Genomic DNA, 72,089 nt, shown 5'->3' on the forward strand with positions numbered 1-72,089 from the left:
TTGTAACAAAGGGCATAATTCAAGTCACTGCAGAAGTCTGCATTTGTTTTTATCAAAGAAGAAAAATATGACAAGCTTTATTTAAAGTTGCTTCTGAAAGTTGTAGTGTTGAGGGGTTTGGTTGGATTTTTTTCTTTGTTTGGTGTTTTTTGTTGGTTTTGGTTTTGTTTTCTTTTTCCCCTGATGTTTCCTAGTTGTTTGAAGGCATTTTTTTCAGGTCATTGGAATTGGAGGCCTCAATTCAGTGATGTATATTGGGACATTATCAGATTTCTTTAGGGCTATGAATATCTCTATTAAATGCATGAAGGACACTATGAAACACCAATTTTAAAAATAGACCTGGGTTTTAAACATAAACGAATCTTCATTATACCTTACATTAAAATCTGCTCAAACTGCAGTTGGTTTTGAATACGATAATACATATTAGGAATACATAGAATATCTAAACATGAGGCTAAAGTACACCCTTTAAATTTTCTGAATCTGTCAGATACTACTTATACAGTTGTTACATAACTTAATTAAAAAATATTGTGAACAGATATAAATTCTTTTTTAAGATTCATCAGAATTAGAGATATGAGACATAAGATGAAATTTAAACTTCCAGAAAATGTTGCTAATGTGTTTTGGTGTTTGTTTTTTCTTTTTTCTGTGAGCCTTTGTTCTCCTTCAGAATGCCATTGGTCCTCTCTGGACCACAAGATTCAATGGAAAACCTTTATTATTACATCCATTTTGTTCACAAATGTACTCTACTATTTCATTTTGTGCTCTCTTTTCAGAACAACTATCCTCTTCTGCAAAAGGAAAACCTTAATAGCACTTTCCTCCAGTGAATTCCAGTAAAAGGGGGCAAGCAATAATAGAAGTATGAATTCACAGGCATTAAAATGAAACCATATGGAAACATGAGCAGAGGATTTGAGCAGGAAAAGTACTGTTTAAAAATTAATTTTTATGCCTTAATGTTGACTGTTAGGAATACTGCAAAAGTTCCAAAAACTCTTAATTCAATGCTGCTACAAAGACAATGCTCTGAAAAAGCTAAACCAACATTTCTGTTGTCAGATGGACTCCTCTTAGAATGACAGCCTGGGAAATACACTTTGTGACCTAAATCTAAACTAACAAAAGACCCTCAAGAAGACTTATTGTATCTGTCATTTTAGTCACAATTTCTGTGATCACTGACATGTACATGTGTAGAGGAAATTTATTACCCACTTCTAATATTAGTACCCTTCACTTCTTAAAAGGAAAATAGAAAATGAGAAAGAGGAAGGGTCTCCACTGTCTCACATGGCAAACAAAGTAAAAGGAAAGAAAGATGAGAGCTATAGTAGCATTTAGTCTGTTGTCTATGAGATGGGGTGGAAATAGATTACAATATTAGTTTTCTGTTTGCTTTTCCACTGCACTTCAATGCTGTCAAATGGAAAATACATGAAAAAAATAATCTGAAAGAAGGGTTTGTTTAATTATACTTTCCAAACTGACATGAAAAACACACAGACACAACAGCAATTACAAGTCTTTTTGATTAAGTCTTTCTCATTTAAACTTGTTTCTGCTTTCTTCATGAAATGAGATCATCTCTCCAAAATGAATTTAAACAAAAACAAACAAACAAACATTAACTCAAAAAAAGGTAATTGCTAATGTAAGGCTTAGAGGCCAGAAAAAAATGCAGGAAGAAAGGCAAGGAAAGGAATAATAAATAAAGAGAGAAAATTAGAAAAGCACCAAAATGAGGTAATAATGCTTAACTGGCTCACTGAGGATTAGGAAGAGAAAAAGTAATGACCATACAGCCATTTGTATGAAAAAGCCTTGCTATCACAACACATGGATGAGCTAGATCCTCTTCGATTTACTCTTGACATACTAATGTCAAAAGGCACAAGTATGAATGACTTAGCTAATTTTATTAGTTAGAATTAAACTCACCAGTATAACTGACTTGAGTGAAAAAGACGTATTTGTGTCTAACTTTTTCTATTTCAGATGAAATACAAATTTATTTCTCTGGTTTGTTCTTGTGTTGCAATACAACTGTTTTTGGTGAAAACCAAATCTGATATAAAACCACAACAATTTAGTCAAGAAAACGTCATAGAGAATGGAAGAAAAGTGACCCCAAATTAAAAGAGGACTACATGAACTATTTTGTATTATAATGATATGCTTAGGGAATTGTTATAATTTAAATTATTTATTGCAAAATAATAGTTCATTTTCATTAGACGGGGAACTAATTCCACTTTTGCTTTGTCACTTTCCTGTTGGATGTAAGTCATCTGTTCCTCAGTATGACAGTGTCCCACAGTTGAGTGGCTGATAGTGGCAAGCCTACTAATATGCCAAGCCACTCAGTGGCAAAATCCCAATCTCCCCAGATGTTTAAACAGGGCGACAATTTATAATTTCACTTTAAGACCCTGGTGTTTGACTTGGTAACACATCAAGTTATACTCTTCAAAATCAAGAACATAACTATTTCTTATAAGTAGAAGTTTTGTGGCATTTGTAGTCTTAATCTTATTTAATTAGGTGGTGCAAATTAGTGAAATTAATCATTTACAGCGTGGTTTAGAATTGCCAAGACAAAATGTGGTATGCAATAGAAATTGCATGACTACCAGGATGATAATCTTGTAATTCGCTATGTACACAACTAGTGACAAAACAGAGCTCAGGTATTTAGAATAAAACTATGCAAACAGACAGACAATCTTTTTCAGAACTTCATTTTTTGTGATTAGCTTTACACAGGCTATAGTATCATAGCTAGAAGAAAAATAATATGCATCGTTGGTGTCACTGTGATTTAACCAGTAAAAAAAGGATTTATACAAAGCCACATAGGAAGAGAAAAGAGGGAAATATTGTGAATAAACAATCAGTTGCCTTAATTCATAAAAATAAAAGCACATTTTGGTCAAGCTGTGGTGGGCAAGGTAAAGCTGTCATTGCCAAGCATCTGTATCAAAGAATATTCCTGTAGCACATAACCTGCCTGGGGGATATTTTAAGGAGGGTATATTATTCCTTCACCAGTGTATTGAGTAGAATCAGCACAGTCTTTAGCAGATTGTCTTATAAATAACTCAGATTTTTATTTTTGGACATTTTCTAGATATTCTATTTAGAAAATATTCTGACAATATATATTTTGGTAACTTACTTCCATGGAAACAGAATCATTAATCCTTAAAAATTCCAACAGCTGCTTTATAGAAATCATATTATTTTCCTGACATCACAATCCTTTTTGCAGAAATGAATCATGTCACCAAAGCCAACATTACTGGTACAGTTGACACCATGGTGGTCACAATCAAAATTTAAAGCAGTACATAGCATGCTGCATTACAGTAGAAGATTTTCATGTCTTTTATCCAAATACAGAAGGTGCAGAAATATATACATGGTCTCTTCCAGATCCAGCATGCCAGTACATAAGGCAGACAGATACAAAACTTGTATTTCCTTATCCAAAGTACTCAGAGCCAAAGCAAGTATAACCCAACTGGGTTGTTGCCTTCCTTTCTTTTAGCAATCTCTTGATTTCAGATTCCAGTTGCTATAGGGACATCCATCTTTCATTTCTATCTGGGCAGTTACAGATACTGCAGACTTTTTGGCAGGTCTTGTGAATCTTAGACACTCAAGCTGTGCACTTAAGAGAAAACTTAATTTTCATTTTACCACAAAGATCAAAATAAAGCACATGGTTCTATAGGATAATTTGAATATGAAAAGTGAGTAAACAAAAGAGGCCCAAGTGTCTGGAGGCAACCTGTATTTCTATTTTTATTTTTATTTAACAAACTTATTACATTTGAGGCCCACTTCTCATTTCTGAACAGACTGATTTTCACTGTTTAGGTATGTGTCAAATCCTCACACAAGGTATAGCATGATCAGTCTTTTCACTTGGGATTTCCATGGCAGGGGAATCCCAAAACTGCACAGTGCTGAAAATGCACTGCTCTTTTGCAGACGATGTTAGACAGGGGAGCTGGCTAGGCTATGGTGGTAGCATGAAAGCCTTTACACCAGCATGGTCAGAGCAACATGTGGACTCCTGAGAATACCACAAAGTGAGCTAGAAGTAGTGCTTTCTTTAGTCTGGTCAAAAAAACAGGCAAGTAAGGGCAAATCACTTACAAACTGCTGCAGCTAGGAGAAAGAGCAAAAGCACTCCTTAAAATGTCTTGAGAATTTTATAGCACAGCAGTTTGAGTCCCAGTCTTGTCTGTGGTTCTGAACTGCAGAAGCCTGGGGTCCAATCCTTGCTTCAATTTCTATGGTGTGGAAATATGCAGTTCATCTTGAAAGTCTTGTTTATAGAAAAGTGAGATAGAGCTTATTCAAGGCTTAGGACAATAGTTTAAAAAACCCCTCAAAATACCTACCTGGCTTATGGCTACTACCACAGAATATTATTATGCTTATTCAAACTGTATCTTTAAAAGTACTTTTATGAGTAGCCAAAACTTTAATGTTCAAGAATATTATTTAAAATGAGAACTTCACTGTGGAAGATTGAAAGTTGTCCGTGTTTCCAGTGTTCTCAAGAAGCATTTTGTAGTGGTAACTACAAGGGTTTACTTTCATGCTAACATGAAAGAACTTCAGTCAGATCTAGCATTGCACTGTTAATGTATTTCTGGTCTATATTTCAGTTTTCATAAGGCTATGGCAAATTCTTTTCAAATGCATTTTATTAGACAGCACCATTGCTTAATTAAAATGACTTTTTATTACATATTTTCAATAAGTTCCTGCTAATCTCTCAAAAACGTTAAGAAGCCTCTTTCTTCGATGAAACTGGAGTCATTCAGTATCCATCTACAGTTGATACCATTCACAAAATAGGCAAGCTGAAGATGAAGAGACTATTTGAAGTGATAAAATTTCTTGTAAAGAGCAGTGGTACTCTGCACACTACCTCTTATGAAAACTGACTACTGAATGAGTTTATGCATCCAAATGAAATTCAGATCACTGAAAAAAGAGCTTCAAATGGCACAGTGCAAAGAAAAGAAAATAAAGTTACATATCAGACAAAATATGTTAATTTCAATCCAATTCTATACCTTTACATAAATAATTAACCAAGCAATCTTTCTCAGAATCTACTTTTCTAAATTCTCTAATTCATAATTTATTTTAGCTTACTGATGATTCCTGTTTTATAAGGAATTATAATCCTTTACATATAAATGTAAATCTTACATATATATGAGATATATAGGATACATATAAACAGATATAAAACTAGATAGAATACTGATCTATAGTATAGATATATAGAATACACATCCCATAGGTACAAATAAATCACTACCTTTCAGTGATATATCAAGAAACATTTCCTAATTTTGAATGAAAGGGAAACAGAACTCGGAAAAATGATACTTCTACTGCACTACGTATTATTATAGACTATAGTGTTTCCAACAATATGATAGAATGATGATTTCAAATTCTTTTATTCCATATTCACAAGTTTGGGTAGTTTTATTATCTTAAATACCATGTATTATTTCACAAAGCTCCTAAAATCTCATCATCCGAATTTAGGGTTCAAAAGCTATGCAAAATGTCAGGTATAGACTTCTATAATGGTTGTGACAGAGAAACCTTTTATTTTTTGCAGTACAACTTGCAAGGCCAAGGACCAGCTGAAGTCTTGCTCTGTCAAGACTGGAGGAAACATTTCCTGAAATCTCAAATCTACAGGAACGTCAGGAATAGCTAAGAAAGAATGAATATCATTATCAATCAAGGAACTAAAAGGACTAGACTCTCTACGAATTGCTCTCCTTTTATTATTTTAAGACTCTTCCACTAACAACAACCTAAAATCTTTCAAAAATCTTATGAAAAAGCAGATGGCTATAAAAATTCAAAGACTAAAATCTGCTTTACCTCCAGTTGAAAAAAAAAAAAAAAAAGGAAAGAAGACATAGAAGTTACCCTACAGATGTTAATAATTGTCTGGGGTGGGAGTCGGGGAACAAGGAGGCTGGCTTCTAAGTAAACAATGCAAAAAAAGACAAAGAAGTCCCTGCTGATGTACAACAATAAAAGCAGTTTTCTCAGCAGTGTCAGCTTAGCAAGCCTGAGGGTCTGTATTTTAAACCCCAGTGGCCTGACGTCACTCATCCTGATGGTGTGTGTGAAGGAAGCTATCTCTCTGCAATGACCGACCTGAAAAGTGTTTTCAAAGCCCAGTGGGCTAATGTCACTCACACCGACGGTGGATGGTGGGATCTCTCAGGGTGGCAGCCTGGGGGAAGTGAGCTGCAACACCAGCAGCCGACCATCACTCACTCTGATGGCAGGGGGTCAGCTGGGATTCTTTGGTGGCCTCCCGGGCAATAGTTAAAAAGAAGATTTTGGTTCACATGTCAATGTCTAACTTGAAAGCAGTGAGTATCAAAAGTGATTTTTTTTTAAACTGTGTTTCACCAGTGGCAGCAGTGCAGGCAGGAAGGGGAGTTTCCCTGCGAGGGAGTTTGATTGCATGTGAAGCTTACAATGGGGCTGGCTCTGCCTGGTTTTAATTTTTTTCTCCTGTATGAGCTGAGATATTTTATTCCCCCATACCAAAGGGGGGGGGGGGGAACATGGAAATTAAATCCAGACAGCTCCAACTGCACTTTACATTTCATATGCAATTGAACAGACTTTGAGAATACCCTCAGCTTCCTTACCAACCTGCCTGCCATATAGATAATCTAAATAAATACTAAAATCCCAAAACATCACCTTCTTATTCTAACTCATCTTGTAATGCAGAAACTTATATTTGTGACAAATTCTGTCATTAAATTTACCCTGACACCTAAAGCATGGTAAGGTTTGCAAAAGACTACACAAGAATATTCTCTCTCCCACCACAAATTCTAAGAAAACACCCTTGCAAGCATAAGTGCAGCTGATACTACATCAGCAAAATAAATTATTTTGCATAGAATGAAGCCAAAAGTCACTACTTACAGAAGAAACTCTTTACAAAGATAAAATTTTCAAAATAAAATTTTCAAGCTAAAAGTTAGTATTTTAAAAACTGTATTTCAGTCCTATGAAAGTTAATTAATGTGAATTACTTAGTGTATGTTAAGCTGTCATGCTTAGATGTCTGAAGGGTCAGAATCTGAGAGGTCACTGAAATCATAGTTCCTGTATGTAAAATCAATGCAATCAACAAACAAACTGAAAGTGGGAATACATGCAGCTATATCCAGTATAACCAGCTTTCTTGTATGTTGTATCCCTTTTCTCGCAGTTCTTTGGCGCATTAGACTGTTGAGATCACTGAGACTGATGCTATTGTTTCCTACCTACTTCCTGTATACCACCTAGAAGAAAACAAACTAATTCAAAGCAACAATACATTAAGGAATAGCTCAAGAGTTCTGCCTGTAACTACTAACAGTAGTTTATTTGAGGCTATGAAATTATTTGTACCAGAGTTGATTTGCTTGGGCATGAAGTAAAGCTGTGCAACTTCAGCCTTGCAGAAAAAAAAAAGTTAAATTTTCCTCTCCCATTCTCACCATGCATGCAGTTCACATATGTGAAGAGAAAATACGACTCTAACTCTGCATAGTTAAGCTAATAAACTTTCTCATAGACTGAGACAATAGGAACTGTGAGCATACTGTACAGCACAATAAGTGCTGGCACATGAACTATTTCAGTCTTGAGGGACAGTATTTCACAGTATATCAGTGACAGAAGATCAGCTTGCAGCCAGAACTATGAATGAAAAGTTTGAGCCTTAATGAAAGTATTGACTTACAAATGATACTTCTGCAGTCACCTCAAAAATTGATATCGAATTATTTCGGGGAATGTGGCACTTAAACCCTCATTTTCTACAACTGCTGTGCCCAAAAATTCATTAGTTTAACCTAAGACATGATGATTAAAAAAGGTGTTCTATTATATGTGTGAAGTACATTTAAACAAATTTAAGCCGATCAGATAAAACAGAATATATTCAGCCTATGTAGGAGTATCTTACAGGTCTGCTTATAAACTTGGGGAAGTAGTGGGAGACAGAAAAATTCATGTCTCTCCCTTTCTCAAGGACCAGGACTGCAAGGGACTGTTGGTGCATATTAATTTCACGGTAAACCGTATGCTTCGAATTGACACAAATGCCGTCTCTGGAGAGCTATGGTTATTTGTCTTGTCTTATAAGTCTCCCATGATTTTGTGACTACGATACAATAATACTTCATCAACAAATGCTATGGTTACTTTTAAATTAGTAAACAAACAGTCTAAGGATCCTTTTGTACCCTTGATGCATCTCAGCTTACTTGGCACAGCTGACATACATGGAGCTAAACTCTTTCTCCTCTTCTCCCCTACTTCAAAACAACAACCTAAAACCCAGAATGGCCTCATCCACACGGCTTATTAGGAACAGTCCCAGGCCCACGCTTGTTCCCAGACTGTGCTCAGACATTGTTTGGGATGGTGCTAATTGGTCAGGGTCAAAACGGTTCCAGGGACTGTGCTAGCAATTAGCAGCACATTCACTAACTCACATGCTTGAGCCCATCAGTGGTGATCTAGCACAGGACCATCCTGCCTCTGCAGCTGCCAAAGGCAGCTCCTGAATTTGGCACCCTCCTGCGACAGATTCAGTTAATAAGGTGGCATCTTCAAATTCCAGCTGCCCTGCGCTACCTCTGTCCTTCCCCTAAAGCTGAGGCAGCAGAGAAAGCAGTTCAAAGAACTGGGTCATGTGAAGCACAGGAGCCTTCACGTGCTGCCCAAACCACCAAGACACTGTCTCTGACAGTAGAAGACACAGATACAGAGCTGGATCTACCCAAAAGATCTTCAGCAGGGTTATGATAATCTGCCAGCTGACACAAAGTAGAGAGACTCAAATTTACCTCTGTTTGCACTGGAGCACTTAAGGGCAACTGGCTTCACCAAACCACTGGTGCCTTTCAACAGCTATAAAATGTTCCTTTGATTCAGGAATGATAGAACATTTCCCCTAGTTACAGCACCACAAAAGAGAAAAGTTTGGATTAGATGAAGTAAATATGACTTGGTGTGAATACTGTCATCACTCACGCACTAGAGGAAGATTTTAGAAGAGGAAGAGAAAAATTAATGAATTTTGTGAGATGCAGATATTCTCACTGTGTTGTATCTGCATGTGACTGAAGTTTTGATGTCAGATAATATGCATCTAATAACTGATACAGTTGGGGAAAAAAAAAAGAACAAAACAACTTTGGGGAACAGTTTTCAAGTCGTTCTCTCAAACTCCCTAAGAAAAGCTTCTGAGTTCAAAAGTCTGGGGTATTTTCCCAACTGCATTTAACAAGAGACATCCCCTTCCATATAAGTCACTTCAATTCATCGTTGCTATAAGATTGCTCCTGTTGTCTGTCTTAGGATATCTGATTTGAACATATTCAGTAATGACTGAAAATTTAATTTTAAATGGTCCTGTATGTAAAACCACCAAATTCTGAAATCACTGTAATTCCTTTGTCTCTGTACTATGCTGCCCAGACAATTTCTCACTTTTCTTCTTTTTCTGCAGTACTGTGGCTGTTTTGAAAGGGAAAACCAGTATATACTTTCATTTTCCCACAATTCAGAAATATTCAATGGGGGAAAAGCGTAGAAACTTACATAGAGTGGAAGGTTCAAATAGGATGACTTGCAGTTGCCTAATACAAAGGCTATGAAATGGCTATACGACTGGCATTTCACTAGGATTATATAATACAAGGCTGCTGCTTGTTTGTTCTCACTGGAAATTAATGCTCTGCTGATTAGACACTGCAGAAGACATTTGCTGAAAGTTTGTTTAGCTTTTCATTAGAACTTTTTTTCCATTTTCCTTTATTTAAGGCATGAAAAGGCTGAACTTACTTGCTTGTGCAGAACTTTTGTATCTACTCCTGTCAAACAGTGCTGTTAAAATTGTGCATAAGACTGGTTTCTCCTGGAGCAATGCATAAACAGTTAGTTAAACCCAACATCTCCTACTGTATGAATTTCATCACTTTTTTTTTTTAACAAACTTCTAAATTTTTTTTTGTTTTTCAGTAAAATTGAAGCTGAAACTTTATGTGAGCTGTTTTCAAAATGTCACCAGATTTTTAATATAAAAATAATTAGAATAGTATTAGGGATACTATCATTTTGTTGTAGATCCTACTGTGTATTTGGAAACTTCATTTGAGCTTTTCACACTGAACATAGTCATATTTGATTTTTGATTTATAGCAATCTTTCTTTAACCATGTAGACAGCACCATAATTCTTCCAGGGCATAACTACTTATTTGCTTACTGTTTATAATTAATGCATTAAAATATATTAATGTATAATAATATAAAATATATTGAAATATAACGAATTAAAAATATGACTCTAAGAGACTCAGGGTCTAGCCAGTCTTCCTTGCTTAAATATAAGATATAAAGCTGGAATTTGTTTAAATACAGAAGAGAGTTCCTACAAGTACCACAGTATCTCAGACTTGCTTATCTGAGCAAACTAGAAATGTGAACCCATTTCATGTAGTGGAACTAAATAGTATGTTAAAAAACAGGTGCAAGAACATGTACCAGCGCTCACATGTTTTGTAGGGAAGGCACCGTTCTGTCTGTGAAACACAGTGGGAAGGAATGGGGCCCAGAATACCGGCCCGCACAGCTTCGCACAGGCAGAGGGTCTGCAGGCGCTGGGGACACCCGTGCCCAGGGGACACCCGTGCCCAGGGGTCACTCGTGCCCAGAGGTCACCTACCCAGGGGACACCCGTGCCCAGGGGACACCCGTGCATATACCTGCCCTGGCTGCGGCTCGTCCCCTACATCGAGGTCACGGAATCCTAGAACGCCAAGGGGCTGGAATGGACCCTGAATTCTCAATCCCCCTGCCCTGTACAGGGACCCCTCCCCAGCCCAGGCTGCTCACGGCGTATCCCGCCTGGCTCTGAGCACTGCCAGGGCCGCGGCACCCACAGCCTCCCCAGGCAACCTGTCCCAGTGCCTCACCACCCTCGTAATTAACAATTTCTTCATAACAGCTAAGCTAAATTTCTCCTCTTTCAATTTGTACCCACAAAGATGGGTGTCACAATCAAAGCTGCCAGAAAACGTTTCAGGCCCCAAACGCGTCACTGGGGAAAAGGGGCGCCTGTGCCCCAAACAAGGGACTGGCTCCTCCCCGGGGCCCTGGGGGTCAGGCCTGCCTTCCCTCGTGCCAACCGCCCCTGTCTCTGCCCAGCCCTCCCTCTGTCACTCTCTGTCGCTGTCCCTGTCCCTCCCCTTCCCACCACCTCTTTCCACCCTCGCCTTCGCGTTTCCTGCCGGGGCGGAGGAAGTTTGGCTCTGCGGCGCCGCCGTCCTGCAGCGGCTGCCGAGCGTCATGGCGGTGTCCCTCTCAATGTCAGCGGCGCTGAGGCGCCTCGTCACCGGGAGCGGGGCGGCCGCGGCTTCCCTGCCGCCGCCCAGGTAACGGCACCGCGGGCGCACCGCCGGCCGTGCGGGGGGCACCGCCGCGCCCCGGGGCCCGCCGGGGCCAGGGAAGGCCGTCCCGGGCCTGGAGCTCCGCCGCGGACGCGCCGGGCAGGGGACGCTGCGCAGGGCCGGGCCGCGGGCGGGAGGCAGCTGGGCGGGCGGCGGGCCGAGCCTTCCTCCGTATGTGTCCCTGTCTGTCCATGGCCGTCCCTGCGTGTCCTTGCCTGTCCTTGCCGCCTGCCTCGCCGTGGCTGCCCGCCCAGTGTCCTTGCGGCGCCCGGAGGTCGAGGGCGGGTCGGCACGGCCTGGCTGCCCGAGGGCCCCCCCTCGCCCGCAGCCTTCCCAGAGCTTTGCACCCCACTGCTCTGTTCTGTGCCCTGTAGCCTTTTCTCTCATCCCCTCCCCGAAGTACATTACGTTTTCCTGAGAATCCCAAGCTGCTTTTTCACTGCTTTAAAAAAAGTGCTGGAAATAGCTTTATAGTTTTTGGTGGCACTTTGCTGTTTGCTTCTTTGATTCAGAGGTGTGTATTAAAAGCTCAGTACAAGAACCAACCTCGAGCAAAAGATGCGCCCATATGTTACTGCTGTCTCACATGCATTTGTAAAACTGCTCTCTAATACGGAGAAATTACATAGTTTGATGCCATTAATTGTGATTTGGAGGCTTTGGTTTTCTATGCTACTCAAGTGTTTACATATAAACACATTCAGATTAGTTTTGGTAATTTTTTTTGAATCTGTGGGGGTCTTTATATGTACCTGTATGAGTACATATGTGTAAACACAGAGTAAGCTGTGTATACACATACAGAGAAAGAAGAATTTGGCTGTACTATTGTTTCGCAATTTTACGTTCTCATTGTCCCATTGTTTATTTCTGCCTTCTCCCTCTTAAAATGGCACCTGTGTTGAAGGTTAATTTTCAGTCTCCTAAGAATGCTTTGGAAACTGTGAGTATGAATTTAGGAATTCCTCTGTGCTGATGCAGAAACTTACTGTTCGTGTTTGACTGCTTGTTTCTGTTTTTCTTTTACTCCTCTGTGGAACTGACAAAACCGTTGCCTTTGCCATGTGGTAAATTGGGTCAGTCAAGTGATTCAGGTTAAAAATAGTTTTGTTTGTTTGTTTTAAAATTTTACCACTCTACATTTGAAGTAGTTATTTCAGAAAAAAAAATAGGGTGTAGCAGGGATGGGTATGAACAGCAGGCAAATGTGAGGTAGGAACTCTTTAAGTTGGTATTTCTTCTTTGAAACAGTGCCTTAGGTTCCTTCCCTGCCACAAAGGAAGTGGAAGAATTAGTGTTGCTTAGTGTTTCCAGTAGGAGGGATGTTGAAGTTACCTGCCTGAGGGGAACTGGAACTTAGGCTTCACATTCCATAGGAGAGTGACCTGATCATAAATCATCAGGTTTCTTGGAGAAGCAGGAGAGAAGAACATTCTGAGTTTCTCTTACTTAAAGTTTTACACAGCTGGCAATTCTAAACTGGTTACTGTTAACACAACATGAGTGTTTGGGGCAAAGTCAAGACAACGTGCAGCAACATCCCTTGTATCTTCCTGAAATTCTCAGTGCCTGTTTTAAATTGCTTGTGCCGCGATTACTGAGTCAGTCATTTTATCGGGTGGTGAGCCTAGTAGACATCAGCAGATGGCTGGAGCTGATTCAAAAGTAGAAGTGCATCCTTTGCTGAAATCACAGTTTGAAGCTTTCATGCTTTAAAATCTGTCAAGGTTTCAGGAGCATGAAATTATGTGGAACATTCTCTCTGGAGTTGGACCTAAAAGACTGCAGTTTTCCTTGCATTAGAAAATATGGACAGGTGAAGGTGGGAAAAGAAAACTTCAAATTTCTGGTGAACAGGGTGTCAGATACTTGTTTCAAAACCACTTTCAGAGTATTTCGGAAAAGCTCTTTATATCACAATATAAAGCCCTTTATATCTGCTGTCAGAATATGGAGATATTAATTTCTGTTACAGAAGCATAGCGGTTTTGAGTGCAAGTGTAGTGCCTGGCCACGCGCTCTCTACATTTCATGATTATGGATTTTTCATGTCATTTTTCAGTAGTAGATGATGGTTCTTTAAAATGTGTTACCTTCCCCTTGTTATTCTGTTGTAAAGACTCTGAATACAATAACAAATGTTTTGGTAGCTCATCATAAATGGATACGTGAAGTTATGAAAGCAAAGAATTGTGGACACTTGTGTAGTGCAAAGCCTGCTCTTCAACCCATACTCAAGAAACTGAGCTCAAAAAGCTTAGGAAACCTGGGATGCCACAGTAGTCTCGTTTTAAAGTTCCTGTCTGTTTAAGCAAGCTCCACCCTCGGCAAAAAGCAGTGAGGCCATTTTTGTGGCAAAATAAAGGACTTACAAAACATAGAAAAAAAACTGTGTATTTTTTTTATCTTGTCCTTTCCTGAAAAATAGAGACAGTGTTTATCAACTTTCTAAAAAAAAATAACTTCAAGATAACTATCTTATTCTTTCGTGTAATTGTTTGGTTTGGTTTTTTCTTTCTTGAAATAGTGTTAATTTTTTTCTTGGCATGCCCATACCAAGGCATATGTTGAAACAGGGCTTAGTAGACTTCTCAAAGCTAGATCTGGGTAGAACAGAAATCTGTATGAACGTGAACAAACCCCTGACTGAATTTGGGTAATAGAATCACAATTTGGCCAGCATTAGTGGTAGAGAGTTTGGGGTCTTTGTCAAGTTTGGAATAAGTAGCACATTGCAGCAGTTGTATTACTTGCCATTTCATCCACCTGTATTGCATGTCTGCATTATATTACCCCACACAATACATGAGAGTATCAGTGGTGTTGTCAAGTTCAGACATATCAGAAGGAGAAGCTTCAGTTTTCATGAATAAAAAACAGTTCTGTAGCATTTAACTTTGTTAAAATTATTTCTGGTGACAAATACCACCTGCATAAAGTGCCTGGAATGACATGTGATGGTAAGAGCAGGTGAAAAAGTTTTTTGCAGTCTTGCTTTTGCTGTATAAGTGATGCTTATAGACAGTTTCATTTTGGTTATTCACAGAAGAAGACCTCCTTATAAAATACAGAAATACACTTTTATCTTGAATATCTGTTCTGTTTTTAATACATATCAGAGAAGGTACAGTGAATCACTGTGTCTTAAAATAACACAACTGTAAATTGAAAGATGGAAAAAAATTCCCTGTGTTTTTAGTCATCAGGTTGTGGTGATATGGAGCATTGGAGCAGGCACAAGGTGAAAGATGAGGGATAAATGAGCATAGGTGTAGTTTGTACACTTAATGAGCAACAGTTCAAAAACAGGGCTCCAGGCAGCAAACGCCCTCCAGCAGTTTGAGACCAGGTGTTTCATTTGTCTAAGTGTCTAATTCATTTAAAACCCGTTCCCTTTGACTCTGTGCACACTTCAAATTGTTACTGCGTGGTTAAGAGAGGGTCTAGAAGCCAAATCTTGCATGTTCACGGTGACAGAAAGCACTGTCAAGTGGTTACTTGTTACAGTGAGGTCCTTTGATGATGACCTGGTGTCTAGCTCTTGTGAAGGAAAGCCCTCTCTTTCCCCATCAAGTTCGCATGCTCTGAGGGAGAGAAGAGTACACTGCAGTCATGTGGGATGACTTGAACCCTCTTGGAAGTATTTTATGGAGGATCTCAAAATTGCTAATTCATCATGACTTGAATAGTTGCAACAGGACAACATAGGCTTATTGTGGACTGTTGGGTTGTTCATGGATGTAGAGTGACTCTGGTGAACCAGAACAGTGTCTTGATTTCCTGCTTTTGCCCTCTCTGTTTGGCATTAGAGGAACTAAGCTGTAGGAGTGCTCCTTGTTTGCTTTGAAATGGAAAGAGCAAGCCTTGGAAGGCCCCCATGGAATAACAAAAAACGTTGGATATAATGAAACATAGGAGCAGTAGGATATTGCTGTCCATGTGAATTCTGTCACAATGAAAAAGTGAAATACCACGTATCATGTAGTTTAGTAATGAGCTTACATCAAGATCATTCTAGTTCTTAAAGTTGTGTGGGATTCCTGTAATGTTTGTGAAAGTTAAAGTACTTTGTTGGTCTGTATAACAAAGAGGAAAGGTAGAAAGTTCTGCAGTTAAGAGAAGCAGAAAGGGAAAAGAGCGGGTGAGTCAAAGTTTGAGAATGGGGACAAGGAAAAGAGAGCTATTTTTCTAATATGGAGAAGTGGAGCAGATGTCATGATGGCAAAACGTTCCTGATAAGGCTTCTTAAATTGCTGTTATTATTGGGCACATAACTTGGAGTGACTTATTTTAATTACTTTCAAGTCCTTCACTTTTGGAATTAGAAACCCATAGAGAGAGGAATGACAGTTTTCAGCAAGTGAAGGTTCAACACAGACAAGCAGACAGATGTTTAAGGTGTACTGGTGTTGAAAGATAACTAGTAAATAAGCAATGTGCTTGCTTCTCCGCTGAAACAGCTGTAAGCTCTTGTAACCAGCTCTGTGGTCATTGTGGGCTCAGAACTGTCGACTGCTTACCTAAAGTTTGGCATACCTTTAAAAAAGCATTTTTACATGTGATAATAATTTTATTCCAAAATATACTGATTTGAGAACCTAATTATCTTCTCTCTGCTTTGAAGATTTGAAGAGGAGTGGAACCCCAAAACTGCACCAAAACAAAAGCCAAACAGAACCCCAGAAAAGCTTTAGAGCGTAGAGGTGAAGTTTGCTGCCAGTGGCATGCTAAAACAGAACATGATACTTTCCTTCAGGGAATAAACAATTTAAAATTCTGACGCTGCGTTTGAAAATGACACTGTGTTTTCAAGACAACACACCTTTTCTTTGTGGAAAAGGCTTTCATGTTGGTATTTCCTAATATCAAATATTTGATATCTCAAAGTTTGAGAAATACACTTGTAGGAATTGTTGCAGTGAGTTGAAGCACATTTTTTTGTCTAATTAATTAATTAATAGCAAGGTTATGAAATGCCACGTGGATCCATGGGGAACAGAATTCGAATGTGAGCTGTCAACAGTTAGAATTTCAAATCAGTGTTGGCAAAATAATAAAATTTGCTTTAGTGATGGAGGTTTAATATATACTGTTCAACAGGTTTAACTCATACTGGAAAAATGAGGATTTTTAAAATATGATTTTAAAAATTACCTTGATTTTGCATTAATGTAGGTTTGAACATTATGGCTCAATTAACCTTGTTGTTGTCTGTCTTAGATAAAATTGACTGTTTTAAGAGACTGAAATGCTGAGAGGCTTATATAGTTAGCAATGTAGTTAGAACCTGCTCACACATAGTTTTCAAAAAACCCAAAGTTTTTTTAAAAAAATCTCTAGTACTAAGAGTTACAGTAAATTTGTGTAATCCTTAAGAATTTACAACTTTTATATGTTTTACCCATGTCTGTGTTTTCGTCCTCATGACAATACAGTGGATTTTGATAAGCTTTTAAAATTATTTTGTAAGCCTTTGATTCTGAGTGTGTTAAAAAGTATACTCCAAACTATCTTAAGATCACATCCTTTAATATTTCTCATAAAAGACACTGCTAAGCTAGGAAGAGGCAAGCTGAACAGTTAACATTACCTTCTTTGCAGTGTGTATTTCCAAAGAAATAAGTGGCATTATTTTTCTCTGACTTTCAAAGTGCAATTGTTCTCTTCTGGCAGTGTGACAGTATGTTTAGGTACCTTTTTGTCCTTAGCCACCTTTTGTTATTAGCCACTTTTTAGCTGCAGTAGTTTCTGTCTCAATTTTCTATTGACCCATGAGTGATGTTGAGAAAATAAATTAACTTCTGACTCAAGAAGACAGACTGTAGGCAGCTCCAGAATGTGTGTGGGCAAACAGTTCTTGCAGCTGCTTATTTTTGAAGTATTAATATGAAAGATTTCATAAACAGGTCCTATTAGGGTTTTTTTAATCAGATTTTATGTATTTTATATAAAATATTTGAAGACCTGTCTTTTATGAATGTATATTCTATATATGAGTAGTTCTGATGTTTCTGATTGTAATCAGTCTGTTGAGGTGTAATTTACTGCTAAATGTTAGTGATGCCATTTGTGTTGAAGTCCAAACTAAAATTTCGTTGCAGAGGGTGGCTGTTTAATTTTTCATCTTTCCTATATGTTTCAGAAGTTACTATCTATCATCAATTTTCTACTGCATTTTAAATGAAGGAGAAACCCAGAAAGTTCTTCATGCTGTGCTGTCACATACTCAAGGAGAATTTGTATGTGCTGCGTAAGTTATTGGAAGGCAAATTCTACAGCAGTGGTGTTTTGTCATATGTCAGTGTTTGTGTCTACCAGAGAAAGACACAAATAATCTGAATGTTGTTGTCTGAACTGGAATTCAGGAATAAGGTTTGCATTTGAAGCACCAGTGTTGCCTCAGGGGTTTATTTCACTTTAGAAAAGAGTGAGTAATATCAAGACTCGCAGTCTCCTTTTGGAATGCTAACAGCTGCTTAGATAATAAGAGTATGAAAGGAAAAAAGAATGGTACTGGTGGAGGAGGAGAGGATCAGTGTATACATAAGAGTACAAGTGAACACACAAATAGGTTAGCTAATCAGGTTATTTTTATTCTCGAAGGTGAGTTCTCCAAAAATGCTTGTATGGTGTGTTTGCATTAATAGATAATGGTAAATGGAAAGAAAATTAAGTCAGATAATTATGGAAAAACAAAGCGCTCATATTTCTTTGAAAGTAGATTTAATTTATGTAGCTTGGTAGTTTCACTGTATTACTTTTGTAACTCGCAATAATTTGTTCTTTAGCAATTTATAGAATTGTTGTCCCAAGATTGCAGATGCTGATACAGTATGCAAAAGAAAGGATGTTTTTTTTAACCAGTGCAATGTAATTATTGCCTGCATTTGTATGTAGAGTAGAAGTTAAAAGTTTTGGTGTGATACTCTTTTTAAAACATCTGTTGGAGACACCTGCTTGGGTTACTTATATTTCAGCCAATCGTTTGTTTTTATCTCAAGACAGATGTGTCTTGTAGAAGGTATTTAAGCAGACTGGTCCCCACAACTAAAACCTGTGTAGTTATTATCTTTTTAAAACAAGATTTAAAATAGTCATTATAGAGAGACCACATAAAAATTAAGTCCTTTGCTTTGGTTGCAAAGTAATGAGGCTGAAAAATAAGTGCCGCTACATTATATACACTGGGACCCCCCCCCCTCCTTGTATTTGATAGAAATTAATCCAGCGAAGTGTCAGGAAGCAGCAGGGCTGTCTGCTCCTGAAGGTAAGGCAGGCTGAAAGCTGAGGGGGACCCCAGCAGGAACAGTGCCTTTACAAACCAGGACAAGAGCCAGAGCTTGAGGTGGGTACACTAATCATGTCATTTAGGCAAGGGCTGAGGACCCAGAGCTGAGCTTTTAAATGGAGCTTCAGGTCTATGACTGGGCTTGTTCCTGGAGGCCCCATGTAGAGGGTGATCATGGCAATTAGGACCTGTTAGTGCCTTTAGAGTCATCGATGCATGGTGTGACAGAGTTCATCTTCAGGCTGTTAATAATACAGCACTTGAAAACTCGTATTTTTGCATGTGAGGTGGCACCATTTGTGTATCTTCTCTGCATGTAACTCTGTAGTCAAAAATGTATTGAAATATCTTGGGGGTGGTTCCCCTCAGAGATGTGCGGAAAGTTGGAAATATGTCAGCCAAAGAATAATCTGGACAGACAGATCAAGTGGTGTGATTAAGGTGAATGACATAATGGAGAGGAGCTAAGGCACACAATAACTGCGAAATGGCAACAGTTCAAGGGGGAATTGAGGACAAAAGCTTGGTTTCAGAAAGGAAATTGAAGAGTAAGATGGCTGAGACAAAACAAAGTTCACAAAGCAAGTGTGAAATAAAATCATACAGAATAACATTAGCTACATTATCCCGTTCTCATCTAGAACAACTACCAGGAGCATACAGTTCTGAAAAGTGATCTTCTGTATGTTGCGTTCCATTTGTCAGACATTTGACTGTCTCTGAGTGGCTTGTACTACAAACATAATATATAGCTCTCAAATACAGTTTGTCATAGCTTCCCAACAGCTGAGGCTTCCCAGCCAACAGCTTATTCGACTTTAACAAACCATTATAAACCAAGATGTAGTTTTCCAGTAACACTTTAAAGGATTCTTTTGTGTGCTGTAGTTTACAGTTCAACTGTTTGAAAGCATTAAATAAGAAAAAAGTTGCCTTTAAATCTATGCCATATTTTACAGATGTTATATTATTAGAATAAGAATTAATTAAGCCTGTATGTGCAGTCATATGGAAAGGTTAATTCAATAAGAAAAGATAGGGATGAAGTACAGGACAATGCTATGCCATATACCAGTTTGCAAACATGGAGGAATCTTTACTTTTTTTTTTTTTTAATTTTACATTATTCAAAGGCTCTTTTTCAAAATTCACAGACTAAGGCAGAGGTGGGTTGTGGAACATTAGTTTCATTCCTCACAGTTTTGAAATTAAACTCTTTGACTTTTGTTGTTCTTTCTATAAAGAGCACATTTTTTAGTTTTGTCAAGTTATAAGGATGCCTGAACGTGTATGTGTGGGGAGTTTGACATTTAGAAGCCACAAAGAGAGCAAATGTGTCACCTGTGTATTTTATCTTTACTCTCTGTGTAACTTTTCTCTTTTCCTACAACAAAAATATTTAAATAATTTTGGGTTATTTTATTCTTAACATGTTAAGACTCTGTCTCAAAAGCGTTTCTAGTCTGTTTGCTGTAATCAGTCAGAGACCATGACGTGCTCTGAGTCATGTGTCTGTGAGGGTCTAAGAGCACTGGCATGACTCCTTCCAGAAGTTTAGTTGTAAATAATTACTAAATTTGTGTCCAAGCACATTGAGAAATGGTCTAATATCGTCGTGGGACTTGCAGAGAACTGTTTCAGGATGTGCAGCTGTTGCTTGCCGCTGTGCTGACTTGAACCCAAGCTAGCTCTATGAGTTTTTGTCTGAAGTGTGTATGCTTACACTCAAAGGCATGGTGGAAACACTCGTGTAGCTCTGCAGGAGTAGGTTGAGCCTGCCCGTGTGCACTGTCTGCTTGATGTGAAGCCTTCTGAAGGGCTGGACTTTGTTGTGTGCTCAGTGACGTCAGCTCAATTAGCTGGCTACTCCAGTGGGCCCTGTTTGAGTACCAGGCTTGGTACTAAGTCAAAGCTAACCCTTCTTATTACTTCTTGATCACAAGAAAACTGGTTAAATGAGGAAAGCTGACAGTGGGCAGCTCAATTCATGTCTTAGCAGAGCTGACTTGTGTCCTGTGGACTTAACTGGAATTCAGGCGTGGCTACAGTGCTCTGGTCCTATGGTAGTTCTGGAAGGACTACATCTGTCTTTGCATTGTGCAGTGCGTCAGCTGATACCTTGTTTGAATAGAGAAAGGCCACTAGCATTTTCCCACCTGTGGGATCCTTGAAGTAGAATCTAAAATTTGATTGGTTACTACATAATGAAGGATTTGCTACCTGAAAGTTTAAGTAATTTCATAGAATCATAGAGTATCCTGTGTTGGAAGGGACCTGCAAGGGTCACTTAGTCCAACTCCAGGCCCTGCACAGGACAACCCCAGGAATCTGAGCCTGTGCTTGAAAGCGTTGTTCAAACACTTCTTGAACTCTGTCAGGCTTGGTGCTGTGACCACTTCCCCAGGGAGCCTGTTCCAGTGCTCAGCCACCTTCTGGCTGAAGAACCTGTTCCTAGTATCCAACCTGAACCTCCCCTGGCACAACTTCATGCCCTTTCCTCTAGTTCTGTCACTGGTCACCAGACAGAAGAGATCATGGCCTACCCCTCCACTTCCCCTCATGGCAATGGTGAAGACTGCACTGAGGTCTCCCCTCACTCTTCTCTTCTGCAGACTGAACAAACCCAAGTGACTTCAGCTGTTCCTTGTAAGGCTTCCCTCCAGACCCTTCACCATCCCTGTGGCCCTCCCTTGGACACTCTATAATAGCTTTGTATCTTACATTGTGGTGCCCAAAACTGCACACAGTGTTCAAGATGAGGTGGCTGCAGTGCAGAGCAGAGTGGGACAATCCCCTCCTTCGACTGGCTGGTGATGCTGTGCCTGATGCCTGCCAGGACACGGTTGGCCCTCTTGGCTGCCAGGGCACTGCTGACATGTTCAACTTTCTGTCAGCCAGGACCTCCCCACTTCACTTTCTGCAGCGCTGCTTTCCAGCCTCTTATTGCCCAGTCTGTACGTACCTCCAAGGTTGCCCCATCCCTGGTGCAGAGTCCAACGCTGCCCCTTGTTAAAATTCATGTACTTGGTGATTGCTTGTCTCTCTAATTGTCAGGGTCTGTCTGTGTGGCCTCTCTGTGTAAGGGAATCAACAGCTCCTCTCAATTTAGTATAATTGTCAGACTTGCTCAGTATCCCTTTCAGTCCTGTGTCCGAGTAATTTTTGAAGATGTTGAAGAGCACATGGCCCAAGATGGATCCCTGTGGAACCCTAATAGTGACAGGTCACCAGTCTCATGTCACCCCATTTACTGTTACCCTCTGTACTCACCCATTAACCAATTATCACCCACCATGTGATGTGTTTACCCAGCTGTGCTGGACATTTTCTCCACAAGGATCCTGTGATAGACTGTATCGAAAGCTTTACTAAAGTCTAAAAAGATTACATCAGCTGGCTTCCCTTGATCAACCAGATGTGTTACCTTGTTATAACAGGAATTCAGGTTAGATAAGCAGGACTGATCCCTCAAGCAGCCATGCTGGCTGTGTCTGATGGCTGTGTTGTCCTTTAGGTGTTTTTCAATAACTCTCAGAATAATCTTCTTCATGGTTTTACAAGGCACTAAAGTGAGACTAACAGGCCTGTAGTTTAATGTTTGTAAAGGCAGGCAAACTTAAAATTTATCTTTGAAGGTGGAAACCACAAGTCAAATGCTTATTTTCTTGTTTATTCAGTACATTTGTATAACCATTGCTTATTTTCAGAGTGCTTGCCTAACAGAAAAGCATATTTAGTTATTGCCCTGTTTCCCAAACACAAACAGGAAAAAAATACATATATATGAACTTTTTAGCAAGTAGAAGCAGTCTTTTTATATTTCTAGTTCAATTTTAGTCATTTTTACCACCTACTACAGAAATTTCAGTAGTTTAGATTAAATGGTATTGCTTTCATCCATTCAGAAACATAATTGACTTTTTTATAATTTAACATTTTGTAGGCAAAAGAAGAAGTCTGATTAGCCAATATTGTCAGAGCACAAAAGCTTTGATTAATGGGGAACTTAACTTTTCCTCCAAGCACAAAAGTTGCTCGTACAGTTCATGCTAAAACATAGAACTACATGGTCTCCACAGGCAGTGTTTGGCATTGATTTCTGTATTTTGCTTCTGTTTGGTTATAGTAAGAGTAGTAAATGAGTCTGGGTAAAAATAAATACCTTTGACTCCATTAAGTAATTTTTACTTTCATTGCAATAGTGAACTAATACCAAGGAGGCATTATCCTACTGAATCTAAATTCATTTCACACAAGTTCTACTTTATAAGCTGTCTTTAAAAAAGCGTATTATATTGGGGCTGAATACTGTGATCTGTCCTGTGTTCAATATTGTGTAAGAGGCAATTAATGCCTGTGTTTTATATGCAAAAACTTTCTACTGATTGGTTTTTAGTCTGTTTAATCCCAGTGTATGACTAGGTTGGATGCTGTGGGAGTTGTAAACTGGTAGTTTCTGTGTTTATTTTAGTCAGAACTTCGTGGTGTTTTGGTGGCTGTGCATTATGAAGCTTATATTATTCCTTAAAGATGCAATAATACTAAAAATTGTTTATTTTGTAAGAATTAATAACTATTCAATGTATTGAATGGTTCCTCATGGCTTCTGCTTCTGGATGTATATATAGTCACACCTCCTGGTGTCCTGGTCATTCAGTATCAGAATACTTAAAACATCCTTTAGACTTGCTTCTTAGTGACTGTCTTCATCTCTTATGTGGCACATGACGTTTTTTCCAAGACTTCGTTTCACCTCTGTGTTGTGATCTGATTACCTGTTTCATGATACCTGATTTTCTTTAACATATCTCCAACAGTTGACCAAAAGGGGGTGCTAATAGATCAAATAGTCAGATGTGTTGCATAAAGAGGTTAAAGAGATCTTTTTATGCAATGGATTAAGTACCAGCCACTGAGTTATATCAAGTAAATAAAAGTTTTCGTGTCTAGGTGTTGTGTAACATTCCAATCACAGCATTGCTCTCTGTGGAAGGCAAATTCATGCCATGTAAATATGGCACCTTCCTACCATATTTAGCCATGTAGGCGTTAAGCATGGGCTACTTAGCAGACAATTAAGATGTTCAAATTTGTTGAATTTTAGAGATCGAATACAAGTCAGATGCCTTAATATCCTTTGTCCTGATATCACAAAAGCGATCAACTGTCTAATTTCTGTCGTTTGGTTTCTCCTATTCTATGGAACCAGTTAATAGCATCAGCAGAGCTGGGACCTCTAATGTAAGAAACAAAGAGGAGACCTAAGTGGGTTTCCCGCAACAAAGACCTCTATGTCCTTAGCCACAGTGGGAAAAGATGGTTGAGAGCCCTGATGCTGGTATGAATATTGCAGTTCTCTAGCAGGCTGGAGAGCTTCTCACTGGACCTTTTCATTTGTGTAGCAGAGATGTGGAACCCATTTATGCCTTGGCAGATGAGCAGCAGATGATGGCAGAAGGGGAGTACACACTTCTCATGGAAGACGTGATTGGATGACTGCAGCATTTGTTTTTCCAGGACACGATACCTGTAGAAAGTTTTGATCTCTACAAATACACATTTTCACTAGTAGTCCTCATAAATTCATTCCAAGTTACTGAGCTGATGTAAGTTTACAAGTATTTGATAAGAAGACCATGTAGTGTAGTCTTCACCAAATTTTTATCCCTGTCTTCTCTACACAGCATAAAAGACATTTAGACTCATTGTGAGACTCTAAAATAACAAATGGTGGCCCTGACTCTTTTTAAATGCAGTGTTCAGTTGTAGAATGCCTCTCTGAAGAACTGTGTACTGTGACAGAAAAAGTTACTTTAACCTTTTTAAAATTCTTAACACTGAAATCCAGAAATACCATTAAAGTGTATTGTTTCCTAGCACATATATAAGCAAAATTTATGCTGAACTGATGAGATTATATAGAAAAATTTGTATTGTACAATATTACAGTGTAATGTTCATTAGTGTAATGAAATTAAAATATAGAAAATATTAACTTATAATAATGTAAAATAATGGTACTGGTGTATGCAAATCACAAAGGACACAAGTGACTTTTTTTTAGTAAACCTCAATTTTATTTTTGTCTTCTGTAATTTTGAAGAGTTCTTTTTTTAAAAGACTAGCTATTCTAATAAACCTAGGCTTTTAAAATTTAAAGCTTGTTTGTTCATCACTAGCAAGCTCGCTACAAGGAAGACATTTGGGCAGGTCCCCAACAGAGCTGTGGCCAGCTCAGTGTCTTATCACATTTTCTTTATTAGATAGTAACTGCAAAAGAAGTTTGTGTAATTCTCAGTAATTCTAAATCTGAGTTTGATTAGTCTTGGAAGAGGATAGAAATGGAACTTCCTGGTATTATGGCCTCATCCCAAATATTTCAACAGTGAACAAAAAGAAAGTATAAGCAGTCAAAAAGAGGCAAAATGGGGTAGTGTGTACCCATACTGCTTATAGAGAGACATGGAGAAAGCAGGTTACGTTTGCAGAGATCAGTAGTAGAAAAAAAGCAGTAGACCGTCATGAGAATGGAACTGTGAAATTACATTTTATATTTCTGCAGGTTTATCCATCACAAAAGATAGCTAAAATTCAGAGAGGATTTGGGCAAAAGCAAGTATTACTGGGAAATTTTGTGAGAATTGCTGTACTGTCGAAGACATTGCAAAAGGCTTAAGTGGTACTTAAGTGATGTAGATTGCATATTCATTTAATCAGAAGGTAGAATAGGTGATGTAAAGTTTATAGAGTTTCTGACGGTAAACCTGAGCAATTAAATGGTACTTGCCATTGGGGAAGTTGGAGAAGAGAGGATTGCATGAAAAAAGTCTTTCCTGGTTCTCTCCTCAGTTAAGTGCCTGACATTAGGGACAAACTTGAAATGAAGCCTATTGAAAATTAAACATTCTGGGAATCAGACAACACTTTCTATTAACTTTCAAATGGTAGTATTACAGGTCACATGATGTTTCAGGTTGCTGGTATTTCCAAGCTCAAGATTAATTTCCTATGACAGATGCAACAAATGGAACTATCAACAGCCTGTCATCTTTAAAGCAAAACTGGCATTTAGTGTATTTTCATGTGGAGGTCGCTCCTTCACTGACATAAGATTCACTTTCTTGGTCCAGTCTAAAACCCAGTTTCCCATCACTTTTCAGTTAGGAAGTTCTTAAAAAAATTATGTTCATTCCAACTCACTGCAGTCCAGGGATGGACAGAAGGCAACACAAGTAGGAATTCAACACCTTGCAGATTTCTGCTAATGGTTGGTCATTTTCCAGAGTCCCATTGTCAAGAGAATTGGCTTAGAAAAGTCATAAAGAGAAGTTGACTTTGGTTCGTAAGCTGTCTGTCTGCTTTTGAAAAATAGCTAAAACATCATGGAGAGTTGCAAGGTGTGATCAGCTTCTTCTGTGTAAAATGTCTCAGAAAGAGCTTCTGCCCACCTTTAATCTAGTGGAGTTTTTTGCCCTGCTCTTTCCTACTAACTATAATGGTACCAGTAAAAACAAAGTCAAATGACATAATACCGAGTGGAAATAGTTTTGGGAGGGCATGGCATTTATACTGCTCAAAGCTGGTTAATGCTTTTCCAATTTAAAACAAAACAAGCAACCCACACACAACCATATTCAAACTGAACTGTGCTAAATTTCGTTCTAAATCGAATTTATATTACAAGAAAAAGTGTGATTCTGGTCAGTCTTATTACAATCCTTGCATACCCAAATCTTCACCTATTGATCAGAGCTCTCCCAGAGTAAGGTTCAGAGGACTTCTTGATTCATAGTCTAGATTATTTTTCTTTCCAGGAAGGATGATTTAAATTACATAATCTAATGTCCTTCTTTGGACCTGTGTTAAGTACTGTAGTGAACACTGTATCATGTGAAGTTCCAGAGTACCTAAAGAATACTACTTTGATACTAAAGCTACTGAAATGGGGAAGAAACTAATTTTCCTATTACAGTGGGTTTTTTCCTTATTTAAAGTTGGACATTTTGTGGCTTCAGCTACTTAGGACTGGAACACAAGTGTAATTATTTTCAGAATGATTTTACTTCTTTTGGTGTGTTTGATAAAGAACCGTATAACAGGCTTTTATCCTAGACTTCTGTTATCTGTCAATTCTATTTTTATTATTTTATGTGTACAAATTAAAAAATAGCAACTGTATTGAGCCAGAAGCTCTCTGATATGGAGATTTCTGAGGTAACAGAGTAGTTACCTTTGATATTTCTGAAATTGTTTTGTTTCCTTGCACTTGAAAACTTCTTCTGGTTCTTCAAACAATGTAACCTTCCAGACAGATTTTGTCATTTTAAATAGGAAGAGATGTGTTTGTCCATGTCACAGAGTTGGGTGATTCTATAAACTTTGTGCTGAGATACTTGTATGAGATTTTTTTAAGTCGTTATAGACAGATAGAAGGTAATTTAGTAGACTGTAATCTGCTTTAGAAGTATGTATTTATATATAAGTATGTGTTTATATGAGTATTACTAAACTGAACTTTGTTCCAGTTTCTTAGCTTATAAGATTCTTGTGTTGTATAGACAAATGAGTTCTTGTATTTTGGTTCCTCATTTGTTTAAAATGGCCCTAATTAAATACGGAGTGCACCACTATCTACCTGGATTTCTCCAAGGGTTTTGATATGGTTTCTCACAGCCTCCTCCCAGAAAAACTGCTGTGTTACAGCCTAGCGAAGTGGCCTGTGCAGTGGGTGGGGAACTGGCTGACAGGCAGCACCCAGAGCATGGTGGTACATGCCTTCTTTTCACACTGGCAACCTGCCACGAGTGGGATCCCCAGGGATCAATATTGGGCCCAGCGGGGTTTGACATCTTCATAAGTGATCTGTATGGTGGGGTAGTGTACCCTGATAAAGTTTGCTGATGATACCAAATTAGGTGGGGAAGTGGACATCTTGTAAAGTGTCCTGACAGGAAGACCTGCACAGGCTGGAAGAGTGGGCTAACACTCCTTATGAAGTTCAACAAGGGCAAGTTGTTCCTGCAACCTGGGAAATCATAATCCAGGAGTATAGCATAGTCTGGGACCTGTTTGACTGGGGACCAGCTCTGGGGAAACAGACCTGAGTGTCCTGGAGAGAACAAGCTCAATATGAGTGATCAGTTGCTGCACAGAAAAAAAAGGCAACAGATTGGTGGATTACATAAAGAAGGGCATCACCACCAGAGATGAAGAAGTTATTATCCTGCCCTTCTCAGCACTTGTGAGGCCACACCTGGAATACTGTATGGACAGGCTAGAGAGGGTCCAGAGAAGGGCCACAAAGAGGATCAAAAGACTGGGAGGCCTGCTGTATGAGGAAAGGCTGAGAGAACTGTGTTCGTTCGCTCTTGAGGAGAATTGGGGGAGACCCTATCACCATGTTCCAGTATTTAAGATGGTTCCACAGAAGGTGGAGGCTTCTTTCTTATGGGAACTCAGATGGGAAGGGAGTCATTGGTACAAGTTACTCCTGGGGACATTCGGTTGGACAAAAGAGGAAAATTTTTACGATGTAGCAAGTCCATCAGCCACTGGAACAATTTCCCCAGGGAAGTGGTGGGTTCCCCAGTGTAGGACACTGCAAAGATTCAGCTGGACAGGGTGCTGGGCCATCTTGTCTAGACTGTGCTTTTGCCAAGAAAGGTTGGGACAGATGGTCTTTGAGGTCCCCTTCCAACCTGGTATTCTATGATTAGCTCAGAGAATTAAGCTTCTTGGCTTGTTTCAGCTGCTGTTGCATTATTTTGCCAAAAGATGATTTGTACTCAAAGGGCCAAGCCCTGATATTAGTGACATAATGCAAGTTAAGGGCAAATTTTTCTTGTTAATTCAGTGATACGGACTTGGGTTTATGACGTCCATGTGTACCTTACAGATTTAGCAATTATGCAAGAAGATTAATCGTATTTCTTGGAAATTAGTAAACTAACCCAAACTGATTAAGAAATGAAGCAAAATAGTTTGAATTTTGCCCACTCAAAAATCAGAAAGTTGTGTTTGCGGTATCAGCTTACAGTTTGTTTAGTAATATTTTTTTATTTTGGTTTTGTTTTTTTTTTTTTAATTTGTTAGTGTTCTGTTGTTAAAGTATAGAATTGGAGCTTTACCATTACAAATAGATTTAGGATTTTTTTCCTCTGATGCCATCATTTTAAGGATCAGAGTTCCAGAATGCTTACAGCAGCCTTGTATTTTTCTGTCTGTTCGTGACAAACCAGCTACTGTACATTCATATAGAGCAGTACAGTCCTTGCCACTGGCAGTCTCTCTGTGACAGAGAGCCTGTAGGCTGACATAAAGTGCAGCCTGTTGTGAACTGCTAAGTGGGAGTCTGCCAAAAACTCAGCAGACAGAACTAATTGGGGAGAAAAAGGATTTTTGTGCCCTCATCTCTCCCTCTTCAATTTTTTTTACAAGACGGATATTGTTAAAGTAACTTGTTTATGTAAGATTTGTCTGCCTCTATTTTCTCATTGCATGAATCATTTTTTAACTTCAAGTCTTGCACCGCAGGTCACTGAGCACTTCCACATGGCGGCTGGCACAGGACCAAACTCGAGACACGCAACTCATCACAGTTGATGAAAAATTGGTAAGGGTTTTCTACTGAATACTGCTATGATACAGCCTTCAGGGTTATTTCTGCACAATAGGCATTCAGTATGGTATTCTGCGTTCTTCTAGGAAAGCTGAATAAACGTGAACTACAAAGCAACAGTCCTTCATACATTTTTGAAAGGGTAACATCAGTAAAACATAAGTATGTGGTTCAAATACGGCATTTAAAGTGTTAAGCAGTGTAAAGTGATGAAGTGAAACCCGCCTTATAACTTTTATTTGGTTTTATATGTAAAACCTGCCTTATTATTTTTATATTTTGGTCAAGGACCAGTGTGACCTGTAGTTAATAACAGGACTGTTCTTTTTGAAATTTGCATACATTTTGTGTGTAGAGAAGTTACACAGAATTTACCAACTCCCTGGAATTTTCTTCATGAGGACCCATATTACTGAAGATACTGTGTAAGGAAACATCGTGGAAGATTATTGTTACTATACGTTATACACTCTAGCTGTTGAATATGCATGAAGGTTAGATTACAGCTAGAAACAAATGCATAACATTCTTCTGCTAATCAGTAGCAGATCAGAAATTTGGCAGTCTTTTCTTGTAAGTACTCCCATAATGTGTGGTCTGTTACTCTAGATGCAACCTGACACTTATGTTTACATTATTCAATAGTATAATTTTTGTAAGACTTGTGGGGGGAATGCATCACAGCAGAAACATGCTTTTCCGTGGGTTTTGTATCACTTTTGAATCTTCAGGAAAAAATATTCCTATTGTATGTACCAGACAGTTCACATTGTATATCCTTTTTTGTATCTCTGAAGCTATGATAGCTACCTCGGAAATATTTAGAATTTATAAATTGCTCATTTGCAGTGATAAGTAGAAGCTGAGACAGCTGGAAGTTTAAGAGTCTATAGGGAAAAAAGCACACCTATTTTAAAAACTCTTCAGAACTGTTTTCTCTCATGCTCTATAGATAGATGTAGTAATAAGAATCTATATACAGGTAAAAAAAATAAATTCATTCACAAACTTCCTGAATTTAAAAAGTAACAGTATAATTTTAGTTTTAAAAATATGGGAAAAAAATAGTGCTTTATTCTAGCAAACATGAATATCTTGCTCATCTAGTTGCATAACTAGGGATTCAGGAAATCTGTACAGAGTTCATGAGTCACTGTGTAAATAAGATTCAATAGACCTGTATTTTCCTAAATGAATTTTGGATGTACTGTTCTTTACCACTAAAAAAAAATGTGTATCTAAATGGAGTTTTTATAATGCCTGAATTTGCAGTATCACATTTCCCTATTTTGGCCTTAGGTGATGGATACATAAATCTGAAAGAAACTGTGGAATGAAGACAGATCCAGAAAATAAATACTCTTCTATCCTCATTTTGTGTTTAAATGTACATTATCCAAAATTAGGTTGTACTGTCTACAGCTGTCAGAGTTTTATGCTTCCAGTTGAGTTAAGGTGAAACTATTCAGTTTCCTTAGTGCTCCTAGTAAATGAATGTAAGTGAAGTTCTTGGTTCTAATGTCATATGTTGCCATCAAGAAGAAGACTGATGTCGTAGTTGCTGTGATCTTTTGAGATCTCATGGTTGCAGCCACTGAATATTTTTGGTTTTATATATATATATATATAATTTATCTAAATTATTGTTTTATCTTTGGTTGTTTCAAGGATTAGGTTAAAAGTCAAGCTGAATAGTGTTTTCCTGCAATACTATGCATTTAGGTCCATGTTCTGAATGCACAAAACTTTTTTTTCCACGTTGTTACAGGACCTGAAACAAAATGACACAAAATTAGAATAATTTGTAGATTTAGTTAAATTTTTGGAGTAGTTTCTATAATGTCGTAAGGTAACCAATACTTCATGTTCTGTTAATGGCCAAAAATGAAATCCCAGTAGCAAGGAAAATCCTCACAAAAGGTTTTGATGTTGTTTTCCACTCTTTCAGCATTTGGAGAAGTTCTTTAGACACTTGTTAAATCTCACTGTAAAAGTAGAGTAGCTTCTTTTTATTGTAGGTTGCCAGTATATTTCCTGATTTTAAGTCTGATTAATTACAACCCATTAAAACTAATTTAACACATTGCATGAATTTTCAGTTAATGTTGCAAAGCATAACAAGACCATTATTTCCTTTCAAATTGTGATTAAACAATTGTTAGTTAACAATGTATTACTGATTGTTAGAAATTGTTAAATCATATTTTTGAGGATTTGTCATCTTGTTTTTTTTTAAAGCTGAGCATCATCTTAGAGGTGCTTTTACGTGCATATCAAAAGGAGCAGGAACAGATGGAAAGTGGGATATGGTTGCCTTTGTGCTCATCTTGTAACTTATTTTGAAACGGAACTTTTTTGTGACTTGATGTTTACAAGGCTGATAGAGCACGACTGTAGTTGTTGTAAACTTTTAACTGCATATTATAGTGGAATTGATCTGTTTCCAGGGCTTTTGTAGACCTTATGTTTTTATGTGTACACGCATATGCTAGAAGTTGCTCAACAGGAAGTCCTTTGGATTAGCTGGAGACTGATTTGATTCTCTTAAGTACTAAAATATTCCTTGTGTTGGGAAAAACAAACGAAATATAAGTGGGATAAGCATCCTGACATTGAATAATTAAGTGGCAATCTGTCACCTTCTTACTGCAGCCTAGAATGTGTTGAATATAACAGAAAAATGAGTTCTAATGAAACAGTACTAAAAACAGTAGGTTAGGCCACATTCATTACACACTAGAAAAAAGGTGGAACTCAAATATAAAAGGAGTTAAGTACTTAGCTTGTGTAGAGCATATCCAGGAAATTACATCTTTGTCTCAGTTATTAGCTCTTTTCACTGAATACTGAATAACTTTTGATGAATAGTAAAATCTGAAGAAAATAACATACAGAATGAACAAAGCTCATCATAAATACAATTCTTGCATCACATTTTGAACCTCTGGCCGCCAATTAAGTCATATTCCAAGAGTCTGGACAAATAACTATGTGAAAAGTAGTGTCTCAAGACCCTGCTTGTATTAGGAAATTTTTGCTATAGAGGGCAAAGGCTGTTGGCAGCAAATCTCACTCTGATAATGGTCCAAATTATTTAACTATTTTTGTGCGTGTTATAAAATATCTTCCTTCATCATTATGTAAAGTCGAAATAGTTTTGCCTAAAATGGAGGTTTGAACTGTCCTAATTCCTACAATTTGTTTCAGTTATGGTGAGTAGGGTACATCAATACTGTTTGCTGTAGCTAAAAGTCTTCCAGTTGACCATCTGTGCTTTAAGCAGACTTTACAGCCAGTGCTGGTAACGCTGCATAGTTGGTGTAAAGTCTGGAGTTGGGCACTTTGGTGGAGGTTGCTGTCTGCAACTGAAGTGTCCACAAATATTTGTCAATAAAAGGACTTTTGTGTTGGTTAAATGTTAATAATATTTCAAGAAGGTTTCAAAATTAGAACTACTGCCTGAAATTATCCTTTGCATTGCTAAAGCAGAATATTCTACTGACTATATATGCTGTAGCTCAAAGCAAAAATTAATGTGAAAGCAGTTACAGGGATTGGTCACTGGGGAGACACCAGAAGAATTACAGAACTGTGGTTAAGGATCAGCTATTAGTTGTAGTCATCTCACAGATATTTCTATTCTGTACCAAGCCAAGATAAAATAGGTAGCTAAGAGAGTTAAGCATTCCAGACCTGTATTACGAAGAGCAGTTGAAATGGTACTAAATAAGTTTTTTCAGCATATTGAGAACATCTAGGGACAGACTTTATTGCAAGTGTGACAGAGTAAGTAGAATAACGATACTGACATTTCATCACCAGTCCTGAAGTTGTTTTGTTTGGTCCATGTGGTTACTTTGAACCTTTTCTCAGTAATGCTTCAGAAGTCTCAGTACTGAACCTCAACAGTGGGCAATTTTACTTTAGGTCACAGACAAACTCTACATAACTCACTGACGGTAACTTACATATAACTTGTATACACAAAACTGGACACAGAAAATCTGAACCTGTATTGAGTATGAGCAGTTCATACTTTGCAAAATACATTCAAGATGAGCAGTAAATGCTCCACCAACCTAGGCCAAAACCATGTAAGTAAATGCACAGAGTGGATAAAGGGGTGTGGTAGTTTTGGCCTTATTTTTAGTGGGCCTCAGTTTGGCAGGCCCAGATAGTGTGATGTGGATTAGAGGGGACAAGCATCACCTGACATAAGCAACTAAAAAGTTATTTCATATCATCTGACATCACAGCAAGTATAAAAACAGGTGTAAGAGGGGCTTTAGCCTGTCATCCATGGCCAACACTGAGTGAACATGCTATCACAGTGCCGGGAGAGTTAGGCCTCATCACCACTTCACAGATGTTTGGTTCAGGAAGTACACATTTTTTTGTCATTGATTTTCTCCTCTCTCGCTGAGTGCTTCTCAGCTGGGGTGCTTGAATCTGTATTAATTGGGTGGGTGACTTAGGTGGAGTTTACATTTGTATATATATGTTGTAGTTTGGTTTTTAATTTTCTTCTGTGTAAATATAAAAATCTTGCCATTTTAAGTTTTCAGTTTTACTTCTAGTTTTTTTTTTCTCTCCCTTTTCACTTGCAGGAGGGAGAGAAACTAACTCTCTGTGTTGAGCAGTTGGCATTCTGCTAGCTCAGCCTAGCACAAGGGAGAGGGATCTGGATAGGCTGAATCAATGGGCCAGGCAAATGGTTTGAGGTTCAACAAGACCAAGTGCCAGGTCCTGCCCTTGGGTCACAACAACCCCAGGCAGTGCTACAGGCTGGGGGAAGAATTGCTGGAAAGCTGCCAGTGGAAAAGGACCTGGTGGTGCTGGTCAACAGCAGCTGAACATGAGCCAGCATGTGCCCAGGTGGCCAAGAAAGCCAGTGGTGTCATGGCTTGGATCAACAATAGTGTGGCCAGAAGGACCAGGGCAGTGATAGTACCCCTGTACTGGTCACTGCTGAGACTGCACCTCTAATCCTGTGTCCAGTTCTGAGCCCCTCCTTGCAAGAAAGACGTTGAGGTTCTGGAGCATGTCCAGAGAAGGTCTGGTGAAGGGTCTGGGGCAGAAGTCCTGTGAGGAACAGCTGAGGAAGCAGAAGTTGTGTAGCCTGGAGAAAAGTAGGCTCAGAACACACTTACCACACCTTACAACTAGTCAGAAGGAGATTGTATCCAGGTGAGGGTCAGTCTCTTCTCCAGATAATAAGTGATAGGACAAGAGGAAATGGTTTCGAAATTGGGGAAAATTTCTTCACAGGAAGGTTTCTCAAGCATTGAAATAGTCTGCCTGGGGAACCGGGTGCTTCACCACCCCTGAAGATAAATAAAAGATGTGTAGATGTGGCACTTAAGGATGTGGTTTAGTGGTGCATTTGGCCATGTTGGGTTAACATTTGTACTCAAATGATATTATGGGCCTTTCCAGTTATTTCCTAAATGATTTTATGATTCTAGTAACTATTCTGAAATCTGCATCAAGAATCATAGCAGCTTCCTCTTGGCTGTCTAGAGGTAGAATTTAGTGTCTGTTTTAAGTGTTTATTGCTAGATAATCCAGGAGTAACAGTGTATTAATAGGATTCTCAGAAAGTGAACCTTTTCAGCAAAAAAGTTGTGGAAGCACTCCAGGCCATTTTTTCTAGAAGACTGCATTATTAGCAAACATCACACGGTGTTTTCAGGATTGAGTCATAGTTTGTTCACCATCCAAATCCCAATTTTGGCTAGGATTACAAATTACTGAAATTGTATAATCTTTGTTTGATTAAAGAAGCATAGACTTTACTATAATAAACAGTGATAATGCTGCAGCTCAAAGTAAAACATACAAAGAAGTGGAAAATCATGTGGAATGATGAAACTTCTTCAAATCTAGATCTAATAGTCATGCTGTGAAACAAAGGACACAGCAAATCAAGCTGTAACATGCATTTTAAAGTGTGATCATTGCTTTCCAAAGAACTGAGTATATAATATATCTTACTTTGAAAACCAACGCAGTAAAGTGTCAAAAATGATGTGTGAGACAGTGTGACGTTGCATTTGAAGACTGTGTAGAGGAGCTGTGTTTTGCAACTCAAGAGAAACAGTTGGCAAAGTATGCATTTATTAAGGACAGATTTCCTTTTATTGAAACTACTATTCAGCCAAGAATTCTCCAAGCGTTACCTCTGTGTTAGATAATAAGGATAGAGTGGATTTTCTGTTTTGGTTTTTCAAAATGCTGTTAACCCATTGTGTGTTATTACTTGACAGTGAGTTCAAGACGTCCCTAAAGAAACTTAACGGGATAAAAGAGTTTGGAATAATCTTTCCTTCATTTAATCCACTCTAACTGCAGCATTTACTCAAGTGGCCTCCATAAAGCATTCAATTTAGGACAGCGTTTCCTCTTTAGATGAGAAATGTAACTTACAAGTTTTTCTGTGCTTTGTATGTACAGGTCTGTGATAGGGGCTTATCATATTCAACAGGTACATGGTACCAGGATGGAAATCTCTGTGGGTTCAGACAGTTACCCATTTCTTCCCCCTAAGCTCAGATTTCCCTCTTATGGGTTGTCTTCCTTCTAGTTATTTTTGTCTCTAAGTTAGATTAGCAGCTTACATTTTGCTTTCAGAATAGTGAAAAATTAATAAAAATCAATAAAGGTATTATCTAAGATGTGAGGTTAATAAAAGGGTGCTTTCCATCCTTTACTTTGCACGTATGTTTTGAGAAACTGTTTCTAGCTTTGACCAAACAGGCCTTGTATATGAAGCTGTGATTTGGAAAGGTGTTTTCTTCCATCATACTTGTGTCAAGTAAGCAGGTGATCAGTTTACTTGAACTGTGTTGTACTTGCAATTCAAGATTACAACAAAGTTGTTTGCTGTTGATTTATAAAATATTTAAGGTAGTGTGTCATGTCTTCTCATTTCATCTCATATGCATACTTAGAATGTATCTGCAGATGTGATATTTGACTGCACTGATGTTTGAATGGTACTAGAGGATGAATAAGGTATAAAATCACATTCTAGAATGATTTCAAAATTAAACAAATTATTTCAATAACAGTAAAGTATTCAAAAGAGAAGACAGCAAGAAAAAATACATAACATCTATTTTAACAGAAATGTCTAATTGAAGAGTGGGCTTGCATAAAGTTAAATACTTAAAGGCTTTTACTGTGTGGTCACTGATAGTTTATGAAACTGCATTGTGAAACTGCATTTTTGCTGCAAAACATAATCTATTAAAAAGTTCTTTTTTTCTATTTGTTTGTTTTATCCTGCACACACTTCCCTTCGCCCACTTCCTCCCACTTCAGGTGAAGACTAAGAAATATGGCTTGGGAGAAGATAAAACTTTCTTGATTAACATCAACAAGCAGATAATGTGAAATTTATTATTTAAAGGTTTTAATGATTCTGGAGATGGTGATAATCTTTCTCACTTAGGTACACCATGCTGGTCTGCCAGAGCATACATTTATTTCTAAATAGTAATTTTAATTTTTTTGTTATTGTTGTTTTTAATTGAAATAATTTGACAGTTTCTTCTTTATAGTTATGACTGGTAGTTGCATTTGGTCTTATTTAAAGTATAAGCTCAGGTGTTTAGTTATGTACACATTTTCAGTACTGCAAGTTCACTTTATTTTGCTGTTTGGCAATTAAATTCCTCTTCAGCTGGACTATCCTAGCACAATTCAGTCTGTAGTACTTACTACAACTCGTTTTCTTGAGCAATTGTAGTTTGATGAAGCTTGCAGTGGTTTAGAAACCTGGTTGGCTGATAAAGAGCTTTCTGTAAGAATGTCTGCAGGGAACAAGTTACTCCCTGTAATAAAGAAGCTCTTTCTGTAACTCTGACCGTCCAAGTGAAAAAATTGCCATCACCTTTAACTGTCTTCTAAGAGGAATGAGTATTGTTATATTACTAAATTTCAGCTGAAGAATTTTTGTTTTCAATTTATAAACCGGCACATTTTGCAAGTAGGCCAGAACCTTGTATAAAGTGATAGATCATTATATCCATGGGAGCAATTGCCCTCTCATCCCTCTGTAGGTTTATTTTGTAGGCTAGGGTAAAGGGTTGGGATTTCTTTGTCTGAGAGTCTTTTTTCAGTGCATGGTAGTGCTATCTCTGCTGGGTGTTGGAAGGAGAGGTGTCTGCGATTGAGGTTACACAACCTTGTAGTATCTCAAGTGTCTGTTTTGTCTGGGTTCCATCATACAGCATTCTTGTGCAAAAACTTCAAGGCTTCAATCTGGAGCACTGGGTCAAAGAATAAGTCTCTTTGAATGGTATGCAGGCAATTTTTGTTGGTTGTTGTTTCATTACATAGTATGTAATTTTTTATCAAAGAGTAATGTTTTTGAAGAGCTTGCTATGATGGCTGCTCAGGACAAATTAAAGGAGTACCATTATACCATGTTTAGTTTGTCTGGATTCCAAAGGGTTATTCAACATGCAAATACTTACTTGGTTTTGGAGGTCTAAGTATGCAAGCCACATTTCTAATCTGCTGGAAAAAATAAAAGTAAGTCATTGATACAGTCAAATAATCAACAGGAGAAGTAACTTCATTCTTTGAAGCTGTTTTGTTCAATAGTTTTGCTTTTTAAAGACCATGTGGTACTTTTATATTCTCATGAAATGGTACCATTGTCTGAACCTTTTCTAGAACACATAAATTAGTACCCCACATTATTAAATATTTCTGCCAAGGACATTAATTCTTTTTGTTTTATCAGGAATAGTCAACAAACAATTTCCTGTAGAGAGCTTGCTTGCCTATCCATTTAAATGTGTCTTTCTGCATTTCTGTGCTATATCTAAGTTGTAGATGTAAAACACAAGTCCTAGCCTAAGTCCAAGTCCTAGTTCTGTGTACAGGCATGAGAGCTGTTTCTAGTTACGAAGTTCTCGCTGAATTGTTCTATCAAGTCAGAAAAGTTTTCCTTGTCTGGAAAGTCCACTAATCCCATGGGAATCCTTGAACATCTTGGTCATGCTGCAAGAGAGCTTGGTGCTTCTTCAGTACTTCCTCTTTCTACTCGGATCATCAGTGGTGAAGTGGAATCATACGTTTTTCAAGTTCTTGTTGGCATGTTTGTGAGGTATCTTTGAAATACATTCATGTCTGTTTTCTCAGACTTTCAGAGTTGACCTGTGTTAAGCAAGGGCATGGACCATGGAGGGAGCGTCTGATGTTCAGATCCAGACATCTGATACGGAATTTAGTTCTTGGCCCTTGAAGCATTTCTGTCGGGAACTTCCTTGGTCTGTTATGTATCTTTCTGGCATACTCAGTTCTGCTCACTCCATAAAGTCCATTAACTTATGTTCAGAGCAGAAGAAAGTCTGCTTGATGGGAAAATAACTTTTATCACACTACCTTTTAGCTTGAAAAGTGGTTTAGAAAGCAAGAAGAAGCTGAGTTGTGAGGAATTTCTATAAAATTCTGTTAAGGTATACAAAATACAGTATTTTTAAAGGTGTTTCAATTATGTTACAGAATTATTTTTAAAATTAAGACTATGGTTAGCAATTCTGATTAAGATTTCTGAAGAAGTTCATAATTATTCCTTACCAGTTCTTTTTCTAGATGTGTAGGTAAATTCTTGTATAATAATAAGTAGTTATTGTTCTGTGTAGACCAACATCATCAGTATAAATCATGGTCTTTTTAAAGTTTTCACTGAGGAGTAGCATATTAACCAGCCAGAAGCTGTTTTAAGATAAAATATTGTAATTTGCACTAGTATTTTACTTTTAAGTTTTCTCGTTTGTAGTTTTTTAGGTGCATTTTCTTAGAACCACATTTTTGTTGACATATCAACTACATTTGAAAGCATTTTTGAGTCAGCTATTTGTGGTTCTCCAAGTCAGAAGTTGAATATCTTCCCTGTAATTCCATTTCCAATAGAAATTCTTACCTTTTTATCACCAGGTTGAATTACTGAATTTAATTGGTGATGGATTTCTCTCTATTGTATTAGAAAATATAAACCCATGCTTTCTGTCCTATTAAAGGCCAGCCATATAAAGGCCAACCATATAAAGACCAAAGCATTAATTACAGGAACAGGCTTCTAGATAGAGCAAGCTAAAACCAGTTTGTAAAGTAACAATGTGACATTCTAGTTATGATTCACCATTTTTAGGGACAGATTTTTGAAAGCATTTTAACAAATCAACAAGGTAAGTGTAAAGAAACCAGTGTTGTCCAGTTGTATTATGCTGTATATTTATTGATAGTGTTGACACAGTCCAAGCCCCATCAACCCTTGCCATCCCCACCAGGGAGTAATAACTGCGGTACTGTTAGAAAAGAACCTTCTAAAACACAGTTAAGGCTTAAAAGCTATATGCACTAATTAACAAAATACAGTGAACATTTAAGCTGTTAATAGCCGCAACATCCCTGCTCCATAGACCTTCAATATGCTAGCACTGCATAGCAGTTCTCTTTTGTGCATCTCTTTAATGAGGGTAACTCTGTCAGTTCTTTTGCTGCTTCACTACCTGCTGTGTATGGAAATTATGTACACTATTTAGCACTTTTTTCAACCTTTAAAGTGCATGCGTATTACATAGAAGCATTACATCTTGCATTAGGGTAAGGGACAGCTTTTAATAGGTCTGACTTCCTTGTTTCTTAAGTGCAACTTTTCTTCCCCTAAAAAACACTCACCAGCAGGGATTTTGCTTTAAATTTGCATCTGTTGATTGGGGATTTGCTTCTGTTTTTCTCTCCTATGTCTCACACCACTTGTAACTGTGTGGGCAAAGTTCTGTTACAGAAATCACTTTCTCTGTAAAGGAGATGTGAAGAATAGAGTACATATATCACAATGAAGGCAGGCATTGGTTGGATTTCTTGATACTGTTCTTAGTAGCAGACCATACACTAGTGTGACAAGCTAAACTTTAAAACACCACTTTTTGCCATTTTTTCACCCTCACCTTTGATGGGTGCCTTTTTTTGATAAACAAAAGCCTAAATAGTTTGTTAAATTTTAACCCTTAAAGTTAAATGCTGTTCCTTAGCTACCATTCAGTAGGGAATTAATTAATTGGAAGTTGTGAGGTGAAAGGAAAAGAACACTAGAATGCATGATAATGGAATTCAAACTGTAGTACTCTTGCTCTAGCTGCCAGCTCAGGCACATTGTTAGCTTGTTAAAACTGAATTCACAACTAATGTTTCATACACTGTAGATGTAATCTTTCTTAAGACTTCAACACAGGAAATATTACCAGAGCTATTGATTCTTAAGACTTTGCTGAACATGCAAATTTGTACTTAATAGCTCAGACCTTATTTACTGTCTGAATTAGGTTTGGAATTGGCCAAGGTGTTCCTGCTTCACAGCAGAAATTCAGCTGCCTATGTGTAAGCAGTGTCCCATTTCACTTCCAGGCTCTAAGTGTTTGCTCCCTTGCGTGTTTTGCAGCTTAGGTAGATAAGGGAGATTTGAGAAAACACACCTCAGCTACATATTTAACATTGATTGGACCCCTTTCCCTCCAGAGGCTGAAGATGGCAAGTGATACTCAAATTTGAGAACTCTGTCTGGGCCTTATTTGGAAATGTTTTTAATTGGTGCTTTAAAGGAAGCTTTCCAAGGTTTTCAAATGGGCATAAAGCAGGTAGTAACTTCTAATTTTCTGGTTCCTGACAGAATTCCTGAAAACCAGTAAATTTACAAAATTCACTTAAGTCGTATGCTTATAAATTAATTATTTTGTAAATACACATAACTTTTAATGAATAGTAAAAATAAGGACTTCATTAGAATGGCAAGAGAAATACACAAAAAATACAGAAATTATTCCTAATGCATGAGAGTAGCCTGAATTTTGACTTCGTGTAAGATACTAAGACCTCATTTTGAACTGCTGGTTAACACATCTTATAGACTCAAAGCTCAAGAGTCATCAGTAATGAGTCATCAGTAATGAGTCATCAGTAGTAATATGACCAGGATATTACTGAAATACCATGTTTAGTTTTGCAAGACAGTCTGCTGTTGTGCCTTATGCTAGGAGTACAGTATAAATAATCAGGACTTCAAACTGAATAAATCATGTTTGAGAAATACACCACCATTGAACTGCAATATGCTATTTATTTAATAGTATATACAACATTGAACTAAGCAGCGGAATTGGTACAAAGCTCTCTATTATAGGTAGGTTCTAGGTCTAAGTACTTCTGTTTTCCTGTAAAGCTCTTTTCTGCCTGTTCTGTTTTCCAGCTGAGAAATAGTATCTGTCAGAACAGTTGCTTATGGTGGTAAAACACTGAAGTGTTGCCCTAACTGTAAGTTACTCTAAGAGAAATCAAATTGTTTTGATTGTTTGGTTATCCTCTTTGTTTTTCTAAATGCAGGCAAACTAAGACTGCCTTTTCTTATCATTTAAAAGTTTGTTGCTTTTGATTGTTTCTTGGTAGAAAAATTATACTGAACATGAAATAGTTATAAGTGGGACTTAGGTGTTTTGAATGTTTGATTGTTAAATTTCTAAAATGCCTTTTACTTCTCCGTCAGAATGCAGGCTAAATGTTGGTATTTTTTGTGTGTATGTCAAGAAAAATGGCTCTGTTTTGAGCTTGTCAGGGTACTGAGAGGTGCAAAATCTGAGTGGTTTTTTTTAGTGGTGTAGTTTAAGGTAATGAAAACACAATTCAGAAGCTTTTGCCCCAAGTTGCCGTTAATCTCTTTTATAAATACCGTATTTCTATGACTTTTGTAGGAGATGAATGTGAAACCAAACAGAGTTTGAGTAAAGTGTCTTAAAGACATGAAAGAAGGGCTGCTGAGAAGGAATTTTTATACTTACTAGGGTGAAGTCATGTTCCAGTTCATAGAGAGCTACTGGGATTTTTAGAAGTCCAGTTGTTATTCCTGTTTGCTCTTTCATTGTGTTTTCTCTGAACACAGACCCAAGTGAAGTTGGTTTACTGGTTTTTTGACTGGTTTATGCCATTGTATTTGTAGTATCTCATGCAAGGTAGCATGGAATAATACTAGGCATGTAAAATATTGGGAAAGCGGAGCGAGCTTTTGCAGCAAAACAACAGGAAAGTTCTCAAGGAGTTGCAACAGCAGTGAATGCTCAGCCATCCTGCCTGTTAGAGTAGTATCTCCTCAGCTGTGACAGACAGACTGATGAATAGAGTTTGCTGAAGCTAACAGCCCTTGCAAGTGCTGGACTTTTTTGGATGCTGACACATCCTTGCATAATGGCAGCCAGCGATCTAAAAGTATTATGGTCGAATTAGGCTCATTCCAGTAATGTGACAGTTTCTGTTTCTGTTAGATGCACTTTCCTTCGTTCTCAGTTTCTCTTTAGTTGTTTTACAAAACTGCTTATGGAAAGAGATTTTCTTTAAATGATAGCTTTCACAAAACCTTTATTATTACCAAATTTTGTTTCCTCTTTACAGTGTTTGGTTTTCTGTGTAAAAATATGGTTCTTTCAGTACTTTTTTTTAAACTTCTTTAATCCTTCTGCAGGATGGTTAGATGGGAGAACAAGTTATGGGTAACACCATGTTGTTAACAGTTTACTGTGATAATGCAAAATGATTGTGAAGCCTTAAAGAAAACTGTATTCTGTGTGATACAGTCTCCCAAGGACAAATATGCTTTTTTGCCTTGTTGTGTCTGACCACATCTAGTTCGTTCTGCTCCATTTTTCTACTTGCAATTTGCATAGTAGATTCTGTTCTCCTACATTTCCTTCAAAAAATACTGTATTGAAGTGTAGAAACATAAATGTTCTCATCCTGACTTACAGTCTGAGCAGCTGAGCACATTAAATAAAAAACTCCTTTCACAGCAGCTATTTTGTGGGTATTATGCAAGATGTTCTGTGCTTTGACATAACTTCTAAATAAAGTGAATTGCAACATGAATTTATAGCAAAACTTTATGCACTTCGTCAGTAAAACATGTTGGAGGTGGGGAAGAGAGCTAGCTGCTGTAAAGTCCTATAAAATACAGAAACTTCTGCATTCCCTCCATGCTAACAAGTGTAAAACTATTGAGGTTAAGTAGGTGGGGCAACCGGAAGTGATTGCTAAGGCCAGTGGCATTTTTGTGGTTTAATAAAGGCAGAAGCTAATTATTCAGTTTTTATTTAAGTGAAATGATGCCAAAAAGGAGGTTCCTGCAGAGCAGCTGCACTCCTTCAGTGTTACCCTAATTTACCACAGACACAACTGTCACAAACAGAACTTTTAAACTTGATATATAGCCACGAAAGTAAGGAGCCCTTTGTCTGGAATGCATGCAGAAGAACTCCTTTATACAAATCAACCGGCAGATGACGGACAATGATGAAAATTTGATTCTTTGAAGTCATAATGGTCATTGAAATGTGTGAAATTCTGGTATTGAAAAGAGAGCAGCTAGCAAGACTCTAAATCCTGGGTGGTTGCTGGAAGCTTGCTGGGAGGTTTTTCTGTGTTTTGACATCAACTTCCCATTGCTTGTTCCCTGTTTCCTTTATTAAAAAAAACAACTGGGGGGTGTGCTAAACTGTAGATAGTTAATAGTGTTTATGTACAGTTTCTGTCTATGTGGTGAAAGAAATACCATAGAAGAAACATGACACCTTTATGCACATCTGACCCATCTATTCAAAAACAGAGATACTTATCAGAGATACTTACAATCATTTAACCTCTTTCCTATTAATTAGAGAGTTCCATTTCTTGTCCCTTTTGGAATTTGTTCTACTAGTGGAGTACTTAAAAGAAGGAAATTCTCATTTCCTTTTAAAGTCATCTTCATGCTGAATAGTGCTTTCATTGACACTGCCTGTATGAATCAGATTTCCTCTCTGCTGTATAGCACATTTATAATTTCTTATTACCCTTCCGGATCAGCTTTACCAGGCTTTTCACTGTGACAAACACTCTTAAAAGGTGTAAGTTGTAGTAGACACAAACCAATCTATATTTGCGAGCAATTTTGTGTGATTTCTGCTGTTTAAAAAAAGTGGTTTGTCCCTTTCAGCTTATTCCAAGAAGAGACAAAATTACTCAAAATGAGTATTTCAATTTTCTTGTTTGCTATTGAAGTAAAGCCCACTTTATATGTACATATATATATTAAGAAAAATAAAATGTTAGAGTCCACCTTTTAGGTGGTAGCCTGTTGTAAAAATGTGAACCAGGGTTGTTAATTTTTAGTAAAGCAAAATAGTGTTCAAATCTCAAGTCTTTATATTGTCATGTAATATACTTAAGATTTTGAATGCTGAACACCTCACTAGTGTCTTAATATGCTAATACAGCAAAATTCATTAAGGAACACTTAAGAAGAAAGATAGTAATGTGAAACCAGCTGTCAGAAATATCTTTGTTTTGGAAAGTTGGTTCACAGGTAGTTTCAATGAGAACTTGAACTCAGAACAAAGCACTGAAGACCCAGTAAAGAGTTCAACCCAGTGCAGCATAGTTCTTTTCAAGTATTATATTGTTTTAATGGCATCTTGGAGCGGGAGCTTTAGCCCATTGAAATGTCGCTTAAAGGACAGGTTCTTCTGTCACTAGCTGGAGCTGTGTGGATGAAATGATCACAATAGAGTGTTGTAATGCATTTTAAAAGTGTGAGAAATCAGTTTGTCTAGACTAAGAGAGCGCCTACAGGGAATAGGAATTTTAGAGCTTCTGTGCTCTTTAGGTGTCAAGTATGTGATAGATGCCAAGCCTTTTTATTCCATATCTTTGGCAACAGCTCAGCTATGCTACAGTACCTTACATATCTACAGCAAGCAAAACCAGTGATTTTATGTCAGGACAACTTTGGCTTCAGCAACCAGAAACTCATTGTCCTAACAACTGTCTGTTCAATTGCCAGCTTTTAAAAAGGGGAAGATATCAATAAATAATTGCTAGATTCCCAGAAGGCATGGAAACTCTAGCTATAATGAATCTAAGTATGGAGAGCTAGCAACACCATGTAGATATTTTAGTTTTGGAAAGCAAGCAGGTTTTAATTTTCATTTCGAAAATATTTTTATTGGCTGAATCCTGCATTATTAGTGAAATAACCTCGATTTGAAGTCAACTAAATGCCCAAGAAAATATGGCTTGAAGAGTTTGTCTGGAGTTTCAGTTTTAGGTTCATCCAGATGAACAAGTCTAGACATATCTTTACCGTGGTTACCTCATAAATACAGCATTTGCTGGTTTTATCCCTCTTTTTAGATTGTGTTCTGTATGCACTAATGTGTAGTACTTTTATGATTCTCTGCCGTGAAGGCTTCAAAAGAGGAAATTTGTCCATAATGTTATTTAACAGAGTGTCTTATTTAAATAGTTCTAGATAATTCTGGAAGAATTGAAAAGCCTGTAAATCTCAAGCATAAAATTCATAATGAAGTTACAAGTTTCTGAGAATAAGAGTAGTAAAGGTAAAAACTTTGAGCTATATTGAAGTTTGCATATCTGAAAGTATTTCATGATAACAACCCCAGAATTTTTGCATGTAGCAGGTTGTTTGAGAGGAGGAGAAGACATATTTTGTGAATATGATTGCATTTTCTCAATAGTCATGTTTGTTCAATACAGAAATAAATCCTAATATTTTAGCCTATTCCTATTAATAGGCAAGCTGAGATAATGAATCCCCACGAAATTTTATTGCAGGTAAAAACCCCTTTTTGTTAAACAGAGCACTTTGCCAATTCAAATCAGAAAACTTTTAAGCAATTTCCTTCCAAAACTGTGGTTTAAGATTCAGCAGTGAGAAATGCCAGTCTGTGAAGGTATTTTACATACATGTTGCAATGTTCCAGTGGCTGGTAGTTCTTCTCTTTCATATCACTGCTGGACTCAGATTAAAAATAAGCATGACTTGGTTCTAGTGGAAGTAATTATAATGGAATTATTAAGATACTTTGACAGTTTCTTGTGTTAGTCTGGGTAGAAATGTGAGAAGTTGGAAAACGAGTGTGCATGCTTGTTTGTTGCCCCTACTGTTCTAATTGCAAGTACAGGTCAAATGCTTTAAACTTGCTCCCCTTTGTAGCTTTGAGGGACTTAGCTCCTAAATTTTTTTTTCTGATGTAAAATGGAAACTGAGAACTTAGACATTTCAGAGGATGGTCAGGTGATTGCATCAAGAAGATTCAAATTTGCCACAAAACAAAGTTCCATAAAGTTGGTAGGTACAGTTACGTAAAGCCACAGTGTTTATTTAAACTTGTTTGCCTTTTCATTCAGCTCATGGCAGTACTGCCAAGATTAGTTCAATATGCCCAAAGTTTTGCTGTGCTTTTCTGGACTTCTACCAGTTTACTACTCGTTCCTAAAGAGAGAGAAGGGGAGGGGAGGGAAGGGCGGGAGACCAAGGAGCTCCCACTAGCCTTTTAAGTATGAAAGGGAAAGGAGCAGTTTAGCTTCCTTAGAGATGGATTTGATGTTTGATTTCACTCTTTACTAGTGTGAACTGACAGGTTAATTTTATATAATTACTGTTTAGTTTTTAGTGAGAATGTTCACTTTAATTATATCAGATGCTGCTGAGGGTAATTTTTCACAGCAATTCTTGTGAGGTTTTTCCCCATCTTATTCTTTGTTAAAGTCAGTTAATATTTTTAGGTTGGTTTTGTGATTCTTCAATTTATATCTATTGTTATTTTTGGAGGCCCTCAACAAAGCTCATGCCTCTCTAGTAGAGGGGGACATCTGCTACTGACTACATACAACATTGCAAGTCATTTTTTTTCCTCTTTGAAGGTTAAAATCTCTTGAATCCTTAGGTCCTTCACAAAAATAATGAAGAATGTTACCAGTATCAAATGTCCCTCTCTTGATTTTGAACATCAGCAGAAGAACTAACTCCCAAAAGCTAATACTCATAGCTTGACACATGAAGAGGGGATCAATGTTATGTAGTAACTAATGGGTAAAGAAGTAAAGAGTGCTGAATTCTAGTACCTACTCTGCAGTCTCAATCAACCAGTAGAATATTGTGCAAAAGATGTTACCTTCTGCTTCTTCCTTCATGCTAAGCAGACCTTCTTAAGTCAAGTACAGATGTTCATGTGTCTTTGTTATATACAGAGGAAAGCCCAAGGGAAGGCACTTGCAGTGCAGCACGGATTTAGCTGACTACTATTTTGGTGAATAGTCCCATTCACATGAAGTTTAGGCTCCTGTTGGTAATGCAAAATTGTGGAATTTGTCAGTGTTTCAGTCCATGCTCTAATATTTTCTTTCAGGAAGAAATAGGAGTTTACATATTCCCACATTTGCTTTAGCTGGTGGAAGTTGAAGCAGTCCTGACTTTGCAGCTATGGACAGAGAAGGATGGGGGCAAATCTCCTGTCCTTTCTCTGACACTAGCTGTGTTGTAGCTCAGAGATGAGCAGGTTCAGGTAACTTAACTGTGAAATAAAATTTAGCCAGGGAAAGTAGTATGATAGCAGCCTAAACATCTGTCAGCTTGACTTTTATTCAACTGAACTCATAATGTACTTTTTTGCATTTTTAAAATTTTTTGGTAACTTTAAAGCATGAAATTATGTAAAAAGTGTAAGAAATATTGTTTTACAAGCCTCTTACATAAACTATTTTTTAACAAGTCCCATTATGTTTTTCTTAGGATATCACTGCTTTAACTGGTGTTCCAGATGAGCACATCAAAACCAGAAAAGTCCACATTTTTGTTCCAGCACGGAATGCAATGCAGTCAGGAGTTAACAATACAAAGAAATGGAAGATGGAGTTTGATAACAGGGAGCGCTGGGAGAACCCTTTAATGGGCTGGGCATCTACGTGAGTAGTTACTGAATTTGAAAGTACTTCTTTTCTGTATTCAGCTCTTACTAGTCATGTAAATTTGAAATCTTCTTTCTACCTGTAAATCTAATTTTGTTTTTACAGTATTTACAGTAAGTGCTTAAGTTTTTCTGTTGTATGATTAATGATCTGTTAAGATTAAAAGCAGATTCTAGCTCATCTGCAAGAGTTTAAAAAAGGTGTTAACAACCAGAAATTTCGACAATTACATTTGTGGCGATGTTACTGTGTGGCATCAGCAGGGCCAGAAGGTTATTAGTTACCTAAAGCTGTAAATCATTCTCAGCTCTCAGTTGCATCTTTTAAACTCAAACAACAGTGCTTAACTTCTGGGAGTTTTTTTTAGTAAGTGTTACTAATATCCAAGAGGTCTGAAACAGAATTGTAAATAATTTTTTAAAAAGCCAAACCCAGCAATTTAAAATAATATGCTATTTGTTTAAATATTGTAATATTAGTATTAGAAACTCTTAAATACACAAAAAAATCGAGGTAAATACTACTCTTAGCTAACTACACTGTAATTTGGAGTTGCAAATATAACTTAAATGCATCTAATTTTTAATTCTTTTTTTATTACATCAGTAGAGTACCTACATTTCATATTGTGGTTAGAATTCCTGTAAGCTGTGAGGACTGTGCCAGCAGTTCCTCTGACAGTATTGTAATTTTGATTTGAAGCTGTCATCTTTGAGGCATATTCAGAATAGTTAATTATTATGCATAAGTCAAAATTAACTACTAAAGATTGTGTTTCAAACCTCAGAAAGGATTCAAGGTGTATTGAAAATACCTGGCTGCAATCATATTAGCACTTACGATCAAAGAATGCAAAAGTCTATGAGAAAACTTTAAAACCTTCAATATGAAATAAATTGAGGGTGCACTTTTCAAGATTTATTGACATTCTAAATCCAGTCACAGAATTTTTTTCTTTATTTATTTATAAAATAAATGTATCCATAAATATTAGTTCAAAATAATTCTGAGATCAAATCTTCTGTTACGTTGATTTCTCATAAAATTTTCCAGAAGCTCTACATGCATTTTTATTTTGGAGTAGCAAAAGGAACTTGTCATGTGTAGGCAAGCTCTGGGTAGATAAAAGCAAGTACTACATTGAGAACTGAAACTGCTAGGTTAAAGGTTTCATAAATTAGTTTGTATCCATTCACTTTTAAGACATTCTTTCAGAAACTCTTAGTGGACTCTCTGGTGTTACCATTCAACATGCAAAAATACCTAGGAAGAGTTTCTTCTCTTGAGATTTTATTTCTGCAAAGAGCAATTCTTAAACATTTTTCCATTTATTTTTCAATAATATAATGGGATTAGTGGATTAGAGCCCTTTAGGGTTTAGAGATTAAAGCCGTTTTTCCTCTGAACTTGATATACTTATTTACCTGTTGATCTTTGCTGTATTTCTGTCATGTTACAATCTTGTTTGCATTTTTTGTTGTATTTGTTGTTTCTTGGATACTGTGGCTTTTTCCAGTGAAAGTGATCCAATTGTAGGTCTAAGTAAATTGGACCCATTGCATTTTTTTAATTGGGAGTTTCATTACAAGTATGCCTATAGATAGTTCTTGAGTACACATTTTAATATAAAGCTGTAAGCAAAGAAACATGGGTAATGAATGGTTCCCATTGTACAAGATCTCACAAGAGAACAAAATAAGAAATCCCAGTTTTTAGGGTCTGATGAAACGACTGGGGCCAGGTGTAGGAAATCCTGCAGTAATGGTACTATCAGGACATCATGCTGGACATCCTGATCTCTTGTTTGCTCATATAGATAATTCCTTTGGAATGGAATCAGAGATGATTTAACATGAAAATAGAACAAATAATTTCCACACAATCCTCATTTCATAACTGCCTCTGTCCTGGAAGGTTTTTGCCAAATTTGCAGTAGTGAACTGGTCCATCACTATGCTTCAGACTTAAAACTTTTTGTTTCCACTTAGTAGTGTTCAGAGGATTTTTCCAAACACAATAATGGAAGGCAATAACTATTAGCAAAAGTTGTCACAGTATTGCCATATGCTTGGCCACTTGATTCTCCACTGATCATGTCATGAACAAATGCTTTGTTCCTAATTCTCCATATTGCCTTTATAAGAGAAGCCTTTAAATGACAGTGGCTTGCAAAAGTGTAATTTCTGCCTTTATCATGTTTTTGTTGCTGTGGGTTTTGGGGGTTTGGTTTTTTTATTTGTGGGGGGTTTTGTTATTGGGGAATATATTGGATATAGAGTGAATTCCATTTTTCCATGTGAACATCAGATAAAATTACACTGTTGTCTTTGCTGCAAGCTAGATTCCCCCCTCTTGCCCTCGCACTCTGCCAATCACAGGCTTTGTCCTTTATTGTAGAGAGCTCAATGTATCTTCAGTTGCTTTTTCTCTTCATTTATCCTCCCAGCTTCAGAGGGAGAACAATTGAGAAGCATCTCCTTCAATAGTTGGTTGCAATTTGGTCTTGTCTTTCCAGTTGTTTCTCAGGCTCATAGAAGGTGTTGTCTCAGGGAGGCTTTATCTAATGTTTGTGTTGCTACAACCAGTATATTGTTTTCTCATTTCATTAAGAGTTAGAACCCTCTCTTTTTTTTGTTCATCCTTTGTCATTGTTCTTAAATTGAGTTTTTATAGCAACAAAAAAGGCATTTCAGTGTTTTAACTGAGATTTTGTTTCAAAAACCTTTTTGCTGCTTGATTCCTTTCAAAAGTGAAGTTGCAAAATAGTTGGTCATCTAAAACTAACCACTGTGTATTTAGTTAGGTAGCAGTTTGCATTTTAGAGCTTCATTTTTGGTGATGACCTGTGATCTGCTTACTGTACTGAAATAATTTGTAGAGGTCATGTGACTGTAGCCAAAGCAGAACATTCAACATTTTTTAAGTACTTTTTTTCTCTGATTAGTTCCTGCTCTGCTCACTTCAGTATTTTGCTCTTTTCTCTTTCAGATTATTCTTCCTCTAGCTGCTCTACAGACACTTGGTCTCTTTGAAATGTTCATAATTACTTTAAGCCTCTTGATCTTCCAAAAAGCTATAAAATTAAAAATACTGTGACAGAGCACTTACTATAACCTCAGCAAGTCATTAGATATGTTTGCCTAATGAAAAACCTGATTAATTTTTGCAAGTAGTTGTGAGGGATATTTAACAGACTGAAAGACTGAAACAATACTCTACAGAAAGTAAGTGTTGATCCTGGAAATGATTAAAAATAAAAGGATTCTGAACGGTTTGTGAGGTGGTCTACTACAGAGAGTTGTACAATACAGCATTTGACTAACATTTGAAGTACAGATATAATTATTTGCTATTTTAAATACACCTAAAATTTGACATCTGATTTCTTACAGAGCTGATCCTTTATCCAACATGGTTCTTTCTTTCTCTACTAAAGAAGATGCCATTGCCTTTGCTGAAAAAAATGGTATGTATTGGGTATGAGGGATTCATCCTTCCACCTTCCATAGGCAATCTTGGTCTCAAAAGTATTAACAACAGAAAATACACCTTTCCTCTATTCCACAGGATTGGTAGACCACTAGTGTTCTGTGTGAGGAGGATGAAAGCGGGAATGGGGCATATTTCCAAGGATGCTGAAGGCATTGAATCCAGATTTTCCACTTTCTAGAGTAGTGTTCCAGCCTCTTAGGGAAACTGTCAGAACCCTCGTGAATGTTTGATATTCAGAAAAACTAAAGTTACATTATTATCAAGTTAGCATGTTGGACTTCAATTTTGGCTGTGTTGCAGCATACATCTGTTGTAAAAGGAACCCATGAGGATGATCAAGTTCAGCTCACTGCTCCTCACAGGACTACCTAAAAGTAAACCGTATGTCTAAGAGCATCATCCAGTTGCACCTTGAAGTCTCACAAGGTGTGGTGACCTGGTCACTTTCCTGGGGAGCCTCTTCCAGTGACCAGCCACTCTTTCAGTGAATAATGTTTGCTCAGTGAGTCTGAATTTCCCCAGATGCAGCTTCAGTCTGTTCTTTGTGTCTTGCTGCTGGTCACCAGCAAGAGCAGATCAGCACACCTCCTCTGCTGCTCTCCATGAGGAAATTGTAGATTCAGGGTGTTATGCCTAACTCTGCCCAGCTCTAAAGTCTAAACGCTTGCACTTAATGATTGTTCATACTTGAGAAAAAGACAGTAGAAAAGACGGTATTGTTGCTTAATACTTACAAGCTAGTGATGTGCGGGAAGGAATGCATCTGTAAACTTACTTAGTTACTTCAGATTGTATTTTCTCACAGAATGATGGTACCACAAGCAGTATCCATAATCTCATCCTTTTGAATATTCAGCAGTCATGGTTTTGTGTTTGCATGGATTTTTTGCTGCTCTTTTTTTCTTTTTTTTTTTATTTTCTTTTTTAAATCAATTCCATTTGCCTTAAAGAGTTAGTTTTGATGCTTAGTGCTTATGGATGTGGAGAAGTTTAATTACACTTAGTTAAATCCAAGACTAACGCACATGATGGGTGAGCTTCTTCAGAAGTCTTCCCTGTGGTCTCCAGCTTTCACCTATGTTTAGTCTGGGGTAAATAGTAAAGTTTCTTGGTCAGAACAAATTATGCAGAGTTGTTAGATGGCTGGTGTACACTCCAAAAGCATGATAAGTCCATTAACCTATACTTAGAAGAAACTAAACTATTTAATGTGCAATGTATTTGGCATTCCTGGAGAACTTCAGGCTCCACTGCACCAGGGATTAAATGACAAGTTTTGCCTGTTGATCTAAAATTCTTTGTCTGACATCACTGAGGCAGTGGTTTAAAAACATACAACTTAAGTAACAAGGATGGGGAGGTTTTTCTACTCCAATAACTTTTAGTCAAGTGCTGAGGGTGTTCTACTGTGACTATGAAATCTCTTTTCTGTCTGCTTGGCTTGTATGGCAGGGATAGCAAGAACAGTGTCTCCCACCATTGTCGTATTTTTATAAAAGTGACCTCTGCTCTCTGTCATGAGCAGCTCAAGATGCCTTGCTCAAGGAGTCTGTTGCAAAGTGTGAAACCTAATCACACATGGTGGCCCCTTGGAATCATTACATGTAACTACCCTTATGCATTTTGGATGGCTGTGTCAGTCCAAGTCATTGTTCTGGCAGTTGTGAATCTCTTCTAGAGACACTCGGCTGCTCTCCATCTAGTGTGTAAAAAGATGAAGCAATACCTTGGGACTGTAGATTCCATCCCATCAGCCAAGTGCCTCAATGTTAGGTGTTACAATGCTGAATGTTGCAATACTGAAGTCTGTCTCTGGATCTAGTTCTGGCTGTTTACTCAAGCTTATATTTTTAATCAGAACAGAAGACAAAAGCCAGTATTCTCACAGATGGAAAGAATATGTTTTTAAAATCTCTGCTTAGTATTTCTTGTGGAGAATAGTTAAGGTGGAAATTAACACTGATTGAGACTAATAAACAAAAAGAAAATGTTAGTGTAATGTTTGTGAATACACAAAATTGAGGCAGTGACATGACAAGTTGTGTGTCTTACAGAACATTTTGATGTGTAGGTGTATCTTGAGTATTCTCTATGAGCATCTTAAATACAAAAATTCAGATATATGTTAAACATATTAGGGCTTTCAAGTTTTGGGTTTAAACTAAGGAAGAAAAGTACTGTCTTATGAGTAGCACTTGAAACTGCATATTTAACCACTTCTATCTTCAGCTCAAGTATCTCTACTTTGAGTGAAATATTGCAGCTAAAGAGACCAAACTTTGGAATATTGAGTGCTGCCCTGGCAACTTTCCAGGCACCTGAAGGCTGCAGCCAATTTGCATTTTGATTTACATAAACACTAATATCTCCACCTCCTCTTTTCTGACATTTTTAAGCATTTCTCTTGCTTAACTATCACATAATTTACTTGTCTTCTATCACTTCATTCCCTTTTCTTTTACTCGTAATTTTTATGTTCTTATAAAAATGTTAAGTATTAAACTCTTTTCTAATGTTGAAGTTTTTCTTTGCTCTTCTTTTTTTTTTTTTTTTTGGTCCTCCCACCCTTCCTTTTTCTAGCTTTACAAGATCTTCATTCTGTTCTAACCTTTGGGGTTGAAATTTGCATGCTATTTTTTTTTCTGTGTTTTCTTACCTTTATCGTTTCCTGTGCCAACATACACAAAGCCTAAGTGCTTCTGTGATGCTATGGAGTTATGGAGCCACGAACTTGCAGGACAGTCAGTGTTCCCTGTTGAGGTTTTTGCTGATGACTGTCAAGTTTTTTCCATTTCAGCGTAGAATGGTGAAGTCTTAGCAACTATGAGAGAATGGGCATTTTCCACATTTATGGCATTTCAGTATTCTCTGATGCCAACTAGGAAGGAATAGATTAGTGGATGTCTATGTGGAGAAAGATACTAAAGTAAAAAACTTCAAATTGCATTTGCTTTATATTGTATGCTCAGAGTATTTATAATTCTTGTTTCTTGTCTCCTTCTGCCATTACCCCTGTGACATACAGGCTGGAGTTATGATGTTGAAGAGAAGAAGATTCCAAAACCTAAATCCAAGTCTTACGGTGCAAACTTTTCCTGGAACAAAAGAACAAGAGTGTCTACAAAATAGGTTGGCATTGGCTGTGTAACTGTGAATAAAGTCAGCTGTGCTATATTTATAGTCCACGTATAATACATCTCTTAATCTCCTAATAAATTTGACCTTTAAACTACAGATGCATCTTGTGATGTCTATTTAAAATGTTTTTGATGTCTCTAATTGAACCTGTTACAAACTTCCCTATAAATAGAGGAGATTTGGAGTGTTCATACTTCTAAAAAATTGCTGTACTAGGAATCTATCAAAAGGAATGTTTGAAATCAGCTGCAACTTTAGAGATTATGGTTGAACTTTGATGGTAATCTTATATCCAGTATCCTGTTTAAACTTCTGAAGTTTAATAAGTTTAATAAGCTTTACATACACAAATTCTTTCAACACAAGCTGGGGTGTTTTTTCTTTCTATACAAGACAGTTTTGTCACTTGAAGAGCAAAGAATGTGTTTAATTTGGTATAGAAGATGGATAATTCTGTATAAATGTAAATGATACAACCTTCTTTCTGGTCCAAGTAATACTGTCATTATTCCAGAAGCATGCATGACTGGAATAGAAAGCACTGGGTTTTGTTTTGAGTATGGGGGAGGTTTAGTCCAAAAGATTGAGATTGCAGTTGTTTCTCTGTGATGTTCTTGAAAAGTGAAACTTAAGCCAGTTAAACATTCACAAATGAAGTCAAAATAGTGTTGGATGCCTCACACAGTATCAGCATATACTAACTACATAATTATAGTTCTGGTTTTTTTATTGCTAGTTACATGTTTTTCTGCATTGAGGTTTCCTGTTGCTTAACAGGAGATGTGTGATAGCATCTCAGCCTTAACATCAAATATATATTATAAGCTTGACATTGAATTATTAATTTTTAAAAAATACAATTTTATATTTGGAATCCTTGGTTATATATCTATGGCTGTTGCTTTGTTCACTTAAAAAATTTTGGTAGTGACACATGATCAGTGAAATGTACAAGTTACTAACTGGGGAAAGGTACACCTTCTTCCTGTGCTGCAACTGAGAGTTTTATCTCAATTGTCACGAAAGATACAGTTGAGACAGTTCTCTCCACAAAGACCTAAATAACAGTGTGAGTGTGAATGCAATGCCCTGAATCTTAGTTAAAAGAAGACATAAAACTACGTTGTGTTGTCCAGCTTTTATTATCTATAGCATATGTTCTTGTTTCAGTTTTAACCAGCTACCCTATTTGCTGGTTAACATTCGTTTAAAGCATTGGTTTTGGCCCAATTTCAGCATTATCAACCAGCTAGATGAAGGCACTATTTTCCTATCATAGACAAGAACTGTTATTCCAATTCATCTTCTGTTGAATTTTGAATGTTGCCCTGGTGCAGTGGAGCCTGAAGTTCTCCAGGAATGCCAAAGTGCACCAGACTGGAATCTTAACAGGCCTGAGTGTGCTGCATCTTTTTGTATTCCAGTTAAGCTTAATACACTGATCTTTCTAAGGAGAGGGTAATAAGAAAAGCCGTTTGGGGTTTTTTTCTCCATCTTTTCTAAGTAAAGAGCAACAAGATCTTCGTTTAAAGGTCTTCAAGCTTTATCAGATCATCAGAATAAGAAGTCCATAGATACCTAATGCAGCAGAGGCAGAGCTTGGTTTTTAAATTACATAGTCAAGGGGAATGACTTACGAATGTTACATACCTAACATTATCTTTGGACACCTAATACATGAAATTGTCATCTGTTAATCTATGCTTCACATAAGTAGAATCAGTTTCACACAGAGCACAGTTTCTTGAGTTTTTTGTTTCTTCTGCAAAGATAATGGAAATACTTAAAGGGGAATTTGATAAACCCCCTTCCCTTTCTAAGGGAGAAGATTTTTGTGTAGTGTTTTTTTTGTTTTAAATGCTTAAGTTCACTATGATTCTGTGTCATGCATGCTGCCTTGAAGTCTTTCAGTTGTGTTTGATGTCAGACCTTCTTTCCTTTGATCATTTTCCTAGGACTTGGATTTTTGATACTGATGGATGACTTCTTAAGAATGACCATGGTGACAGTGGAATAGAGTGGATTATTGTCACTGTAATGTCCAAACCCTAGAACTGATAGTGAGGGCAAGAGCTTGGAGAGGACCAGTGGCAGTAAGAATAAATTTTAGAGATAAAAAAATCTGTTAGATACTAAAATTTACACTTTTGTTAATTTACTGGATTATTAACTGTAGGCTGGAACTGAAATTTTACAATATGATCTGACTGTCTTTAGTTAAGTACCTTCAGAAGTGAAGCTTTTATAAGGAACTCCAACTTCTCTCTACTTTGCAGTGTGTTGTGGCACATTGCTCCTGAGTCTCACATATGTCAAAAGAAAAGACACAACAAGTAAACTACCATAATTGGCCGTTCATGGTGAATGAGATTAGAAATTCATCTTGGCTGTGCTGCAAAAACTAATTCCAGGATCTTCATAGGAGCAATATTTGAAACCTGTAGAAGCAGCAAAATGACTGCTAGGTAAAGAGACAAGTGTAAACCTCCCAAGTAAACAGAATGTGTTCTTTACCCTGTGAGATTTGCTTGTACCTCCAGTATCTTGCCCTTCCATGGCAATAACAACGAAAAGAGTGTTAACGAATTACAAGAGAGTTGCATGCCACCATTTCAGAATAATGTACCACAGATGTTACATTTATATTCTTGCATTGAGGTGTTGTCTTTACAATCTTACCACTTCCATCCCTGTGGAAAGCGCTGTGCAAAAAATGGGCTGATCTGAAGCAATTTAGGCTTGAACTTCTGTAGATACATTGTATGAAGTACTGGAGGCGGAACTCCACTGCTGGACAAAGTCCTTTCTGAGTTCTAGCAAATTAGTCCACAGAGTCACACATTTTTGAAGAGTTATTATCTGTCATTGCTCTCTTAGCCAGCTATATGTCATAATGAGTTTTGAATTATTTCTGTCAAGTCTTAGTGAAAGTTCCTTCTTCTAAGAAAGAAGCAGCAGCATAATTGTTTTCCTCTCATATGCTGCTACTTTTACTCCCATCAACTCAGTAAGGTATATGGTATATACTTTTATTTTTCCTTAGTGTCTCTTGTGCACTTGAAATTTTCATGCATGGGTTTTGAAAGGTTGGCCACTCTCAGTCCTATAATTTTTATGTAAAACCAAGGACATTTTGATGAAATTTTGACTTCAGTAATAAAATAATAACTGCAGTTTCATTATTTTTACCCCGCATTTGCATTCTACCTTCCTGACACTTTTTCTCCAAGTTTCTTGCAATGAATTCTGTTCTATGTATGCCTGTTTCTGTCAATTTAGTCATGAGCCACAGAAACAGAAAACAGAAACCAACCCTGTTTAGCTGTCTTCTCAAGGCTCAGAATGGCCCTAGTCTTTATGACATGTCTTCTAGCTCAGTTGAATTGAAATGCTGGAAGTAAATCCTCCCTATTCTATTGCTGACTACAGATAGAAATATCTATTTTGCAGTGTAAGACTCCCTACAAAATATGGGTGTATACCTTCAAGTCTTTTAATATATTTTGTTTAGTTCTGTTGTGATACAATGACATTTTCAGGATACCTAGTTATTTTGAAGATTGGTGGCATTCATATTTTTTTTAATTATAACAAAGGCCCTGCAATTCTTAAATTCTTAAAATCATGATGTTGTAATGGAATCTAAAGACTGTTAAGGAAGCTAAAAGCACATTTTCAGATTTTTACAGATTATTCCTTAACTGTGCAGTTTGTTGGATAATATAAAACAAATCAGACTATTAATGGGTACTATGAAATGGAAAATTTAACAACTCATATCTGCAAAGTTTTGTCATGTGTAGAAAATGAGAAGCTAGTTTGGACTGCTTTTGCTTGTAATTTCGCACCAGGAACTTACGTAGTTTTATTTTGCCAGAAACAGTTATCTGAATATGGTTACTGGGGTTGCCAACATACTTTATTATTCCAAAAAAAAAGAAAGGTGCAAATAATGAAGCCTGAAATAACCTAAGAAGATAATTTTAGACAGTTAGTGTGGTAAGTTTTTGTGTATCTGGTAAGGCAATTTGCTTTGATAAGTCCTTTTTCTCATTCTTGCATTCTGAGAGGGATTTAGATTTAATTGGTTGTTGGTTAATGCTGGAGTGGTATCTGGGAATAATTTTGAAGTGGTATCAGAATGTAGATTTCAGTAGATGTAAAATACTGATTCTTCACATCCACTTTCATCATGAGGGAAGGTAGAAAGGTCCCTGTCAGGAACGCTTTCTGCACAAAAGATGTGAACTAGCACCTTATTGTACAAGTTGATTAGAATAAATACAAAGACAGAGTTTTGCGAGAATCCTGAAGAAATTAAGATCTGAAACTGTGTAGCTTATTTGTGGCATTAGCATTTTGCTTAAAACTCTCTCATATGAATAACAGATGACAGGTTTTGGTTTTTTGGTTTAGTAGGTTTTCTGTAATTTCTCCCCACATCTCCAAGATCTCTACACATATTGCTGTGAACAGAAATGATGCATCAGTTTGCCTATTTTAGGCATTATTTGTTTTCACATTCTTCGTAGGAGTTGGCGATTATGGGGACAGGGTAATTCAAAGTAGTCCGTTTGGATTTACAGAGGGCTTTCAGAAAGGTCTCTTACAAAGTTAGATAAAAAGGCAACAGCACACCTAAAGATATCTTTTGTTAGAGGAGCAAATCTGTAGTGTGGATTAGACGGAACTATGGTTGGCCACTAAAATTACAAGTAATCCAGAGAATAGTGTGTGATTATTCATTGTATTTTAAACAGGTAGATAAACTCAGGAGAATGCAGCTTAAAAACAAGTAAGTACATTTTCATATAGCAGATTTTGAAATTCATTGGCAACCTTTGACTACCAAAAGTAACTGCACTAGCTCAAATTCAACAGAAGAAATTCATGCAATGAAAGTTGCAATATACATAAAATAGTATCCTGTTTAGAAAGATCCCTCAGCTAAAGGCTGGTGACAGCTGGGAGAGTGTATCCTTTGAGTATCCCTGATTTTATGTTCTTTTGTCAGTATCAGCCGCAGCCAAAGCTGGTCAATATCCTGATCTGGCACAGAATGGCTGTTCTTTGTACTGTATGCCAGTATGGCATTCTAACTTTGCGTGCTATTGTGTTTTGTCAGTGTTTTCTGATAACTAACTGCATTCTTTATAGTGAAGAAAAGACTGCAAACAATTTCCACTTTGAAACTGAAGGTGATTTACTGCTGACCATTGTGATCTTCAGTGATCATCAAGTTTTTTAAAACAGGTTATCATACTCAGATACCTTTATGTGACTAAATGCCACAGGTTCAAAATTATTCTGTAAGACTTCAGAAATATTTAAATGAAGATACGTGTACAGTTTACCTCCTGAAACATCCTGGTAAAAAAATGGCTTGACCGGATAAGTAACTACAATTTTTCTTAAAAAGATACCATTAAGAAGAGGTGTAAGAAAACTGTTTATTCTGGTATGGTGCCTATAAATACTGGAAGGTATTTTAATTTCACTGTTATTAGGTAGAGAAGATGAGAAAATTCTTACCATGTCTATCAAGTAAAGCAGTTGTCTTTTGGCATGCCTTGGTTGTCTGTTACAGGAATACGTATGCAAAGTTGTAGTCAGTCTACTGACATGATTAATTGAATGCAAGCTTGTCATTGCTGCCTTCCTTAACCAGCTAAGGGAAGTAAAACATCAAACTGAGAAGTACTGTATATTTAAAACCAGGATACACTGCTTATTGCAAACAGCCCTGAATAAATTCTCTGCTTATTACAGCACCTTTTTTGATCAGTTCTTGCATGCTTCACTGTTTTGTTTACATGTCATCCACTGTTGTTGCCAAATAGGTGTTTTGCCAAAATTACAAGTTGCTTATACTTGAAATTTATTTTTGCTTTCTTACCCTTTGCCCCACCTGACCACTTTTATTGCTTCACTTGGGATGTCTACACAATGCTTGAGAAAATATTTTTGAGTAACACAAGTGGGGAAATGCTGCAGTTACAGTGTCCTTTACATTGTACACTGTGTTATTCATTACTCTGTTGCATGGGTCACTCAGGTTTTAGCTTTCTGATGGTGCATTTTCTCTCTCTCTCTGGCAAGACAAACTTCCACTTTATTGTTAGGGTACGGATAGGAAAGTTCCTTTACCAGTAAACACCCTAAAGTATAGCCTTCAGGTATATAAAGTATCCAATTACTAGAACAGACATAAAATCTCATAACAGACAAAGGGGCTTCACACAGGCAGTGTGAAATAAACTATTAAATAAGTCTTATTTGCACTTTCATGATCCTTAGTTTGCAACTGCTCTTTGTAGGTATGCATAAAACAGAACTTGGGAGGAAAACGTCTATATGCCTCAACAGGGAATACAGAACCACAGCACTGAGAATGTGCAGTAACTAGATTCCTAGTTGCAGCTTGCACTTGTGCAGGTGTAATAACTATGTAAGTAAAATGATTTAAACAAAATTATTTTAAATAACTAGACTTTTAAAAAAAAACTGCCATTTTGAATATAATCCAAAATTTAAAAAAAACCAGTAAGTTGGAAACAACTTTGCTGCAGCCCATCACTGTAACTTGAAGTAAAACTCCAAAAGGCAGCATCTTACAGATTTATTTTAAAATGACGTGATGTGAGAATTACCCACCTATCCCCAATGGGGATATCCACACTTGAACTGGATTCCTTTATTAGCTGGTGGATTTTGATTAATTTAGCCAGTGTAAAAATCTGAAGAGGTGAGGTGGCATGGAACTTAGAAATTCTTTTGTCTGTTGCTGTGGATGAGATGTGAATGAATGCTGAAAAGTGTGTATGTTAAAAGAGAGGCTAAACAAGTTTGTGGAGGAAAAAATACCTTAAGAATTATTAAACACGCAGCAGCCACCTTCAGCATAAATGGCTGAAGGCTGTTGGAGTAAGCAAGGGGACACGATTCAGCAGGCATCCCTGCAAAGCAAGACAGCTCTCTACATCTGCTCCCCTTCAGAAACCAGGCCGGGACTAGACGGAGCCACCATAACCACCTCATGTTCTCATAACCACTTATGTGACTGTAAACAGAGGCCAGTTAAAAGGCTGTCATCTACACTGTAAACACCTGAAGTTCAACCATCAATACCTCTCTTCATCTCTGAGAGATAATTAATTTCTGATGAATTAAGTGTCATCTGAGTGGTGATGAAGCTGTTGGATTTGTATCTCTGTGTCTGAAGCTCCTTGCTTTGCACATCTTAAGACTGAATTATGTACATATTTTTATATTTCTGTGTTATCTCAAGTTCCCTCAGGTTTTTATCCTTCCTGCTTTAAAAATGATGGTTGAAGCATTCACTGCTGTTAGAAAGAATGGCTAAGAAATACTTTTTTTTGCCTGTTGTTTTTCCCTCCAGACTAGTAGTTTGGTTCAGTATCAAACTCCTATGTCTCAAGGTTCCATATGCTTTCTGAAGGAGGCATAGATGCTATAAGTGAGTGCAACAAAGAAGTCGAAAGAGTTGTGTATACTCAGTTCTCTTGATGTGACCTCAAAAATAGCATCCTCACTTCACATCAGTGCCTATCTTTGTGTTAAGAAGCACAGAAGAAATTGCAGACCCTGCGTTTGAAATGAAACCTTTATTTTCCTGAAGAGATGCAGAAGACCATGGAAGATAATACAGGAATTTCATTTCTGGAGGGACAGATGACTTACTTTACTACCTGAAATATTTTGATAGAAAGAGCTGAGATAATTTTTAGATTCCCCTCTGCCTGCTTTCTAAACACTGGAAAGCAGGTTATGAGGAAAAGCGGGAAACAAATACAACTACCACTTCTTTTGCTGATTTTTACATGTTAGAACAGGGTAGAAAATAATCAGCACCTGGCTCCACCACCCACCAATCATAGAGTGCACCTTAGCAAATTGTCTCAATACCAGGTTTCACTTCTTGCCTCCTTTTCCCACACTGCATGATGGCTTATCTTCAAAGCATTCCCATTTCACTATCTTCAGACAATTCTATTTTGCAGGTGGAAAGCAGCTTTTTGTTTTTTCTCAACTTTGATCATTACCATATGGTCTTTCTTACGTGCTCAGGGTCTCTTTCCAGGATCACGATTCATTTTTCTCTCACTGGACAATTTTTCTGACCAGTTCTCTGTACAAAAAAAACAACTGAAACACAAAGTGATGTGGTTCTTGGAAGTATTTTGGATTCCAGACAGAAACAGTTGTATGGTGCCAGGGATACAGAGCCATGTCCTGGCCTGGGGATGAATGTTATCAGGTAGGAGGTCTTATCTCAGAGGAATGTTAACTTAAGACGCAAATATCCATAATAGAAAACAAATGGTGTCACAGAAACAAAAATCCAGTTCTTACTGGCGCCTGTTGGGCCTTCTATTCTTTTCCATAGGCATTGCCTTAAAGATTCACAGTCAGTCTTTGAGTGATGTGGTTATGTGTGCTCCATCCTGGTGCTACATTTTCTGGAGTTTAGCATTTCTTTTTTGGCCAGTAGGCTCTGCATCCCACATCTGTGCACTTAAATGACCTGCACCATCTCCTGAGGGCATAAAATGGCAGAGTGTAGCCAACTGTCTCATCTGTGATTAGAATTGCTAGTCATGTCTAGGTGCTTAATTTTTTTTATCTCTGGTGTATTAGTAATCTAGTAGCAGGCTAACTTAGAAAAGTATCATTTTTAGGCTTAAGTTAGATTTTTTTTAACCTATTTCACCCTTACTGTTTGAGTTGTCAGCAATGTAAAAAGTTCTCTGAATCTTGGCACCTTGGACATATGCTGCAAAAAATTAAGTAATATTGGAAAATGTTGAGTTGTTGAAATCATTGTGATTTGTGGGAGAATTCCAGCTGAAGTAAACATTAGTTTTGAAATATTTTGCAGCCTGGGCATGATTTCAGATCAAAACAACTTACATGAGAGTGGCCAGTAGCAGGAAAAGTACAAGGTCTGAGAAAGTGCATTCCCTAATGGTAATGTTAGGTTAAGGAATTCCTCTCTTTTTTGCTGACCCAACTAATACCAGTTATCCGCACAAAATAGGGCTGCTTCAAAGAAATTACTGAAACAGGGACTCTAGGTACTGATAGGATACTCATCTTGTCTAGGAATAGCTCAGACCAAAACATCTGATTTGGAGCCAGAACTTCAACCCTAATCTTCTGTCTCCTAGGTTGCTGCTGTGACTGTTAACTTGCTCTAGTTTATTTCTCTTGCTCTTTTTCTGTTTTCTTTGCAAGGAACTTCAAAAGCTCCAGGTTTTATTTTCAGGAAACGTCCTCAGGGATAATATTTCCCCACCTACTTCTAATTAACTTAGAGTATCTTCTCTGCCAGATCACAGAGAAAATGTGCTAACTCACAATTCTCTGCCAAATTTTGACTTGGAATGAAAAGGAAATCCAATTTCTAATACAAAATTTGCAAACTTTGGCTTTCAGAGGATCAACAGGAATCAGAAAAACTTAACTTCAATTTCGGAGAAACCTCTGGGCCTTAATAACCCTGAATCAGTCATGTAACATGAGGGTCATCCATTTCTTTTGAAAACAGATTTTACCTTTGTTGTATGCAGGAATTTCTGCCCTGACATCCTGGTTCAGATACTGAAACATTCTAGCATATCTGGTGGAACGATCCTGTTACAGTCTATGTAAGGCTGTTCTCACAACCTTCACCTGCAGTGATACTGATAAAAAGAATTTGCAATGACATGTTCATACAAATGAGCTCTCCTGCTGTTTCCCTGAGACCTGGAGAGTCTGAGCAAGTTACCAGGATTTCTTTGTACTTAACTTAGCAGCAATTCATCCAGCTTCTTACATTCTCAAAAAAATTCCTGTGTGTGCTCTAGAGTCTTTAAGCCTTCGTTTTGAGTATCATAGGTGCAATAAACAAGGATTGGGTTTTGACTTCTTTTGTTTCTTAAACTATGTTTATGTGAATGTAGGATACTTCATGAGGTTTTTAATTCCTCTTCTTGAAAACCAATAGAAATCCACCTTACCTTAATCCCAAAACAACATCTCTCCTGAGAGTAGTTGCAGCTTTCCATGTCAGTAACTTTATTACTATAAAAATAAAAAAATCTGTCCTGTGAAGACAGGCTGAGAGAGAATTGGGGCTGTTCAGTGTGCAGAAGCCAAGGCTTCAGGGAGGCATTTAGAGAAGCCTTTCAGTACCTAAAGGGAGCCTACAAGAAAGCTGTCAAGACTTTCTGCAAGGGCATGTAGTGTTTGGGCAAGGGGGAGTGGCTTCAAACTGACAGAGAGTACATTTAGATTGGATATTAGGAAGAAATTACTATGAGCGTGCTGAGGCACCTCAACAGGTTGCCTAGAGATGTTGAGGATGACCCATCCCTGGAGGTGTTCATGACCAAACTGGATGGGGCTTTGAGCAACCTGGTCTAGTGAAAGGTGTACTGACAGGACTGCAATTAGATGATCTTTAAGGTCCCTTCCAAACAAAACCATTCTATGTTTAGAACACTTGACAATTACTTGCATCTTACTAAAACATTCCTAGTCTGATTGAGGTGACTGGCTTTGTTGAGAGAGTGAAAGAACAAAGCATTTTGCAAGCAGTGCTGCAGATTTTCTCCCAAAATGAATCCATATGGATTGCTAACTCAAATACTGTACATTAACAGATAGTGAAATGAGAACCTTCTCCCCAGTCAGATAAAGATTTACTTCATAAAATCTTCTGCAATTTCTTTTGGAAATATTCCCATCTTTGGAATATGCACTATTCCACCTGTTTATGTATTTATGAAATGCTGCTCCCTGCGGGACAAGTCTGGGTTGTATGCTTATTTTGATAAGGTGGTACTTTAATCTTCAGACACTAAGTAATTACCTCCTGCCAAGGAAGCTATGTCAAAAAGTAAAACACATTATACCTTTTCTCTCTCATTTCAGTTTCCACAAATAACTGTTCATTGTATTGTATACATGTATGCAGTACTCTGCTATTACAAAAGTTTTAACATTTATAAGTGAAGGAAATATCTGGGACTCCATTGAAGGTGCTCTAATAGTTTAGGATTAAGTATTCTGACTGAATTTATGGCATAGGTGCAGCAGGTGAAGATTTACTGCACGAATAGATGTTATAAAACAGCAGTCATAGGAGAAGGTATAGTGTGGTCTCCTTTGAGTGAGTGCTTATGTATTTCACTGTAGGTACCTTGCAGATGCTAATCCAGTGTCAGGAAGAGATGCTTAACATGTAGCTAAATAAAGATTGAAATGCTGTTTTAATCCAATAAGCTTAAGTTCAAATGTTTCCCTGAGGGCATCCAACTGGTTTGATGTCTGCATACTTTTAACCAGTATTTGGTATTCTCTCTACATCCAATCGTTTTATCCACAGCTGAGCTGTAATTCCAAGGTACTACTCACTCAGTAACAAGTAAGGATGCAAAGAGTCTTCTTTTCAGGGATGTCTACTCAATTCTACTCAGTGAATGGATATCACGTTAGCTACAGCAGGGTAGTTCATGGAGGTTTTCCTAGACTGATCCTTCTTGATAACAGATCTATTCTGGTCAGTCAGTATGTTTAAGGGAAAATTAAAACACATTGCAAAGTATTTTTAGCTCTGGAATTTCTTATGTGCATTTGGAAACAGGGTTTCCTGTTGCTGTGTGTGTGGCATCATCATCAAGGTGCACATGAAAACATAGAATGAGCTGGGTTAGTAGAAGTTACTGTTTTTCCTCCAAAAAATGGCTCACTTGTCATAAATCTCATGTAGAACTGGAGGCTGACTTGATACATCTGAAAGCAATAAAAGAAGTGGTCTGTAGTCTCCAAGTGTCAAGACAAAGGATAGGAGGCTGTGACTGATGTCATAAAAACTGAGCAAGATCCCTACTGCAGATTGTCCAGTCTCTTACATTGCTTTCAGAATGGTACCAAAAAATAATGATAGGTAAGTTGCAGAGATGCTTTTTACGACATCTGGCATAGAAGGCTCTGACTAACATCACATCTTCAGCATCATTCTACAAAGACCAAATGCTGCTATGTTGCCAACATGCCTACATGATGGAGTTAGAATGAAAACCTAGATGAAATGACATATTATATTGCCGCAACCCCAGAATTAGAACATACTCTTAGCTGATGAACAGGTGAAGAAGAGTCTAGGAGACTTTAGTGCAAGATCATAGATTGCCTACTTTAAAAAAAATTAAATCACGTCCCCACTGCAAACTGCACATTCTCAGCATGTTCGGGTAAAGGACATATGAAGCAGTTCCCTGTGTTTAATGTCCTTAATGCGTCAAACATTTTTCAATTAGTCACAAGTCACAGAGGTGCAACAACTGTTTGGTGAACTTAAATGCTAAGAAACAGGACTTTGAGGGACCTGAAATAACTCATAGCCAACCATAGATAAATATTCCGCTGCTACAAAAATACCTGTTCTGACTTCATATTCAGTATAAAGATGAAAAAAAAAAAACCAAAAACCAAAAAGCAAACCCCATTATAATGGAAGGTAATGTGTGAGAGTAAAATACGAAAACTTAAACACATCACCATTGTCCCAACCATGGTCTTAGCCATAGGACATTTGTGAAAAGAAACTGCCTAGTGGATCCTAGAAAGTAAGCACCACCTAACCCCATGTAGAAAGGCAGAAAACAGGAAAGATTGTTAACTCTTATGAATACACTGAATTTGGGGACAGGAATCTTTGTGACTATAAATCTGACAATCAAGGTCCTCTTAAGCAACTGAACAGACGCAAGTAAGTTTTTTTGCAGTATCATGAAAATACGAGTAAGTTCGGCCCCAATATCCCATTACTGTCTGTGGCCATTTTCTGTTGCTTCAAAGGAAAGTAACCCTGTCTACCTTCATTCCCCAAAAGCCAAGTTATGTGCTGAGGGCAAATGTAAATCTGGCCCCTGCAGGTAAACAGCTGGCAGGATTAAAGTATTTAAAATATGGTGCAAAAAAGGTATATGGAAATGCAGTCTCCTTTCAAGCCTCTGTTACAGATACAAGAAGTTAACCACCTACAGATAAAAATCACAAGTTTTAACTTTCAACAGCAGAATCACTTCTATCCTGTCATCTAATCCCACTTATACATTTGTGAGTTGCTAACATTAAACATTTTATTCCTTGTGGTCCTTATTTCAAACACCACTCCAGAGTGGCTCATCTCTGAAATTCCATTCTTATTTCCAGACTAGTTTTATTTTTAATCAGTTTATACACCTTTCCACTTACATGGTTTAACCAATATTCTCTCTGGTAAGGGCTTTCTGAATTCAAGTACCAAATCAGATTCCTTTGTAGCCTTTAATTAGAAAGTAACACATCAAATTCTTTCTTTAATCTCCTCCCAGCCGAGTGGCTTGTCATTTGACAAATCATTTTGGTAGCTGTTGTTTTTATTCCTTTTATCCGTAAATCATGCCCAATGCAAAGCCAAAACATTACTCAAAATGGGAATAGAAATTGGTTTCTTTTTATTAGAGCTGATTATGCCCTGAAAATGGAAGAAATGTGTTTCTGCCACAAAGTGCAGTTAGCCCCAACCAGCATTTCATAATGTAAGTATGAAAGATCACAGCCTAAGAATTTTCTCAGAAGTAAAAAATGTTGTAAATTTGCTAGTAACTTGCAAATCAGATTCTGAAGTGGGGAGTCCACAATGCCAGTCTGGTCAATCTATTAAATGAAGGCAATAAAAATTTTCAGATAAACATTAGGGAAAAAAAAACCCCAAACTACTATTCTGATTCTTGTTGCTGTATTTAAGGAAATAATTTGCAACTCATTAACAAATTGTAGTGAAACATGGAGTTGATTGAGTAGTTTTTAAGTGCTTTCTGATGGTACTGAAATACTTCGGGTTTAGCAAATTTATTTCAATATGTGAAATGTGACCATGGACCTAGGCTAGAATAAAATTACATAAAACCATCTTAAAATAGATGGGCATTTAGAGCACTGAAAGTATAGAGAGTAAATCTTTTCATTTTCTGTGTTGATTTGGTATATTTTTCAAAGAAAATTCTATCATCAATTGGCCTAAAATGTCACCTCTCTCTACAAACTTCTACAAACTTTTCTTTCTATTAACTTCAAAACAACAAGGAGAATGTCAATTAAATATAAATAACAAATGGGAGTTGTTTTCTTACTAGAACAATGGTGCCTATGGTGGTGATTGCCTACTAGTATTTACCTTCCATTTGCAACACAGTTTGCCAATCTGATGATTATTTGTGTGTAGTCACAAATAAGATAGATGAAGGAGAAAGGGAAGTTATTCATCAAGACTGCAAACTGCAATGTGACAATGGTCCATGTATATCAGGATTGCAACTGTTGAAACAAATGCTGATTTGCTAAGCCCAAATTGTTTAGGAAAGGCAATGTGTTAAAATATATTCCTTTGATAGCTTTACTCTTCTCTTCCTTATTTAAGGACTGAAGAAAGACATCTTTATTATAAAAAGTGTAAACTTTCTTTGAAGCATATTTTCTTAATCATTCAGCTAAACAAACTACAACTTAACCTTAGAGCTAAGAAGAACACCATAATTAAATTTTTAGGTTTTGGTGAAATTAATATTAACAACCCAGTTAAATTATCAAATTGCTTCTTTCCAGCAGACAAGGACTTCCGCTTCCTCCACAACAGGGGCAACAATTCTTCCAAAAGAAGCCAAGTATGTAAGCAAAGTAAATTTTTATCAAATTTTCATCCAAATCCAAACAAAGTTCAGTTTTGTCAGATTGCCAAACAGAATGTGAGTTTCAGCTTGAAATTTCAGAGTTCTGTGGCAAAATATATTCTTTGAACTTCTTAGTTTTCAAAAACTGACAACAGTGATGTACTGAATAGCTCACTATGTAGTACACAGCTATTTTAATTAGGCACTTGTTTTACTTTACAACTTTGAGGAACAAGTCATTTAAATACATTGCCATGTAATGACTTGAAGTAGCTTTTTACAGAGGGAGACACCAGCTGAGATATACATAGGTATATATTCTAGCTCAGAGAAGGGAGGAGTAAGTGTGTGAATGTTTGGGCTCGATAGTCTTAAAGGTCTTTTCCAACTTAAACTATTCTTTGAGGAGCTGAGACTTGGCTGTGGCCACAGGATGATCCATTCTCTTCTGGCATTGAAATGGTTTTGGAAACCACCTGTCATTCAAATGGTATCAGCAACACTTTTGTGTGTCCATGTTTTCAAAATTGTGTCAAGAATTTAGATGGTTGCTTATCACAGCTGTAAGGTAGTAAACTTCCAGGTTTCAGTTTCATGATACTGACACTGGTCACTTTGAAAAACAATGAGAAATAAATGCATGATCAAGTGGGTATGCAAAGAAATATGATGGAGTTTTTTTTCTTAACTGAAGTGCAGTGGCTATTTTTTGCCACAAAATGCCATTTCTTAGGGTGTTCCAGTGAAGAGGAAATTACTAATCTTTGCACAGGAAGAACTGTTGGAAGGAGATTAATAACCTGAGTTGTCAGAAAAAACATCTCTTGACAATCATATGAAATAGCAGCATACAAACAGTGGAAATAAAAAGAATAAAATATGCTGTGTTAGCTAATCAATCCTTAATGCTCTGCCAAAGTCCCCATTGTCTTTAAGAACAAACTGAAGGATTCCAGAAGTGAGACAGAATTGCACAGATGAAATCACCAAAACAGGCCATGACTGGCTGTTCATTGTTGAATGATGAAGTTGCTGCTGTGTTTTTGGACATGGTATCTTGAAGAGCATTCAGAACTTGTAGACTAGAAAGAGCATCACAGTGATATTCATCACAGTATATTCTGTTGCTCCTACATCATCTGCCCAGAAAGCATCAGGTCTAAGCCATCAAGGCAGCACTGCCTTTCAAAACAGTGCAACAGCTTTATGCATTTCATGTGTGATTAAATGGTAGTTGTTGGTAGCATGAGCCATAACAACTTCTCAGGAAGGCCCAGACAGGAAAAAAAAAAAAAAAAAAAGAACAATGCTGTATTAAGAAACAGACCCTGTGAGTGCCTTCTCCATGGCAGGGCGCAAGACATGTCCTTTCAATCCAGCATGGTATGCCAGTGAATAAAAAAACCACATTAACTTAGCTGAGCTCTACCTGTCCTTTGTGTTCTTTTCCACTTGATGTCTCTCGTTGTTGGGCATATCTGATACTTCTCTCATGGGGCATGGCAGAAACTCTTGGCAAGATAGCATGATCTCAAACTAACCTGTCGAGGATCAATCTGAATGTGTTAATTCTTAATGTGAAAGAATCTACATGCTAGTCAGCATTATTGTTGTAAAGCACCTAACAGCACCAAAGATAATCCCCACAAAGGGGAAGAATTCATTGTTTTGCTATAGGCTCAGCAAAATTTCTGTAGCAACTTAGTACAAAGGGTGCCTCTTACCTGAAAGACTTCCCACCACAGTTTTATAAACCTTGCTCAGTCTTTGTTGTTTGCTGTAATCTGATGGAGGTCTGCAAGAACTGAGGCAACATGTAACACATTTCCATAGTTTTGGGGGGGTTAAAGGGATAAATGTTTAGCCAGCTGCTGTGGATTGAGGTACCTGTGTAATAGCCATCTACAGGGGATTCAGTGACTGTCCCAAAGCTTGCAGAGATGAGCATGCAGCAACAAGCACTTCACATGAATGTTAGAAGGTAATGGACATTTTTCCACATTGCAATGTATAACAGTGTTTTATTGTCATCCTTACACTATTACCTCTATAATGAATAGTCTATACTGGTCTTGTTTTGCACTACATGGTTTTTTAAAACCTCTATTGCCTGACATGTACACACACAATTGAAATTCTACTACAGAATTTTCTTTTGAATGCCTTGCCACTGTACAGCACCATTACAAGGAAAATCCTGTCATAGTTTCCGGTATTAAAATCCACTTTTTCAGAAATAAATCAAACTGCTGCTGAAAGTGGTCAACGAATTCTCTAAGTCTTTGGAGTGACAATATGTGAATAAGACTTAAAGTAGGCATTCTTACTCAGAAGAAAGAAGGACAATGCTCATAAAACAAAATACCTTTGAGTGGGGAAAGGCATATTTCTTTACATACTCTGGAAAAAAAAATTACATAGAATTCAAATCTATAATTTCAGCTACTCTACTACTACATTACTGCTTAAGTGTATATTTTATGA

The 72,089-nt window shown here is 37.3% G+C and overlaps 1 protein-coding gene across 1 annotated transcript; it reads left to right on the forward strand.

Moving 5' to 3' along the window:
• Positions 1–10,647: 10,647 nt before the first annotated feature.
• Positions 10,648–54,978, forward strand: NDUFS4 (NADH:ubiquinone oxidoreductase subunit S4). The gene is made up of 6 exons (XM_071581528.1): positions 10,648–10,991; positions 11,141–11,527; positions 29,364–29,442; positions 48,077–48,249; positions 51,645–51,718; positions 54,770–54,978. Exons 1-6 carry the CDS (start codon positions 10,648–10,650, stop codon positions 54,871–54,873), a joined length of 1,161 nt encoding a protein of 386 aa, XP_071437629.1. The 3' UTR covers positions 54,874–54,978.
• Positions 54,979–72,089: the final 17,111 nt, after the last annotated feature.

Source organism: Pithys albifrons, chromosome Z (genome assembly GCF_047495875.1).
Source record: "Pithys albifrons albifrons isolate INPA30051 chromosome Z, PitAlb_v1, whole genome shotgun sequence".
NCBI lineage: Eukaryota > Metazoa > Chordata > Aves > Passeriformes > Thamnophilidae > Pithys > Pithys albifrons.

Coding starts and splice junctions, on each gene's coding strand:
- NDUFS4 (XM_071581528.1), top strand. CDS start 10,648: ATGTTTTGTAGGGAAGGCACCGTTCTGTCTGTGAAACACAGTGGGAAG. Junction 10,992..11,140: donor CAGCCCAGGCTGCTCACGGC/GTATCCCGCCTG, acceptor GTACCCACAAAG/ATGGGTGTCACAATCAAAGC. Junction 11,528..29,363: donor GCTTCCCTGCCGCCGCCCAG/GTAACGGCACCG, acceptor CTTGCACCGCAG/GTCACTGAGCACTTCCACAT.